This window comes from Salvelinus alpinus, chromosome 30 (assembly GCF_045679555.1).
Source record: "Salvelinus alpinus chromosome 30, SLU_Salpinus.1, whole genome shotgun sequence".
Classification (NCBI taxonomy): domain Eukaryota; kingdom Metazoa; phylum Chordata; class Actinopteri; order Salmoniformes; family Salmonidae; genus Salvelinus; species Salvelinus alpinus.
Genome location: NC_092115.1, coordinates 41,189,242 through 41,258,494, shown reverse-complemented (window position 1 = coordinate 41,258,494; position 69,253 = coordinate 41,189,242). Strand labels below are relative to the sequence as shown.

General features: G+C 45.9%; 1 protein-coding gene across 1 annotated transcript; it reads right to left on the bottom strand.

Moving 5' to 3' along the window:
* Positions 1-9,474: 9,474 nt before the first annotated feature.
* Positions 9,475-61,035, bottom strand: LOC139560662 (nuclear receptor coactivator 6-like). Its single transcript, XM_071377655.1, has 19 exons — positions 60,942-61,035; positions 30,043-30,370; positions 29,671-29,826; positions 29,413-29,535; positions 29,190-29,312; positions 28,977-29,080; positions 28,114-28,849; positions 27,726-27,869; positions 23,528-24,162; positions 22,830-23,407; positions 22,618-22,736; positions 22,151-22,527; positions 21,837-22,061; positions 18,646-21,709; positions 18,503-18,559; positions 17,163-17,193; positions 11,209-11,250; positions 10,566-10,699; positions 9,475-10,416 (listed from the first exon to the last, which is right to left on the bottom strand). The coding sequence occupies exons 2-19, from the start codon at positions 30,320-30,322 to the stop codon at positions 10,370-10,372; spliced, it is 6,975 nt and encodes a 2,324-aa protein (XP_071233756.1). The 5' UTR covers positions 30,323-30,370; positions 60,942-61,035; the 3' UTR covers positions 9,475-10,369.
* Between the last annotated feature and the right edge of the window lie 8,218 nt (positions 61,036-69,253).

Genomic DNA, 69,253 nt, shown 5'->3' with positions numbered 1-69,253 from the left:
TGACTAGTCTCCCAGTCCCTGCTGCTGAAAACCATCCCCACAGCATGATGCTGCCACCACGCTTCACCGTAGGAATGGTGCCAGGTTTCCTCCAGATGTGACGCTTGGTATTCAGGCCAAAGAGTTTCATCTTGGTTTCATCAGACCAGAGAATGTTTTTCATGGTCAGAGTCCTTTTGGTGCCTTTTAACTACAAGCGGGCTGCCATGTGCCTTTTACTGAGGAGTGGCTTCCGTCTGGCCACTACCATAAAGGCCTGATTGGTGGAGTGCTGCAGAGATGGTTGTCATTCTGGAAGTTTATGCCATCTCCACAGAGGAACTCTGGAGCTCTCACAGAGTGACCATCAGGTTCTTGGTCACCTCCCTGACCAAGGCCCTTCTCCCCTGATTTCTCAGTTTGGCTGGGCAGCCAGCTCTAGGAAGAGCCTTGGTGGTTCCAAATTTCTTCCATTTAATTTCTTAAACCTGTTTTTGCTCTGTCATTATGGAGTTTTGTGTGTAGATTTGAGGGGGAAAAAATTATTTTATAGATTTTTGATTAAGGCTGTAACAGGGAAGGGGTCTGAAAGTTTTAGGGAATGAGGGTGTCATTTGGGACGTAGATTATAGGGGGTAAGAGTGTTTATACTGTACAGTTGAAGTTGGAAGTTTACATGCACCTTAGCCAAATACATTTAAACTCAGTTTTTCACAATTCCTGACATTTAATCCCAGAAAAAATTCCCTGTCTTAGGTCATTTAGGATCACCACTTTATTTTAAGAATGTGAAATGTAAGAGCAATAGTAGAGAGATTGATTCATTTCAGATTTTATTTTTTTCATCACATTCCCAGTGGGTCAGAAGTTTACATACACTCCATTAGTATTTGGTAGCACTGCCGTTAAATTGTTTAACTTGGGTCAAACGTTGTTCTGGGATTGATTTGCACACCAAAGTACGTTCATCTCTAGGAGACAGAACATGTCTCCTTCCTGAGCGGTATGACGGCTGCGTGGTCCCATGGTGTTTATACTTGCATACTATTGTTTGTACAGATGAACGTGGTACCGTCAGGCATTTGGAAATTGCTCCCAACGATGAATGAGACTTGTTGAGGTCTACATATTTTTCTAAGGTCTTGGCTGATTTCTTTTGATTTTCCCATGATGTCAAGCAAAGAGGCACGGAGTTGGAACGTAGGACTTGAAATACATCCACAGGTACACCTCCAATTGCCTCAAATTATGTCAATTAGCCTATCAGAAGTTTCTAAAGCCAGAACATAATTTTCTGGAATTTTCCAAGCTGTTTAAAAGCACAGTGAACTTAATGTAAACTTCTGACCCACTGGAATTGTGATACAGTGAAATAATAGTCTGTAAACAATTGTTGGAGACATGACTTGTGTCATGTACAAAGTAGATGTTCTAACCGACTTGCCAAAACTATAGTTTGTTAACAAGACATTTGTGGAGTGGTTGAAAAATGTGTTTTAATGGCTCCAACCTAAAAGTATGTAAACTTCTGACCTCAAGTGTATGTTACCTCTAGGGAGACTAAAGTACACCTGCTTTTACACCACAAAACAGGCAACGGAATGACAGTTTTCAGAACGCAAGTTTGGCCAAATAAGAAAAGCCTGTGTGTCTGTGTGTATATAAAGTCTTGAGTTACTCCATTGCTAAATGTGGAGGAAAGACACGTTTAAAACAGCCACAGAGATCCCTCGTGTTTTACACATAAAAAAAATGTAATCACATTATGAATGTTTAAAAGTTAAAAAACACGGAGACAGAAGCTCTGCTGCCATTGTCTGACCAACAGCACAACGGGAATAAATATATTTACTCACAGTATATGTCAGAGAAAAGAGAATAATAATAACCCAACCTGGAAAACAGTTTCAAACTGTTACCTTTTCCTCTCGCTCGCTCAATCTACCTTCCCTCCCTCCCTTACAAACTTTTGCGTTCGAGTAGAACACAACAAAAAATTCCCCATCTCCTGACTTCTTAGCCGAGGGCTGAAACGTAAAAAAAATTAAATGTTTCTTGTGTTGTTTTTGTCTTTCCTGTCTGCGACTTTCACCACCCACTTACTACATTGAGGGGGAGAGGGACACGCAGAGGAGAGAGAGCAGAAGGAGAGAGAGCTGCCTGAAATGTAGGCCAAAGCGGTGGTGGGCATTTCCATAGAAAGTGTTCATAGCAGTCAGTGACATCATCGGTATAGGGAGGGACTGGGCCTTGGAATACGCCCTGATTGGTCCGGCCTAAACACGATTCTCTCCGGCCCACTCTGCTCCTGCACATCATCCTAAGCGTGGGAGAGAGAGAGGACACGCTAGAATCTCACACAAAACAGAACACTTAAATGCTCTAACACAGACAGATAGAAACACATGTTTATACATAGAAGTACGCACCCTTACACATACCTCCTGTTCTGAGGGTCCAGGTCCAGCAGAGCCTCCTGTGATACTATGAAGTCATTCAGGGGTGTATGGTAGTGGGCCTTGAAGGAGCCCTTGCTGCCTCTGTTGGTCTGAGCTGCTGGGGACTGGGGCAGAGGGGACATGGAGGAGGCTGAAGACGTGGAGCCTGTATCCCCCAGACGCTTATGCCCTGTCTGCATGACCACTGCCACAGATGCACCTCCTACCGGCAGGAACATGCTCGGCACCTCCCTATTCTCATCCTAGCAAAGGGAGAGAAAAAAAGTTGAAGGAGAGGAGTGAAGAGGGGTGAATAACTGTCCCTCCCAGCCAATTTGTGATGGGCACTCTGACAGGGGTGGTGGAGTCCAGTGAGTGTACGCACCCTGCCCTAGTGATGTCCATGTACACCAACAGAGGCCAGCTCCAGATCCTCATTAACTGTTCTTCAGAGGGACCGACCAGTAACCTGAGATAACACAGACAGTCATAGGTCTAGTAAAGCAAACAGAACGACAATCTGAAATGTCATTAGTTGTCAATCTATCCTGCTAGTCAGCGAGCACGTCAGGGTGTGTCATACTTGTCTCAGCCAATCCGAGTGGGTGTTGTGGTGCATACCTGTCTTGAGGCTGTTGATAGGGAACATGTCGATCTCTCGTACACCACGAAGCGCAGAAAGGCAAAGTGCAGAGTTACATACCGTGAACTGGAAGGGCTTCCGAAGGCCACGTGGGGTTCAAACCGTTATCCGCTGGAGGAGAGATGAAAAGAGAGCGATGAGAAAAGATTAGCGATCTAAATTGACCATTGTCATATATTATGCTTCATCATCATAACTCCATATACTGAATTACTGTGTGTGTAGGTGAGTGTATTTGTGAACACCATGGGACGTTTTCCCCTATCAGGTTCCCACACAGTCCTAAGCTGTTTGTACAACTTCCTTGTTTTTCCTTAGGGAAAAGGGATGGATACCTTGTCAGTTGCACAACTGAATGCGTTCAAATGAAATGTGTCTTCTGTATTTAACCCAACCCCTCTGAATCAAAGAGATGCCCGGGGAATTCTAACCAGCGATCTTTCGGTTGCTGGCCCAATGCTCTTAACCGCTGCCCCGTGGACTGGACATGAAAAGACAATGCTGGTGTATCTACAGATTAATTCCAAACCAATCACTACACCATTCCCCTCGCCCTAACACCTAGGACTCTTCTCTTAGTGAAATAACACCTGTTTCAACAACTAGATATAAAGAGAAACTGATTGGTTGAATCAGTTGTGTTAATGTCAGGTCTGTTACACACCGTCTGAGTCGGTCATCTGCTTGGCGCTGTCGTATTCTGCACCACACACCTCAATCTCAATTAGCGGGCACATGATGCTTCGCCCATGTTTAGGCAGGTGACGAGCACCCAACACCTGGAAAGGACAAACAGTTTAAACACTTTCACTCCAACTAAACACACACTATCTGCAGGGTGACGGACTCCAGGCCCCTGAGTGTGTCGGTCAAAGTTGTCGTCTCATGATTGGTGGCTGGAGGACAGAGGCACTCCTCCCGTTCAACATGAACAGAGCCTGGTTCATCTGCATGGGCTTGTCTGGAGATGGGGAGGGAGATGAAAGAAAGGAGGACGGAGGGGGAAAAAAGTTCAGTCAACTGGGGGTAGGTGGGTCATTTTCAAAAAGGTAAACCAGTTATTCTTCATTGGGGAAAAAATCCCCTCTCCTACCTGAGTGTATCCCTCCAACAACTCATCATTCCTCCCTCCCTCTGTACCTGCGGTATGAAAGTTGAGTGCGACCAGCTGGGATCCACAGAGCAACATGGGCAGAGGGTCGTAGTTGAAGGAGTCCAGCCTCTGTCTACAGGGGTAGATACAAACAGCTGTAGCCGGTTGTACTGCATGAACCCCTTCCACTTGATCCAGTTCACATACAGTGGGGAGAACAAGTATTTGATACACTGCCGATTTTGCAGGTTTTCCTACTTACAAAGCATGTAGAGGTCTGTAATTTTTATCATAGGTACACTTCAACTGTGAGAGACGGAATCTAAAACAAAAATCCAGGAAATCACATTGTATGATTTTTAAGGAAATTATTTGCATTTTATTGCATGACATAAGTATTTGATCACCTACCAACCAGTAAGAATTTCGGCTTTCACAGACCTGTTAGTTTTTCTTTAAGAAGCCCTCCTGTTCTCCACTCATTACCTGTATTAACTGCACCTGTTTGAACTCGTTACCTGTATAAAAGACACCTGTCCACACACTCAATCAAACAGACTCCAACCTCTCCACAATGGCCAAGACCAGAGAGCTGTGTAAGGACATCAGGGATAAAATTGTAGACCTGCACAAGGCTGGGATGGGCTACAGGACAATAGGCAAGCAGCTTGGTGAGAAGGCAACAACTGTTGGCGCAATTATTAGAAAATGGAAGAAGTTGAAGTTGACGGTCAATCACCCTCGGTCTGGGGCTCCATGCAAGATCTCACCTCGTGGGGCATCAATGATCATGAGGAAGGTGAGGGATCAGCCCAGAACTACACGGCAGGACCTGGTCAATGACCTGAAGAGAGCTGGGACCACAGTCTCAAAGAAAACCATTAGTAACACACTACGCCGTCATGGATTAAAATCCTGCAGCGCACGCAAATACCCCTGCTCAAGCCAGCGCATGTCCAGGCCCGTCTGAAGTTTGCCAATGACCATCTGGATGATCCAGAGGAGGAATGGGAGAAGGTCATGTGGTCTGATGAGACAAAAATAGAGCTTTTTGGTCTAAACTCCACTCGCCGTGTTTGGAGGAAGAAGAAGGATGAGTACAACCCTAAGAACACCATCCCAACTGTGAAGCATGGAGGTGGAAACATCATTCTTTGGGGATGCTTTTCTGCAAAGGGGACAGGACGACTGCACCGTATTGAGGGGAGGGTGGATGGGGCCATGTATCGCGAGATCTTGGCCAACAACCTCCTTCCCTCAGTAAGAGCATTGAAGATGGGTCGTGGCTGGGTCTTCCAGCAAGACAACGACCCGAAACACACAGCCAGGGCAACTAAGGAGTGGCTCTGTAAGAAGCATCTCAAGGTCTTGGAGTGGCCTAGCCAGTCTCCAGACCTGAACCCAATAGAATATCTTTGGAGGGAGCTGAAAGTCCGTATTGCCCAGCGACAGCCCCGAAACCTGAAGGATCTGGAGAAGGTCTGTATGGAGGAGTGGGCCAAAATCCCTGCTGCAGTGTGTGCAAACCTGGTCAAGAACTACAGGAAACGTATGATCTCTGTAATTGCAAACAAAGGTTTCTGTACCAAATATTAAGTTCTGCTTTTCTGATGTATCAAATACTTATGTCATGCAATAAAATGCAAATTAATTACTTAAAAATCATACAATGTGATTTTCTGGATTTTTGGATTTTTGGATTTTTTTAGATTCCGTCTCTCACAGTTGAAGTGTACCTATGATAAAAATTACAGACCTCTACATGCTTTGTAAGTAGGAAAACCTGCAAAATCGGCAGTGTATCAAATACTTGTTCTCCCCACTGTATTTCTCTGCCTTGGTCTCCAGGAATGACGACATGTCCCGGAAACACACCCGCTCCATCCCAATCTCTACAGGGGAAAGGAGGAGATGGGGGGGTGAGATATGCTGGTGTGTGTGTAGCACAGATGTGTCCTTACTATCCTCGTCGAAGGGTACATGTTTACTGTAGATGACCAGGTCAGACAGCTCCAGAGCAATCTTCTTCCTCCTCTCTATCATCTTCCCCTCCTCCAGCTGACACACACACACACACTACTTCACAGACTATCAGTAGGACACTACAAATGAATAATCTTACTCTTATAAACTATTCCTTTAAACCTCAATCTAAATGCCTCCCTCTCTTCCCCCTCTGTGCAGTCCATACCTTGGGCTCTGATGTCATGGTGACCTCTCTGATCTTGATGACCCACTCTTTGAGCTCCTCCTGGGTGTTGGCAGCAATGTGAATGACCTGCCCTGCCCTGGGAGAGGGAGGAGGGAGAACACATACACCCTGCTTCCCTTACCATCAGGCCTCACCACTAACCACAGGTCTCAAACTGTAGACCCCAGTTCCTACATTTGAATATAAAAAGGGATTTTATCAAACAAAACTATGCTACATTTTTTCTCTCGGAACCTCAGGATGACAAATCAGAGCAAGATTACTGAATGTAAGAACATTATTTACCTTCAGAGGTGAATGTATCAAACCAGTTGCCATGATAAAAGTGTTTTGTTGTTGTGCACTATCCTCAAACAATAGAATGGTATTTTTTTCTGTAATAGCTACTGTAAATTGTACACTGCAGTTAGATTAGCAAGAATTTAAGCTTTCTGCTCATATAAGACATGTCTATGTCCCGGAAAGTTGGCTGCTGTTCAGAACGTCATTCTGGTCACATTATCGCATATTGAGCAACAACTATACCCAGTTTACGGACACCGATACTGTAGAAGTTAAACACTATTATTGCACACAGAGTGAATCCATGCAATTTATGTGACTTGTTAAGGCTGGCTCACTGCCTAAATAAGTGAGGTAACGTTAGCCATTCCGAGTCCGTTGACATGGAGCTAAACATCTTTGCCTGCATTTTACAGTGTTTTACGTAATCCAATAAAAGAGAATCATCAACATGACAAAAATGAATTTAAACATGACGTTCAATGGATAGCTATCTCGCCTGTCATAAAGAAGAAACTGGCTACAAATAATATAAGGAAACTTTGTGGGCTTGCTCGCCATATTATTCACTTAACCAGTATGCTAGCTACAGTACTACAGTAACAACTGTTGGATTCGACATTTTGAACATTGAGATATTAAATAAATGATAGGAAAGAAGCATAAAAGCAAAGGAGAAAGAGACTGGGCCTCTGTAGAAAGACAGATAGCTGTGGAATGTGTTGGAATGTGTTGGGGGACGGGAGAAGAGCACCGTGTTGATACAGGAAAGACAGATGGACATCTGTGGATTAGGTGAAGGAGGGGTTGAGGTCAGGAGGTGAGGACAGGTCACCTGAAGGGAGTAATAAGGGTTTGGTATCTTGTTACTCTTTTCCTGTTAAACCATAAGGTGTAAGGATTGGAGAGGGAATGTTTTAAGTGGGATATATATATATATACACTGCTCAAAAAAAATAAGGGAACACTTAAACAACACAATGTAACTCCAAGTCAATCACACTTCTGTGAAATCAAACTGTCCACTTAGGAAGCAACACTGATTGACAATAAATTTCACATGCTGTTGTGCAAATGGAATAGACAAAAGGTGGAAATTATAGGTAATTAGCAAGACACCCCCAATAAAGGAGTGGTTCTGCAGGTGGTGACCACAGACCACTTCTCAGTTCCTATGCTTCCTGGCTGATGTTTTGGTCACTTTTGAATGCTGGCGGTGCTTTCACTCTAGTGGTAGCATGAGACGGAGTCTACAACCCACACAAGTGGCTCAGGTAGTGCAGTTCATCCAGGATGGCACATCAATGCGAGCAGTGGCAAGAAGGTTTGCTGTGTCTGTCAGCGTAGTGTCCAGAGCATGGAGGCAATACCAGGAGACAGGCCAGTACATCAGGAGACGTGGAGGAGGCCGTAGGAGGGCAACAACCCAGCAGCAGGACCGCTACCTCCGCCTTTGTGCAAGGAGGAGCACTGCCATAGCCCTGCAAAATGACCTCCAGCAGGCCACAAATGTGCATCCGTCAGAAAAACAACACAATACTAATGTTTTAATTTAGGAAGAGTTCAGAAATCAATATTTGGTGGAATAACCCTGATTTTCAATCACAGCTTTCATGCATCTTGGCATGCTCTCCAACAGTCTTTCACATTGATGTTGGGTCACTTTATGCCACGCCTGGCGCAAAAATTCAAGCAGCTCGGCTTTGTTTGATGGCTTGTGACCATCCATCTTCCTCTTGATCACATTCCAGAGGTTTTCAATGGGGTTCAGGTCTGGAGATTGGGCTGGCCATGACAGGGTCTTGATCTGGTGGTCCTCCATTCACACCTTCATTGACCTGAGAGTTGTAGCTATAGTTATAGCTCTCTTGCTCCTCCCATTGGCATTCTGTGGGTAGTACAACTCATTTGCGACTTTTTCTAGGCTCATAATCTGAGGAAGCAACTGCGTCAGATCTACAAATCAATGAGCTAAAGACGTATCCATTTGGTTTGCAAATCAGTGAACCTGCGCCGCATTCACTTAATTCGATGCATACGGAAAAACAGATTGACGCATATCAAATTACCCAGCTGCCATTTAGAAACAAATCGTCAAAAAAAGGTAATAATTTAAAAAATGTCTTCTGGCTGTTTAAAATTGGCCACGTCGGGAAAATAAGGACATGGACATAAATTTTGTTCAGGTTAACACCATTAGGTTTATACCAGTGTGCGCTCTGGATTTACCAACGGACAATCTGACAACTCTCTGAATTTACGAACGCCGAGAAGGCACTCTGAGCGCACACTGGCACTCCAGATTGAATTGACGTTGGTGACTTTGTGTTGGTGGGCAACATTTTATTAGGCTTTTTTGCCGACGATTAGTGACACTGGCCCTATTCAACGGGTGTTGAGCATTCGTAAATTCGTGAGAGTGCTCTGAAATTGGAGTAGATAGCCAGAGTGAATTTACGAACGCAGCCTAAAAGGAATTTATAGCATGTAGTATACTCATTAACTATGTAGTATACTGTATGTTAGTATGGGTATTTGAACACAGCTTTACTCTCTGGGGGGCCATCTGTCCTTTAAAAACGAACAATAGACGGATGAAGATGAGAGGAACAAAATAAAAACCATGATAAATATTATAAATCTACATCAAAAGACAATTTACCATTGGCTCGAGGCCCAGAATTGACCTGCAAACTGTACAGAATAAATACAAATATGTAATGTATGCCAGTAGAAAGGAGAATGTCAAGATTCAGACGGAAATAAGAACAATTCTACACAAAGCACAGCGATCGCTAGCGCATTTGAAATAAAGTTGCTTCTGGAATGACAACTAATGAAACTTTATTTACATATCGATTGTATCCATGGAAACACATTAAAAATGACATTTTATCATGATATAGTCAACGAAAACAATTCAAATAACTATCTAGCCTATTAAATATAAAAAACATAAAGCATAATAACCTATCATAATAACACTACCTGCGAGTCTCTTTGACCATGATCTCTGCTCATTGTCAATTTGCTTGTAAAGCATACACAAGACAGATGCCCAAGGTAAGAAGATGAGGTTGATGGAGTAGTCTGGATAGACTGGAATCGTTGCGCACTGGGTCCGAATTTCTGGCAACTGTGCATACTCAAATTAATTAAAATAATGTTGCCTACTGTCCTACATGGTTCTTCCCTAAAACAGTTGTAATTCACTGATTTCTGGTAAGATCACGTTAGAAACATGGAAACCGATGAGAAATAGGGTCACTTTCTGAATTACAGTAAATACTCAATTGTCAGCCTGCAATGCAAAGGTGACTGCATTGAACCATGTTAAAACGGTATATGAAACAATTCATGCAGCCAACTTTCACAGAATATCACAGTGCAACTTTGGAAGTAAAGCATATTAAACCATTTCATCACAGGACAAAAAATAGTAGAAAATGTAATTAAGTTTTACAACATAATTATACAATTGAGTCAAGTTTTATTATCAGTCTTCACATAATTAATTAAACACACACACACACACACACACCCTAGTTACAACCTCACATGATAGCAGGGACAAAACATCAACAATTATTTTTCAAACAATTATCTGTACATGGTTATTTTCACCATCAAAAACGAGTAATCCTGGAGAAAAGAAGCTCGTCGAATGATTGACAAAGAAAAATACATTTACAGTTACAGTTCACAGGGTTTCACTACGGTGGTCATTTAGACTTCCTTCTCTTAGCCTGGGTAGGGCTGGCACCCGTTTCTGAAAGGACACAGAGAGAGAGAGAGGGGGACATGTTTGATGAGACAAATACCTTTACAATAAAGCCGTAAACTATATGTAAGAGTAAGCTATGTATGAGAGTGTTTGTGCTCTAAATCAGTGGGAAGTGTGCGTGCATGCGTGTGTACCTTTAGCAGCAGCACTGGTTCCAGGCCTGGCCGGTCTCTTCCTCTGCATGCTGTCTGCCACAGTCTCCTCCTCCACCTCCTTGTCGGCCCGCGAGCTCCGTCTGCTAGGACCCTTCGACTTCTCCACGGCAGCCCTGATAGATGCCCGACAGAAAACAGAGCCAGAGACACGACAGAGGAGATAGAAAAGAAAAGCAGGAGAGGTCAGTTACAAAGATAAAAGAAGAAACTACAGTAGCTACTCAGTAAAAGTTATTCCTTCAAGTTGGGAAAATCGCTTCGGAGTGGGCTGTTTTTCCTCGTCTATTTTTTTAATTTAACCTTTAACTAGGCAAGTCAGTTGAGAACAAATTCTTATTTACAATGATGGCCAACCACGGCCAAACCCAGACGACGCTGGGCCAATTGTCCCTTATGGGACTCCAAATCACGGCCGGTTGTGATACAGCCTGGAATCGAACCAGGGTCTGTAGTGACGCCTCAAGCACTGAGATGCAGTGCCTTAGCCGCTGCGCCACTCGGGAGCCTGTCTACAACAGATACTGTCCGTCTACACCGTAAATAGTATCCGATAGATAACAAAATGGTGGACACGACAGGGCTGCTGCGTGCGTCCTGGCAGTGCTCACGTGTAAATACATACCTTGAGACTAAGTTAACGTGTGTCTTTCTTTTCTTTGCCCATCTGTGATAGAAGTGGAAAAACAGCAGTCAACTAAACTGTGATGATGCTTAACAAACATGGTTTTAGTCCCCCAACATACTCTTAGTGACAATCATCCCCAGAAGAAAAATATCAGACATGGCCATATTCATACTTAATTAGTACAGTTGTTCTTATGCAGTGGTAGTACTTGTCGTCAAAAGACGTTTGGATATAGTTTACATGCTAAGCATACATGCACTATATATCACAAAAGTGAGTACACCCCTCACATTTTTGTAAATATTTGAGTATATTTTTTCATGTGACAACACTGAAGAAATTACACTTTGCTACAATGTAAAGTAGTGAGTGTACAGCTTGTATAACAGTGTAAATTTGCTGTCCCCTCAAAATAACTCAACACACAGCCATTATTGTCTAAACCGCTGGCAACAAAAGTGAGTACACCCATAAGTGAAAATGTCCAAATTGGGCCCAATTAGCCATTTTCCCTCCCCGGTGTCATGTGACTCGTTAGTATTACAAGGTCTCAGGTGTGAATGGGGAGCAGGTGTGTTAAATTTGGTGTCATCGCTCTCACACTCCCTCATACTGACTGGTCACTGGAAGTTCAACATGGCACCTCATGGCAAAGAACTCTCTGAGGATCTGAAAAAAAGAATTGTTGCTCTACATAAAGATGGCCTGGGCTATAAGAAGATTGCCAAGACCCTGAAACTGAGCTGCAGCACGGTGGCCAAGACCATACAGCGGTTTCACTGGACAGGTTCCACTCAGAACAGGCCTCGCCATGGTCGACCAAAGAAGTTGAGTGCACGTGCTCAGCGTCATATCCAGAGGTTGTCTTTGGGAAATAGACGTATGAGTGCTGCCAGCATTGCTGCAGAGGTTGATGGGGTGGGGGGTCAGCCTGTCAGTGCTCAGACCATACGCTGTACACTGCATCAAATTGGTCTGCATGGCTGTCGTCCCAGAAGGAAGCCTCTTCTAAAGATGATGCACAAGAAAGCCCGCAAACAGTTTGCTGAAGACAAGCAGACTAAGGACATGGATTACTGGAACCATGTCCTGTGGTCTGATGAGACCAAGATAAACTTATTTGGTTCAGATGGTGTCAAGCGTGTGTGGCTGCAACCAGGTGAGGAGTACAAAGACAAGTGTGTCTTGCCTACAGTCAAGCATGGTGGTGGGAGTGTCATGGTCTGGGGCTGCATAAGTGCTGCCGGCACTGGGGAGCTACAGTTCATTGAGGGAACCATGAATGCCAACATGTACTGTGACATACTGAAGCAGAGCATGATCCCCTCCCTTTGGAGACTGGGCCGCAGGGCAGTATTCCAACATGATAACGACCCCAAACACACCTCCAAGACGACCACTGCCTTGGTAAAGGTGATGGACTGGCCAAGCATGTCTCCAGACCTAAACCCTATTGAGCATCTGTGGGGCATCCTCAAACGGAAGGTGGAGGAGTGCAAGGTCTCTAACATCCACCAGCTCCGTGATGTCGTCATAGAGGAGTGGAAGAGGACTCCAGTGGCAACCTGTGAAGCTCTGGTGAACTCCATGCCCAAGAGGGTTAAGGCAGTGCTGGAAAATGATGGTGGCCACACAAAATATTGACACTTTGGGCCCAATTTGGACATTTTCACTTAGGGGTGTACTCACTTTTGTTGCCAGCGGTTTAGACATTAATGGCTGTGTGTTGAGTTATTTTGAGGGGACAGCAAATTTACACTGTTATACAAGCTGTACACGCACTACTTTACATTGTAGCAAAGTGTAATTTCTTCAGTGTTGTCACATGAAAAGATATACTCAAATATTTACAAAAATGTGAGGGGTGTACTCACTTTTGTGATATACTGTATATATACACACAAAAAAGGTATGTGGACACCCCTTCAAATGAATGGATTAGACTATTTCAGCCACACCTGTTGCTGACAGGTTTATAAAATTGAGCACACAGCCATGCAATCTCCATAGACAATCATTGGCAGTAGAATGGCCTTACTGAAGAGCTCAGTGACTTTCAACATATTCGGTATTTAATTAGGATGCCCATTAGCTGTTGCAAAAGCAGCAGCTACTCTTCCCGGGGTCCACACAAAACATAATACAGAATGACATAATACAGAACATCATTAGAGAAGAACCACATCCATTTTTTAAAAGGCACACGTAGCCTAATCAATCAATACATATAAACTATCTAGGTCAAATAGGGGAGAGGCACTGTGCCATGGGGGCTTAATCTGTTTTTTTAAACCAGGTTTGCTGTTTATTTGAGCAATATGAGATGGAACGGAGTTCCATGCAATATTGGCCTAAAAAATACTGTACGCTTTCTTGAATTTGTTTTGGATTTGGGGACTGTGAAAAGACCCCTGGTGGCATGTCTGGTGGTGTAAGTGTGTGTGTCAAGAGCTGTGTGTAAGCTTACTATGCAAACAATTTGGGATTTTCAACACATTAATGTTTATTATAAAAAGAAGAAGTGATGCAGTCAGTCTCTCCTTAACTCTTAGCCAAAAGAGACTGGCATGCATAGCATTTCTATCAGCCCTCTGATCCACAATATGGCAGAGGTTGAAAAGCCATAACGTACATTTTTCAACAACAGGTTATGGTCAATAATATCAAAGGCTGCACTGAAATCTAACAGTACACCTCCCACAATCTTATCAATTTTTTGCAACCAATCATCAGTCATTTGTGTCGGTGCAGTGCCCTTCTCTATAAGCATGCTGAAAGTCTGTTGTTCATTTGTTTACAGAGAAATAGCATTGTATTTAGTCCACACAATTTTTTTCCAAAAGCTTGCTAAGAGCTGGCAGCAAGTTTATAGGTCTGCTGTTAGAACGAGTAAAGACCACTCTTGGGTAGCGGAATTACTTTGGCTTCCCTCCAGGCCTGAGGACAAACACTTTCTTCTAGGCTCAGATTAAGATATGACAGATCGGAGTGGCTATAGAGTCAGCTACCATCATCAGTAGCTGTCCATTGAAGTTGTAAATTCCAAGAGGTTTGTCATTATTGATCAATAACAATTTTTCCACCTCTCCCACACTAACTTTACAAAACTCAAACTTGCAATGCTTTTCTTTCATATTTAGTTTTTTTATGTATGAATATGGTTGCTCACTGTTCATTGTTGGCATTTCCTGCCTAAGTTTGCCCACTTTGCCAATGAAGTAATCATTCAAATAATTGGCAACATCAAATTGTTTTGTGATGAATCAGCCATCTGATTCGATGAAAGATGGAGTTGAATTTGTCTTTCTGCCCATAATTTCATTTAAAGTACTCCAAAGTTTTTTATCCATCATTCTTTATATCACTGGTCTTGGCTTCATAATACAGTTTCATCTTTTTGTTGAGTTTAGTCACAAAATGTCTCATTTTGCAGTAAGTCAGCCAGTCAGATGTGCAGCCAGACTTATTAGCCACTCTTTTTGCACCATCTCTTTCAACCAGTTTTTCAATTCCTCATCAATCCATGGAGCCTTAACAGTTCTAACAGTCAGTTTCTTAACAGGTGCATGTTTATCAATAATTGGAAGAAGCAATTTCATAAATTCATCAAGTGCAGCGTCTGGATGCTCCTCATTAATCACATCAGACCAACACATGTTTTTAACATAATCCACAAGAGTCATAACAAAATCTTTTGTATGATACACTATTTTATACACTATTTTAGGCCCAGTTGTTGGAACTTTGGCTTCCTGGAAATAGCCATTGTATTGTGATCATTGCATCCAAAAGGTACAGATACAGCTTTAAAACAAAGTCCTACAGTATTAGTAAACATGTGTTTGATACATGTGGATGATCTTGTTCCTGTAGTGTTTGTAAACACCCTGGTAGGTTGATTAATAAGATCTTCTCTAAGCATTACAGGGATATGGCTCTGAATATATACAGCAACACCTCCCTCATAAGCATTTCTGTCTCTTCTATAGATGTCATATCCTTGTATTGCTAGTGCTGTATCATCAAATGAATTATCTAAGTGAGTCTCAGAAATTGCTAATATATGAATGTTATCTGATGTTAGCAAGTTATTGATTTCATGAACCTTATTTCTAAGGCTACATATTTTCAGCCCTTTCCTAGGTATCTTATCAGAGATAGACATAATATGGAAACGAGAAAATAAAGCCAGATAAAAAAATATACATTCAGTTGTCGATTAATCAATTGGTGTGTGTGCGCTGCAGGGTTGAGGCTAGGAACCCATAGGCTTGGCTCTCTCAACCCTTCCAGACTTCTGGGAGGGAGGGTGGACAATGAGCCTGTCGTAGCGGATGTACGCAATGTCCCCACGCGCTCTGGCAGCTTTCATGGCTGGGATCAGTTCTTTCCTCTTCTGGCACACAGCTTCAGGATTGTCCTGGTTAAGATATACGTTCCTCTCAAGTTCCTGACTCTTTCCAGAACAGCTACCTTGTCCTTGAACCTCAGGAACTAGACCACTATTGGCCTGGGCCTATCACCTGGGCCAGCGGTGGGTTTTCCAGTCCTGTGGGCGCGCTCCACCTCAATCTTCCTGTGGTCCATCTTCAATTTCTCAGAGATCATTTCCCTCACTTTGTCCTCAAGACTCCACCCAGGTCTCAGGTGGAGATTCTGCAATTCCGTCCACAACCATGTTGTTTCGCCTTGATTGTCCCTCGAGATAGTCTGATTTATCTGTCATTGTTATCATGGTTTCACACACAGAACTGATGTCCTCTCTCAATGACTTACAGATTGCTGTCATCTTGCCGTTCTCCTGTTTCAACTCGTCGAGCTGACCCTGCGAGAACTGCAAACTGTTCTTCAGGTCGTCCATTCTTTTATTAGTAGAATCGACCAGTTTTTGGACAAAAAACTTGAAGCTATTTTCTTGTTGTTGTAACAACTGCTTGTAGGTCTCTTTTTGTTCATTTAAAAGATCATTCACGCGTGATAGAGAGACACCAATGGCACTGTCCTCAACGGTACACCCGCCGGCTTTGGTCTTTGTCATGGTAGCTAGCAACGTATGTTAGGCTGTTACTCCTCGCAGTTCCAGACAGGGCAGGTCACGGGGAAGATTGAAAACAACAAACAGCAGGGATCTAGACAGCCACAAACCCGGGACAATCCGCGGTCCCAGCCACAATGGCTAATCGGGTCGCAGGCTGCGTTCAAGAACACCTCGCTAGCTTGATGTCTAGCTAGCTAGCAGCTAGGCTAGCTGCGACGCCAAATAGCTCCTCAGACCCGTCCTTGGTCGGCAGGATCACTGGAAAGATACAAGCAGTCCCAGCAAATGATGCCAACTGCGTCGCGGGATCCAACATAAGAAGCTAGGTAGCTACCGAGAACTTTCCAATATACTTTAAACAGCAAACTTTCCAAACAAACAAAACCGAGCTCTTTCCCGTGGCTGCTCCCGTGGTCTATGGCTGCAGAAAATAGTAGAAGTGGCACTGTCATAGGATGCCACCTTTCCAACAAGTCAGTTCGTCACATTTCTGCCCTGCTAGAGCTGCCCCGGTCAATTGTAAGTCCTAATATTGTGAAGTGGAAACTTCTAGGCGCAACAACAGCTCAGCCGCAAAGAGGTAGGCCACACAAGCTCAGAGAACAGAACCGTCGAGGTGTCCACATACATTTGGTCATGTAGTGCACCAAGTGGCTCATCGATTTTCCTCATGTACCCCTCCTGCCCTGGCCAACCAAATGAATTCCCTGAGTTTCAGTAGTTACAAATGTCGAAGCATTTCTGTTTATATACATGGAACTTACTGTAGACTAGGCCAATTACTAACAAATACTTAAAGAATACTGATGGTAACCTTTTACAGGCAATGGAATAACATAATTACCTCTGGCATGCCAAGTATTTCTTTCATACTGACATTTTGTTAGTTTGAAATATGTCTTGAGAACCTCACCCTTGTTCAGTTACAGTGGCAACTTCTTCTGCTGTAGAAGGAAAAAAAGACAAACAAAAAAGTTACTAAATATCACAGCAAGCTGCATGTTATGTTCACGGCATACAGTGCATCATATAAAAGTATGGTCCCAGAGCTGTACAAGTATCTCATAGCAAGATTTTTCAGATTTGGTCCCAGACTATAACATTATTTAATACTGTATATACAAAAGTATGTGGACACCGCTTCAAATTAGTGGATTCGGCTATACAACACACGTTGCTGACAGGTATATAAAATCAAGCACACAGCCATATAATCTCCATATACAAACATTGGCAGTAGAATGGCCTTACTGAAGACCTCAATGACTTTCAATGTGGATCTGTGATACAATACCACCTTTCCAACAAGTAGGTTTGCCAAATGTCTGCCCTGCTAGAGCTGCCCTGGTCAACTGTAAGTGCTGTTATTGTGAAGTAGAAATGTCTAGGCGCAACAACGGCTCAGCCGTGAAGTGGTAGGCCACACAAGCTCAGAACGGGACCGCCGAGTGCAGAAGTGCGTAAAAATTGTCTGTCCCCGGTTGCAACACTCACTACCGAGTTACAAACTGCCTCTGGAAGCAACGTCAGCAGAAGAACTGTTAGTCTGGAGCTTCATGAAATGGGTTTCCATGGCCGAGCAGCTGCACAGAAGCCTAAGATCACCATGGTCAATGCAATGCGTCAACTGGAGTGGTGTAAAGCTTGTCGCCATTGAACTCTGGAGTAGTGGAAACGGGTTCTCTGGAGTGATGAATCACGTTTCACCATCTGGGAATCCAATGGACGAATCTGGGTTTGGCGGATGCCAAGAGAACGCTACCTGCATACAATGACATTCTAGAAAATTATGTGCTTCCCCAAACTGTTGCCACAAAGTTGGAAGGCCCTATCTCACTTCAGCATGCACAAAGCGAGGTCCATACTAAAATGGTTTGTTGAGATCAGTCTGGAAGAACATGACTGGCCTGCACAGAGCCCTGACCTCAACCCCATCGAACACCTTAGTGGAAAGCCTTGCCAGACGAGTGGAGGCTGTTATAGCAGCAAAGGGGGGACCAACTCCATATTAATGCCCATGATTTTGGAATGACATGTTCGACGAGCAGGTGTCTGCACACTTTTGTTCATGTAGTGTAACTTGTGCTTCTATGCTGTAGTTGTTACATTTTATGGTGCCCTCTAGATATACCACAATCTTTGCATATATTCCATTTATACTCTGTTACCAAGTCATATTATGTCCTTACCATGTCATTAGGGTCCGGAGCATCCACCATTTTGTTATAGATCAGTTAGTGTGACAGTACTTACCAGTCTTTTCAGTAGCAGAAGGCTCCTCTTGCTGTAGAGCTTCAGGTTGGATTGACACTGGGAGGAAGATGGCGAAGATTGTTATTATCAATGAATGGTCGATATGTGGGGGATACGTTACTCAATCATGGATTGATATGTACCTGGGGTGATCTGGGTATTCTCCGAAGGTGCTGTGGCCTCTGGTGGAGCTGGCTGGCTTGGAGGCTCCATGGCTGTGGGGACAGGCTGAGCCACAGTAGGGGTAAGGGCCACTGGGGAGGATATGGCTGAGGAGTCCCTAGGTGAGTTGGAGGGTCCAGTGGTGGCAACAACAGGAGATGTAGATGGGGCCAGATTTGGTATCGGGACTGGGGCTGAAGGAGGAGCCGGATCAGGGAGAAATGTAGCAGTGGTAGGAACAGGGGCAGTAGTAGTGATTGGGGTGGTGACAGGGACTGAGACTGGCGGAGGGGTGGTAGGTTTAGCGGCTGGGGCAGGAACAGGGGACTGGGCTGGTGTAGCAGGTCGAGCATGAACAGGAGTTGGAGCTGATACGGGAGGAGGAGTGGTGACTTTCTGAGCAGCAGCAGAAGTAGTCTGAGTCTGTGCTCCAGACACTGTGGCCTCAGTCTGGGTGAGAGATGCAGGGGATGTATGAATGGGCACACCCCCAGCGTTCAGACCTGTCTGGTGCTGGTAAGCCCCTCCTAAAGTCTGGGCTGACCGTTCCTTAGAAACCTGCTGGGAATCTGGTGGACTGCTCACTGGTGCAGAGCCAGGAGCCTGGAAAGGCTTGCCCTGGGCAGCCAAGGAGGGGGAGCATGGAAAAGGGGGCCCTAGGGGCTGCTGGAAGGGAGACGAGGCAAACGTAGAGGCCGTGGGATAGGGGCTTTGACGGCGGGAAGGCTGCCCAACTGGCGGGCTAGATTTATGTCCGGTGAGCGCCTCACCAGAGGTCTCTGGCTTGGGAGTGGTAGGGCTTTGCTGCTGGGGAGGAGGCAAGTTACTAACAGGGACAGGGGAAGCCTGTCTACTGGCCATCTGGACCTGCTCAACTAGCGTTCGGGCAGGCTGGGTGCCGGCCACACTGACCACAGAAGCCTGGGTCCAGGCAGAGCCTGTGACTGGGGCTTGGGCCTGGGTTGGAGCGGTGGTGAGCTGGATATTAGTGGTGGACACCTGTATGGGCCCTACCATGGTGATCGGCCGGGACACCATTGTGGTGTTGGGGGCCACAGAAGCAGCGGGGACCTGGAAGATTGGGGTACCGGTATTAATAAACACAGGCGTGGTAATGAATTGGGGCCGGGGGGCAGTGGTCTGCTGGCTGAGCTGCTGTGGTCTGATGTTCTTATTGGGCATGGCCACCATAGTGGAGACGATGGCTGGGGGTGCCTGAGGGGTGGAACTGATAGGGTTGGAGGTGACAAATACGGTTATCTGGTTGGGGGAGATGGTGGCAGAGGACGCAGGGATCTGCAGGACTGTGGAGACACTGGCCAGGGGTTTAGGGCTGGGGATTAATTTGGGACTACCTGCAGGGTTTGAGTTAGGGTTTGGGCTGGGGGAAACGTTGAGGCTGGGACAACTGTGACTGACTGTGGCTGTGTTGGGGCTAGCGCCCACATTGACACGAAGACTGGGAGTAGGGTTTAGAGTAGGGTTGGGGCTAGCAGTCAGGTTTAGATTGGGGCTAGGGCTGTGATTAGCATTGAGATTGGGGCTTCCTTTAGGCTGCAGATTAGGACTACTGGCTGGATTCGGAAGTTTGGGGCTGGGGGTTGAGCTGGGCTTGGGTTTAGCTTCTGGCTCGTTCACGGCAGCACCAGTAGTAGCAACAGCAGTAGCCCCGACATCCGAGCTATCAAAAGCACTGGATGGGTTCTCTTGATCTATGGAGGCTTTAGTGCTCTCCTTGCAGACAGTATCCCCAGCTGGAGCACTCTGAGTGGGCCTGGCAGGCACGCTGGGGGTGGCTGCGTTATCCAGCAGCTGGTTAAGCGAGGTAGGAGCATCCCTTAGAGCAGGAGAGGCATCATATACAGATACAAACTCCTGCTGAGGAGCCATCTGTACAGGCTGCCTCTCCCCTGCTACCATTGTGCGCTCAAGCCCAGCTTTAGCCTCCTGAGGAGTTGGGACACGAAGGCTAGCCATCCGGGGGGCGGAGAGCTCCCTCAAAGGCTGGGGCATCTGCCGCTGCTCTACACCTGCCATTCCCTGCCCTTCCCTGGGCATCTCAGCTGTGTTATCCTGGAACCCCTGGAAGGGGCTCTTGATCTGATGAGCCTCCAGGCCCACCCCAACCGCGAGTGGGAGAGAGACCGGGCTAGGAGGCACTGGGGTAGGGCTCAACATCATGGTCTGCCCTGTCTGGGGGTTGACCATGTATTGCTGTTGAGGGGAGGTTAGGGCAATCTTAGCCCCCTTTTGCCTCCCCGGGCTGGGGGTAGTGGCTTTGCGGCTGGAGGCTGGACTGGATCTGCGGCTGTTACTGGGACTGGCCCTTTTAGCCTGCCCTCCTCCAGACTGCTTGTCCTGTTTCCCTTGGCCCAAGTTGGCCGCTCCACTGCCTGTAGGGAAAGACTGCTGACCATTGTTAGAGTTACCTCCACCACTTCCATTGTTGCTGGACATAGTTAGGCTGGGAGGGGCCTGCCCTATGGCTTTGAGAGTGGTGGGGTTGAGCCCACCCTGCTGTTCAAAGCCCCGGCTGAGGTTGGGCTGCCTGGGGGGCAGAGGGATGTTGATCTTGGGGGGAAACAGGCCTGCGATGGAGGCGTTCAGCCTCTCAGGGGAGAGGTTGATCTCAGAGGGCTCAGTGCTGGGAGGACGGTTGGTAGGTGTGAGAGGGTGGTGGTAGGGCCTGGGACTGGCACGGTTGGGTGTTTTGGGCCTGGAGCTCTGGGAAGTTGTGGGGACATTAGGGAAGTGGAGGCCAGGCATGGGGCCACCCTGCAGGGGCTGAGGGGGCATCTGTTGCTGGGGACTGGCTCCAGGGTGCTGGGGCATGGGCGAGGGGCTGGGGCCCTGCTTCATCATGTGGGCGTTTGTGCCCTGGTTCACCACCATCTGTTGGGCTCCATTCCCAGACTGCATCCCCATCTCCTGGCCTCCTGGTCTGTCCTGCAGGGAGTGGGGCCCTCCAGGGGTCTCCTCAGCCCCCGTTCCTTGGGAACCAGGCCCTGCCTCAGGGTGAGACATCCGCCGGCCTGCCCCAGCCATCTACATAGGTAGGGATAGATGATATACACACCCCAGGGAATTAACAGGCATAGAATATTAACAAGACAATAACAATAAATATGATATAATTCAATATAATTCAAACATCGATCAGATAGTGTCCAACCTGTGGGTTGACCATGAGGGGCATCCCTCTGGGTTTGTCTGGGGAGGGGGGCACTCCTCCGTGCCCCTGGAGGTTGATCATGACGGGCATGTTGCCCTGCTGGGTGCCAGGCATCCTCTGGGCCTCCCCGGGGTTCATCATGCCCCTGGGGGGGTTCTGCCCGCCTGGATGGAGGGGCATCCGGTTTTTAGCCTGCTCCTGCTGCATCTTCATGACCATCTGCTGCTATAACACAACCGGAACAAATTAGCTATATAATCCATAGTTAACATGGAAAATGTGTCTTGACGACACACACACGCAGTCGATGGTACCTGTTGTTGCTGCTGCTGCTGTTGATGGTGTGGTTGTTGCTGCTTTTGTTGTTGTTGTAGCTGATGAGGGTGCATCTGTGGCTGGCCTTGAGTCTGACCCAGAGCTCCAGCCACCCCCTGCTGCTGTCCTGGAGGAACCTGCATTCCCTGCATCTGCTGTTGCATCTGTTGCTGCTGTTGCTGCATTTGCTGCTGTTGCTGCATCTGCTGTTGTTGCTGCAGCTGCTGCTGCTGTTGTTGTTGTTGTTGTTGCAGCTGCTGCTGATGCTGCTGCTGCTGTATATGCTGCATTTGCTGTTGCTGTTGCTGATGCTGCTGCATGAACTGCATAGGCACCTGCTGTAGGACTCTCTGGTCTCCAGGCTGACCTGGGAAACCTGACATGAGAGAAAAGGAGTGATAAGAAGCCACTCACCTAAAAGATACAAGTGTGAGTGAGCAAACCAAGAACCATGAACATTGCATACCTGCAGGCCTGTTGGTGAAGTCTGAAAGTTTGGGTCCAGAATGGTCCATGCCCACCCCCTGGTCCCCACTCAGTGCTGGCAGCTCTGGGTCCTCCAGGCCAACACCCACATCCAGACCCCTGGGTAGAAGAAAATAATACCTCAATGACTAACCATGTCCAATACCGAATACTTTGTGTATGTTAAGATTTCAAGAAAATTCTGCTTCTTACCCTAGCCCCTCCATCGGCTGCTGTCCCTCCCCTACTTTGGGCTTCTTCTTGCGTGGTGGTTTCTTCTTCTTGGGTTTGGCCTGGCCAGGACCTCCAGCCCCCTGCTTCCCCCCAGGTCCAAACTGACTAGCCGAGATGTCACTCTGGAGCAGGTTGACCAGGAGAGGACTGGTCAGCGTCACGTCCTTGTTCACTGGGAAACCCCCTGACTGAGCGCACAACCCACTCATAGGCATTTGACCCCCGAACTGGGGATTGAAGTTCATCCCGTGACCCGGGAAGTGGCCGTTGCCCACCTGCATGTGCTGGGGGGCTCCAATTCCTGTCATGCCTTGCTGCTGTTGCTGACCCTGCATGTCCTGGAGCATCTGTTGGACACTGCCCATGTCGCCTGTACAGCCACTGGGGTCTCCGAGAGCGTGTGGGTGTTGCTGCGTCGCCTGTTGTTGCTGCTGTTGTAGAATGGCTTGTTGTTGTTTCTGTTGTTGGAGCTGCTGCTGGACCAGAGGATGACCACTGGGGAGTCTCATCTGACTGTGCATACCCATGGCCTGGTTGGGGTTGCCACCCATGGGGACCTGAACAAATTTAGGAATGAACAAGTGAAATAATATTTCCCTACGCAGAAGGGAAATTGGGTTTTCTACCTATTGCCACAATGCAAATATATATATATTTTTTTTTAAGTAATGAAATACCTGTTGGGTCTGCTGCTGGGTCATCTGTTGATGTTGATGTAGCTGGTGTTGCTGCTGCTGTTGTTGGAGCTGAGCCATTTGCTGCTGCTGCTGCTGTTGGCCCACCTGAGCTTGCTGGAACTGAGACATGTTACCGGGCACGTTAGGAGACGGACCCCGCATCATCTGACCTGGCATGACCCCGGCTTGACCTTTCACCCCAAACGCCTGTTTGTTTCCTTGCATCTGTTGCATCTGTTCCATCATGGAGTTTTGCTGTTGTTGCTGCTGCTGTTGTTGTAGGAGCATCGCCTGGTGCCCCTGCCCTCCAACCACCTGGCTGTGCATCACCCCCTGGCCCTGCTGGGGCATCAGCTGCTTGGGTGGGGTCATGCCTCCTCTCTGCCCTGGGTTGAGGGGTCTGGAGAGGACTGTTTGCCCCGGACCCCCACCCTGGAGCATCTGGCTGGGGGACGAGGACACAGGCTGGCCCTGGAGGCCCATCATCTGGGTCTGGAGGCCGGGCTGGCCCATACTGGGGCCTGAGGTGGTGCCTGGGGGCTGGCCGGCCATGCCACTGTGGAGGCCCATGACATTGGGCTGGGAGTGCGACGGACCTTGCATGTTGTTGGGGGTGGAGGCTGACGACTGGGCTCCTGAAATCAGATCATAAGAGAATGACACTGAGGTTGGCCTGATACAGATTAAATCATATCACTGTATTGTCTGCTGGGTCAGTCCATTTGATTTTAATCACTTTTTGACCACACCCATTTTGATGGTAACTAAACTTCCCATACATACTCGCCCAGTGGTGAGAAAGTAACTTTATGGACCTGAATGCCAAAACATTCAAGAGATAGAGGTGCCCAAAGTTTACCCTTTTTGCATACCCCACCATACCATTAGACATCCATGTCTTCAGCACTGGAAAAGATACAACGATTGAGTTTGATATAATTTAAAAGCTTACAAAAAGGGTTGTCAAACTATTGGATAATTTCTTGAAGAAAAAAAAAATATATATATATATATATACACACAGCTGAAGTCGGAAGTTTACATACAGTTAGGTTGGAGTCATTAAAACTTGTTTTTCAACCACTCCACAAATTTCTTGTTAACAAACTATTGTTTTGGCAAGTCGGTTAGGACATCTACTTTGTGCATGACACAAGTAATGTGTCCAACAATTGTTTACAGACAGATTAATTCACTGTATCACAATTCCAGTGGGTCAGAAGTTGACTGTGCCTTTAAACAGCTTGGAATATTCCAGAAAATGATATCATGGCTTTAGAAGCTTCTGATAGGCAAATTGAAATAATTTGAGTCAATTGGAGGTGTACCTGTGGATGTATTTCAAGGCCTACCTTCAAACTCAGTGCCTCTTTGCTTGACATCATGGGAAAATCTAAAGAAATCAGCCAAGACCTCCAAGGGTCTGGTTCATACTTGGGAGCAATTTCCAAACGCCTGAAGGTATCACATTCATCTGTACAAACACTAGTATGCAAGTATAAACACCATGGGACCACGCAGCCGTCATACCACTCAGGAAGGAGACGTGTTCTGTCTCCTAGAGATGAACGTACTTTGGTGTGAAAAGTGCAAATCAATCCCAGAACAACAGCAAAGGACCTTGTGAAGATGCTGGAGGAAACAGGTACAAAAGCATCTATATCCACAGTAAAACGAGTCCTATATCGACATAACATGAAAGGCCGCTCAGCAAGGAAGAAGCCACTGCTCCAAAACCGCCATAAAAAGCCAGACCACGGTTTGCAACTGCACATGAGGACAAAGATCGTACTTTTTGGAGAAATGTCCTCTGGTCCGATGAAACAAAAATAGAACTGTTTGGCCATAATGACCATCGTTATGTTTGGAGGAAAAAGGGGGAGGCCTGCAAGCCGAAGAACACCATCCCAACCGTGAAGCACGGGGGTAGCAGCATCATGTTGTGGGGGTGCTTTGCTGCAGGAGGGACTGGTGCACTTCACAAAATAGATGGCAACACAAGGAAGGAAAATGATGTGGATATATTGACGGAACATCTCAAGACATCAGTCAGGAAGTTAAAGATTGGTTGCAAATGGGTCTTCCAAATGGACAATGACCCCAAGCATACTTTCAAAGTTGTGGCAAAATGGCTTAAGGACAAGAAAGTCAAGGTGTTGGAGTGGCCATCACAAAGCCCTGATCCTATAGAAAATGTGTGGGCAGAACTGAAAAAGTGTGTGCGAGCAAGGAGACCTACACACCTGACTCAGTTACACCAGCTCTGTCAGGAGGAATGGGCCAAAATTCCCCCAACTTATTGTGGGAAGCTTGTGGAAGGCTACCCGAAACATTTGACCCAAGTTAAACAATTTAAAGGCAATGCTACCAAATACTAATTGAGTGTACGTAAACTTCTGAACCACTGGGAATGTGATGAAAGAAATACAAGCTGAAATAAATAATTCTCTACTATTATGCTGACATTTTACATTCTTAAAATAAAGTGGTGATCCTAACTGACCTAAAACAGGGCATTTCTACTAAGATTAAATGTCAGGAATTGTGAAAAACTGTTCAGACCTCAACTGTATATATAAAAACCTTCAACATCAATTACACGTTGCAGCTTAGACCCCATTTTACATAATCTGAGGTGTTTGTGTTGTGCCCGCCCTCGGTTGAGACAAAGCGTGCTCTTGAATACAGGGTGGGTGTCAAGTTTTGGCTGATAAATGCACTAAAATGGGAATAGCATTGACATTTCAACTTTCAAACGGTACCACAAAGATGGTTGGAGAATGTTGACTTGTATGAAATATCAGTTGTTTTAAATTACACTGTCAATCTTCCAAATTAAAATCATAGAAATATAGATAATAGAATAGACATGACCATTTAAGTTGACATTCGACAGTGTGCGGACCGGAGGCCATCTTTGTGGTAGTAATTGGAAGTTAAAATTTAGATTCAAATAAAAATGTAACGGTGTGCAGTCAAAAAGTGATTGAAATCAAACTGAACGACCCTGCTTGGGCTTTTTCTCTCGTAGATACACTGCCGTTCAGAAGTTTGTGGTCACTTAGAAATGTCCTTGTTTTCCATGAAAACATACATAAAATGAGTTGCAAAATGAATAGGAAATATAGTCAAGACGTTGACAAGGTTAGAAATAATAATTGTCCTTCAAAGTGCTTTCGTCAAAGAATCCTCCATTGGCAGCAATTACCGTTTTCCAGACCTTTGGAATTCTAATTGTCATTTTGTTGAGGTAATCATGCTTCCTGAAGCACCTCCCACAAGTTGGACTGATGGGCACTTCTTACGTGTCATACGGTCAAGCTGCTCCCACAACAGCTCAATAGGGTTGAGATCCGGTCACTGTGCTGGTCACTCCATTATAGACAGAATACCAGCTGACTGCTTCTTCCCTAAATAGTTATTCAATAGTTTGGAGCTGTGCTTTGGGTCATTGTTCTGTTGTAGGAGGAAATTGGCTCCAATTAAGCTCCGTTCACAGGGTATGGCATGGCGTTGAAAAATGGAGTGATAGCCTTCCTTCTTCAAGATCCCTTTTACCCTGTAAAAATCTCCCACTTTACCACCACCAAATCTCCCCCAGACCATCACATTGCCTCCACCACGCTTGGTGGCGTCAAGCACTCCTCAGCATCTTTACATTTTTTCTGTGTCTCACGAATGTTCTTTTTTGTGATCCTCAAACTTAGATTTGTCTGTCCATAACGCCTTTTTCCAATCTTCCTCTGTCCAGTGTCTGTGTTCTTTTTATTGGCCAGTCTGACTCTGAGATATGGCTTTTTCTTTGCAACTCTGCCTAGAAGGTCAGCATCCCGGAGTCGCCTCTTTACTGTTGACGTTGAGACTGGTGTTTTGCGGGTACATTTAATGAAATTGCCAGTTGAGGACTTGTGAAGCGTCTTGTTTCTCAAACTAGACACTAATGTACTTGTCCTCTTGCTCAGTTGTGCACCAGGGCCTCCCACTCTTTCTATTCTGGTTAGAGACAGTTTGTGCTGTTCTGTGAAGGGAGTAGTACACAGCGTTGTACAAGATCTTCAGTTTCTTGGCAATTTCTCATGTGGAATAGCCTTAATGCTTTTCTTTCAAAAACAAATTTCTAAGTGACCCCAAACTTCTGAAATGTAGTGTAGCTGCAAAATATAGTTTTAACTGTGCTGATCTATTCTTTGTCTTGTACCTGTGTGTGCCATAACCTGGCTGCTCTGGAGCTGGGGATTGGCTCCTCCCCCAGGGGTTCCTGGAGCGCTAGTCACCTGACCCTGGACAAAGTTCTGGTTCCCTGGGACGTTAGGGAACCCCATGGGCAGACGATTGGGCATGCCTATGATCAAACACCACCGTTGGGAATTTCATTAGCCCAGCATAAATTGTCATTATAGTAAGTCTGGATACACTGTAACTGTCTGAATATTACTTTGATTTCAGCATGAATTGTGTTACTAACTAATAAGTAATTCTAACTAATAAGGCAATGCTTCAGGAGATCATTTGTGACCATTTAACAAACATACACTGTGAAAGTGAATGCATCATTTGTAGTCATCTGCAGTAATTCAATTTCTTACCTCCCATTCCTCCTTGATGAATCGGAGGTCCAGCCTGCCCATTTTGGGGCATTACCATGAACCCTTGCTGCATGTTACCCTGCTGTCCCAGTATCGCCCTGCCCGGTGAGCCTACCCCTTGAGGGAAACCCTGTGGGGTCATAGGTCTCGGGCCCAGCTGGGCCTGACCCTGCCCCATCATGGGAGGAGTCCCTGGAGAACCCTGCTGGAAGAGGGACGGTGAAGACCCAGGAGACTTGGCTGTGAGGTTTCCCTGAGGCCCTGCTGAAGGAGGCAGAGGTGGTGGAGGTCTAGGGGGTCCTGCCACCCCTCCAGGCACACCTTGGGGACCTTTAGGCTGGGGGGCTGCAAACTGACCAGCCCCTGGCTGCTGCTGGAGCTGCCCCTGCACCATAGCATTAAACACCTGGCCAGCCTGTTGGCTACCAAACGGGTACGGAGGTGGAGGGTGGCTGGGGGTCTGGACCGTAGCCAGGGAGGGGGGACGTTGAGTCATCTGAGCTTGGGGAGGGGCCTTCCTCCAGGCTGAGCCCATGGGTCCTCCCTGGGCTGGCGGCTGCTGGAGGACCCCTGTGGGGAGCTGGTTCCAGCCGGATGGTACAGGCATCTGGCCAGAGGGGTTGAAGGGGGGACGGGGGCCACCAAGCTGGGAGAGCTGGGCTTGTTGCTGGGCCTGCTGCTGTTGCTGCAGCTGATGGAGGGCAGCCGGGTTGAGCTGCCTCCCCACCTGCATGGTCTGTGGTCAAAATACAGCCTTCATAAATACAGTCAACTCCTGATACATGTAATCCTTGCATTAATTGGTAGTATTGTTACTGATTATAATACATGGTTATTGTTGAGCTCCATTAGTGATTGTGTACCTGCATGTGATGAGCTGCCTGGGGGGGTATGGGTCCTTGGCCATAGGGGCCAGCCTGGGGATGCTGAAGCTGCTGCTGCAAGGACATCATTGGGCCCATCGCATCTGAAGGGAGGGTAAAAATGTATATGGTCAATACCTTTGAAAAGTTTCACATATTTTGGATGTGTGAATGAGTTAACTGGTTGCTTATTAAGCATGCATATGTCCTCACCAGTCTGTGAGGGGGGTCTGGGGGCTCTGGGGTGCATCTGTCCACTGCTGCCGGGAACCATGGCCTGTGCAGACATACTGGGGCAAGGGGGGACCATCGACGGGTTGCTCATTCTCATGCCTCCTACAAGAGATTGGTATGGGAGTTGGTTTATATTCTAACAACTAAAAGACGATCAATGAATGCATAGAGTTCAACTTGTCACTGTCCTGCCCCAAGTCACCTGGGCCTGGTTGTCCTGGGAATCCCAAATCCATCCTCATCTGACCGGACGCACCGATTGGTCCGTTTACCCTGACCTCCTGACCTCTATTCTGCCCAATGGCCACGTTTATGGCTCCTTCACCTGGATGAAAAAAAAAAAAACATTAACAACAACAATCAGGATCTAAGTACTTTTCAGGATGCTTACTATAAAATAAGCAATGCATTTTGGGCCTGACCATACCCATGGCTGCTGCTATTTTGGTACTACACATACCCTCTATCTGTACAGAGAGGATGCCCAGGTCTCGGAGCTGCTGCTGGTTGTTCTGGGCCAGCAGCCTGAGGCGCTCTGCCGCGTCCCGAGGAATGTTAAAGGTGACACGCACACTGTTCCATGGCTCCACATGCTGGAGCTGCAGTCTCTCCGAGTCTGGAGAGGGATAGGTAGACATGAAGAAAGAGAGGATGAGACATGGGGGATGAGTGGTAGGAGTACAATACCTCAATATCACTGTTCTTATCAGTATATAAATAATACAGAGCTCTGAAATTATGACTTTAAACATTTTACTTTCATAATACATTCAACAGTTGGAAAGTGTTTAGCCAGTTAGAAAGGTGCACCACATCACCAACCATTACTAACCCAATTCAAGCATGCTAGGCATCCTGTTAAGTATGTTGTCAAGTTTCTCCTGGAAGTCCTCATCATCCATGTTTCCTCGAAAGGCAACAAAGATGTTGAAATCCCCCTCTCCCCCTCTGCCTCTCTCTCCAACTCCCTCCTGCCGGTGCGAAACGTCATTGCCATGGTGAACGCCAGCATCCTCTCCAACTCCAGAGTCCTGGTCGGAATCTGAGTCAGGGTCCCCATCTGGGAATGCTGTCCGCTGGGGAATCTCTGATGGAGGGTGTTGATGTGCCATCCACCCCTCTTAGTGGGACTGGCGTGGGGAAGACTGGAACCGTTTATGCTGTAGAACCAAAAGATAACTTTACCTCTAAAGATATGCCCAATTGAGACAAATATTGTATGTGATCAATTACATGTAAATCCATGAAATGTCATGCAAAACATGTTTTTCAATGGAAAGACAATAAGTGTCAATCTACAGTAGCAGTGAAAAGTTTTAGAACACCTGCTCATTCCAGGGTTTTTCTTTATCTTTACTATTCTACATTGTAGAATAATAATGAAGACATGTTAAACAAATCAAAATACACGTTATATTTGAGATTCTTAAAAGTAGCCACCCTTTGCCTTGATGACAACTTTGCACACTGGAATGCATTACAATTAACAGGTGTGCCTTCTTAAAAGTTAATTTGTGGAATTGCTTTCCTTCTTTATGCGTTTGTGCCAATCAGTTGTGTTGTGACAAGGACAGAAGATGGTCTTTTACCAAGTAGGGCTAAGTCCATATTATGGCAAGAACAGCTCAAATAAGCAAAGAGAAACGACAGTCCTTCATTACTTTAAGACATGAAGGTCAGTCAATTCAGAAAATGTCAAGAACTTTTAAAGTTTCTTCAAGTGCAGTCGCAAAAACCATCAAGCGCTATGATGAAACTGGCTTTCATGAGGACCGCCACAGGAAAGGAAGACCCAGAACTACCCCTGCTGAAGAGGATAAGTTCATTAGAAAGTTACCAGCCTCAGAAATTGCAGCCCAAATAAATGCTTCACAGAGTTCAAGTAACAGACACATCTAAACATCAACTGTTCAAAGGAGAGAGTGTGAATCAAGCCTTCGTGGTCGAATTGCTGCAAAGAAACCACTACTAATGGTCACCAATATGAAGAAGAGACTTGCTTGAGCCAAGAAACACAAGCAATGGACATTAGACAAGTGGAAATTTGTCATTTGGTCTGGAGTCCAAATTGGAGATTTTTGATTCCAACCGCCGTGTGGGTGAACAGATGATCTTCGCATGTGTATTTCCCACCGTAAAGCATGATCAGGTCAGGTGTTATGGTGTGGGGGTGCTTTGCTGGTAACATTGTGATTTATTTAGAATTCAAGGCAGACTTAACCAGCATGGCATATTTCTGCAGATTGCTGTGGTAGCCATCCCATCTGGTTTGTGCTTAGTGGGACTATCATTTGGTTTTCAACAGGACAATGACCCAACACACCTCCAGGCTGTGTAAGGGCTTAGGGTGATGGAGTGCTGCATCAGATGACCTGACCTCCACAATCCCCGACCACAACCAAATTGAGAAGGTTTGGGATGAGTCGGACCGTAGAGTGAAGGAAAAGCAGCCAACAAGTGCTCAGAATATGTGGAAACTCCTTCAAGACTGTTGGAAAAACATTCCAGGTGAAGCTGGTTGAGAGAATGCCAAGAGTGTGCAAAGTTGTCATCAAGGAAAAGGGTGGCTATTTGAAGAATCTCAAATATAAAATAGATTGATTTGTTTAGGACTTTTTTGGTTACTACATGATTCCATATGTGTTATTTCATAGTTTATGTCTTCACTATTATTCTACAATGTAGAAAATAGTAAAAACAATAAAAACAAATTAATGAGTAGGTGTTCTAAAACTTTTGACCGGTAGTGTACATTCTGAGATACTTGGTGAAATAGACAGACATGTCCCCAAAACAATGGCAGTCAAAGTTCTAAGAGCAGTCTTTTATTTAACCAGCTTACCATTTATCTACTACCATTTGCCTTTTTCTGTTAGAAATGTTGTGGTTTGAACTAGGCCTCTGTGAAATTTCAGCAAAGCAAAAGTTATTTTAAGAGCTACCAGATTTATTTAAAAAAGCACATTTTCTGTGTCCAGTGTCTGTGTTTATATGTTAAAGGGGTGATACTTTGGCATATTGTCATGTTTTGTCTTTGATCATCATGTCTTGTCCCTGTGCTTCCCTCTGCTGGTCTTATTAGGTTCTTTCCCTCTCTCTCCCCCTCCCTCTCTCCCTCTCTCGCTCTCTCTCTCTATCGTTCCGTTCCTGCTCCCAGCTGTTTCTCATTCTCCTAACTACCTCATTTACTCTTTCACACCTGTTCCCTATTTTGCCCTCTGATTAGAGTCCCTATTTCTCCCTCTGTTTTCCGCTTCTGTCCTTGTCGGATTCTTGTTTGATGTTTGCTGTTCTGTGTCCTTGTTCCGCCCTGTCGTGTTTTTGCCTTCTTCAGATGCTGCGTGTGAGCAGGTGTCTATGTCAGCTACGGCCTGTGCCTTCCTGAAGCGACCTGCAGTCAGTGGTCGCGTCTCCAGTCGTTCCTCTCTACTGACGAGAGGATTTCAGTTTCCTGTTTTGGATTTACCTATAAGATTATCCAGGAGTATCATTGTTTGTTTAAGACTGGAATAAAGACTCTGTTTCTTTTAAGTCGCTTTTGGGTCCTCATTCATCAGCATAACAGAAGAATCCGACCAAGAATGGACCCAGCGACTACGGATTCTCGCAACACTGCCGTCGAGTTCCAGGGAGCAATGCTCGGCAGACACGAGCAGGAATTGTTTGCTGCTCGTCATGCCGTTGAGACCCTGGCCACTCAGGTCTCAGATCTCTCAGGACAGTTTCAGAGTCTTCGTCTCGTGCCACCAGCTACTTCCTGGTCTTCCGAGTCTCCGGAACCTAGGGTTAATAACCCACCATGTTACTCTGGGCAGCCCACTGAGTGTCGCTCCTTTCTCACCCAGTGTGATATTGTGTTCTCTCTCCAGCCCAACACATACTCAAGAGAGAGAGCTCGGATCGCTTACGTCATATCACTCCTTACTGGTCGGGCTCGGGAGTGGGGCACAGCTATCTGGGAGGCAAGGGCTGAGTGTTCTAACGTTTATCAGAACTTTAAAGAGGAGATGATACGGGTTTTTGATCGTTCAGTTTTTGGGAAGGAGGCTTCCAGGGCCCTGGCTTCTCTATGTCAAGGTGATCGATCCATAACGGATTACTCTATAGAGTTTCGCACTCTTGCTGCATCCAGTGACTGGAACGAGCCGACGTTGCTCGCTCGTTTTCTGGAGGGACTCCACGCTGAGGTTAAGGATGAGATTCTCTCCCGGGAGGTTCCTTCCAGCGTGGACTCTTTGATTGCACTCGCCATCCGCATAGAACGACGGGTAGATCTTCGTCACCGAGCTCGTGGAAGAGAGCTCGCGTTAACGGTGTTTCCCCTCTCCGCATCTCAACCATCTCCTCCCACCGGCTCAGAGACTGAGCCCACGCAGCTGGGAGGTATTCGCATCTCGACTAAGGAGAGGGAACGGAGAATCACCAACCGCCTTTGCCTCTATTGCTGTTCTGCTGGACATTTTGTCATGTCATGTCCAGTAAAAGCCAGAGCTCATCAGTAAGCGGAGGGCTACTGGTGAGCGCTACTACTCAGGTCTCTCCATCAAGATCCTGTACTACCTTGTCGGTCCATCTACGCTGGACCGGTTCGGCTGCTTCCTGCAGTGCCTTGATAGACTCTGGGGCTGAGGGTTGTTTTATGGACGAAGCATGGGCTCGGAAACATGACATTCCTCTCAGACAGTTAGGGAAGCCCACGCCCATGTTCGCCTTAGATGGTAGTCTTCTCCCCAGTATCAGATGTGAGACACTACCTTTAACCCTCACAGTATCTGGTAACCACAGTGAGACCATTTCCTTTTTGATTTTTCGTTCACCTTTTACACCTGTTGTTTTGGGTCATCCCTGGCTAGTATGTCATAATCCTTCTATTAATTGGTCTAGTAATTCTATCCTATCCTGGAACGTTTCTTGTCATGTGAAGTGTTTAATGTCTGCTATCCCTCCTGTTTCTTCTGTCCCCTCTACTCAGGAGGAACCTGGTGATTTGACAGGAGTGCCGGAGGAATATCATGATCTGCGCACGGTCTTCAGTCGGTCCAGAGCCAACTCTCTTCCTCCTCACCGGTCGTATGATTGTTGTATTGATCTCCTTCCGGGGACCACTCCCCCTCGGGGTAGACTATACTCTCTGTCGGCTCCCGAACGTAAGGCTCTCGAGGATTATCTGTCTGTTTCTCTCGACGCCGGTACCGTGGTGCCTTCTTCCTCTCCCGCCGGAGCGGGGTTTTTTTTTGTTAAGAAGAAGGACGGTACTCTGCGCCCCTGCGTGGATTATCGAGGGCTGAATGACATAACGGTTAAGAATCGTTATCCGCTTCCCCTTATGTCGTCAGCCTTCGAGATTCTGCAGGGAGCCAGGTTCTTTACTAAGTTGGACCTTCGTAACGCTTACCATCTCGTGCGCATCAGAGAGGGGGACGAGTGGAAGACGGCGTTTAACACTCCGTTAGGGCATTTTGAATACCGGGTTCTGCCGTTCGGTCTCGCTAATGCTCCAGCTGTCTTTCAGGCATTAGTTAATGATGTACTGAGAGACATGCTGAACATCTTTGTTTTCGTTTACCTTGACGATATCCTGATTTTTTCACCGTCACTCGAGATTCATGTTCAGCACGTTCGACGTGTACTCCAGCACCTTTTAGAGAATTGTCTCTACGTGAAGGCTGAGAAGTGCGCCTTTCATGTCTCCTCTGTCACATTTCTCGGTTCTGTTATTTCCGCTGAAGGCATTCAGATGGATCCCGCTAAGGTCCAGGCTGTCAGCGATTGGCCCGTTCCTAAGTCACGTGTCGAGTTGCAGCGCTTTCTCGGTTTCGCTAATTTCTATCGGCGTTTCATTCGTAATTTCGGTCAAGTGGCTGCCCCTCTCACAGCTCTGACTTCTGTCAAGACTTGCTTTAAGTGGTCCGGTTCCGCCCAGGGAGCTTTTGATCTCCTCAAGAAGCGTTTTACTTCCGCTCCTATCCTTGTTACTCCTGACGTCACTAAACAATTCATTGTCGAGGTTGACGCTTCAGAGGTGGGCGTGGGAGCCATTCTGTCCCAGCGCTTCCATTCTGACGATAAGGTTCATCCTTGCGCTTACTTTTCTCATCGCCTGTCGCCATCGGAACGCAACTATGATGTGGGTAACCGCGAACTGCTCGCCATCCGCTTAGCCATAGGCGAATGGCGACAGTGGTTGGAGGGGGCGACCGTCCCTTTTGTCGTTTGGACTGACCATAAGAACCTTGAGTACATCCGTTCTGCTAAACGACTTAATGCACGTCAAGCTCGTTGGGCGTTGTTTTTCGCTCGTTTCGAGTTCGTGATTTCCTATCGCCCGGGAAATAAGAACACCAAGCCTGATGCCTTATCCCGTCTCTTTAGTTCTTCTGTGGCTTCTACCGACCCCGAGGGGATTCTCCCTGAAGGGCGTGTTGTCGGGTTGACTGTCTGGGGAATTGAGAGACAGGTAAAGCAAGCACTCACTCACACTGCGTCGCCGCGCGCTTGTCCTAGTAACCTTCTGTTCGTTCCTGTCTCTACTCGTCTGGCTGTTCTTCAGTGGGCTCACTCTGCCAAGTTAGCTGGCCACCCCGGCGTTCGGGGTACGCTTGCTTCTATTCGCCAGCGGTTTTGGTGGCCTACTCAGGAGCGTGACACGCGCCGTTTCGTGGCTGCTTGTTCGGACTGCGCGCAGACTAAGTCAGGTAACTCTCCTCCTGCCGGTCGTCTCAGACCGCTTCCCATTCCTTCTCGACCATGGTCTCACATCGCCTTAGACTTTATTACCGGTCTGCCTTCGTCTGCGGGGAAGACTGTGATTCTTACGGTTATCGATAGGTTCTCTAAGGCGGCACATTTCATTCCCCTCGCTAAGCTTCCTTCCGCTAAGGAGACGGCACAAATCATCATTGAGAATGTGTTCAGAATTCATGGTCTCCCGTTAGACGCCGTTTCAGACAGAGGTCCGCAATTCACGTCACAGTTTTGGAGGGAGTTCTGTCGTTTGATTGGTGCTTCCGTCAGTCTCTCTTCCGGGTTTCACCCCCAGTCTAACGGTCAAGCAGAAAGGGCCAATCAGTCGATTGGTCGCATTTTACGCAGCCTTTCTTTTCGAAACCCTGCGTCTTGGGCAGAACAGCTCCCCTGGGCAGAATACGCTCACAACTCGCTTCCTTCGTCTGCTACCGGGCTATCTCCGTTTCAGAGTAGTCTTGGGTACCAGCCTCCTCTGTTCTCGTCCCAGCTCGCCGAGTCCAGCGTTCCCTCCGCTCAGGCTTTTGTCCAACGTTGTGAGCGCACCTGGAGGAGGGTCAGGTCTGCACTTTGCCGTTACAGGGCGCAGACTGTGAGAGCCGCCAATAAACGTAGGATTAAGAGTCCTAGGTATTGTCGCGGTCAGAGAGTGTGGCTTTCCACTCGTAACCTTCCCCTTACGACAGCTTCTCGCAAGTTGACTCCGCGGTTCATTGGTCCGTTCCGTGTCTCTCAGGTCGTCAATCCTGTCGCTGTGCGACTGCTTCTTCCGCGACATCTTCGTCGCGTCCACCCTGTCTTCCATGTCTCCTGTGTCAAGCCTTTTCTTCGCGCCCCCGTTCGTCTTCCCTCCCCCCCCCCCGTCCTTGTCGAGGGCGCACCTATTTACAAGGTACGGAAGATCATGGACATGCGTTCTCGGGGACGTGGTCACCAGTACTTAGTGGATTGGGAGGGTTACGGTCCTGAGGAGAGGAGTTGGGTTCCATCTCGGGACGTGCTGGACCGTTCGTTGATTGATGATTTCCTTCGTTGCCGCCAGGGTTCCTCCTCGAGTGCGCCAGGAGGCGCTCGGTGAGTGGGGGGGTACTGTCATGTTTTGTCTTTGATCATCATGTCTTGTCCCTGTGCTTCCCTCTGCTGGTCTTATTAGGTTCTTTCCCTCTTTCTATCCCTCTCTCACCCCCTCCCTCTCTCCCTCTCTCGCTCTCTCTCTCTATCGTTCCGTTCCTGCTCCCAGCTGTTTCTCATTCTCCTAACTACCTCATTTACTCTTTCACACCTGTTCCCTATTTTGCCCTCTGATTAGAGTCCCTATTTCTCCCTCTGTTTTCCGCTTCTGTCCTTGTCGGATTCTTGTTTGATGTTTGCTGTTCTGTGTCCTTGTTCCGCCCTGTCGTGTTTTTGCCTTCTTCAGATGCTGCGTGTGAGCAGGTGTCTATGTCAGCTACGGCCTGTGCCTTCCTGAAGCGACCTGCAGTCAGTGGTCGCGTCTCCAGTCGTTCCTCTCTACTGACGAGAGGATTTCAGTTTCCTGTTTTGGATTTACCTATAAGATTATCCAGGAGTATCATTGTTTGTTTAAGACTGGAATAAAGACTCTGTTTCTTTTAAGTCGCTTTTGGGTCCTCATTCATCAGCATAACACATATAATGTTACCCATTTAAAGAAATGTTTCTTAAATAATTAACTAAATCTATGATGTTTTTTGTATATGCGTATGGCCCATCAGTTTAATTGTAATGCTGTAAATGTTTATTTTATGGTTGTAAGTGATCAAATGAACTGGAAAATGTTTTATATTTAATAATTCTGAGTAATTATTACTTCAGTAAGGATATACACTTTATTCAGCGACCTTAGGTATAGAAACTTTGATGGTCTGATCAGATTGTTTTAAAAAAACTATGAATGAACTACAATTACTAAATAATTCCAATAGATGACTGCATAGCACCACAAATGACATGTCAGAAGATCCGTTTTCTAAAATGAAATGCAAATTGAATTGTTATTGGGTTAAACAAGGAGTTCACAGTTTGTCATCAAACAAAAGAGAGCCAAGAAGACTTAGATGCAGTCAAAGAAAGTGATCAGCTCCCTTACAAATAAATATCAGAGTGCGCCAGAGACCTCGCGTAATTCAAACAAACGCAGTAAGCGGAAAGATGTTAAAACAGATTTATTTCAAACTAAAATCACGGCGCAGGAAGGAGAGAACCACAGATTAGAGCAGGTTAATTTACAGTTAAGAGAGAAATAGGGGAGCTGCAAGTAAAAATTCAAAACCTTAAGCGTGGAAAAGAGAGCAATTTAAATACACTTAGGTGTAAGAAGAGAAAGGAAAAATAATTGCCAGATAAAATGAAGGATTTAAACAATTCTGGCAATCCCAACAAAACAGAGAAGATAGCGGTAGGGGCCTTTCTCCATTAGTGGACGGTCGTGTGTTTAGTGACAACACTAGGCAGACGTGGTGGAGTTGACCTGTGCATTAGGGGTCAGTAGTAACAAAGCACCTCAAGTAATAGATTGCGTAGTAAAAAACATGGCAGAGATGCAAATTGATAGGCTACCTAGCATATCAACATGTACAAATATTACACTGGAGACAAGACAGGTGTCATTGCAGCAAATTCAAGATAGGATAATGCATGAAAACGAGGTTACACTCTGATGGGACCAGTAAGCTGGGTCATAAATACGGAACAACAGGTTGTTGTTTTAAAGACAGCTCTAGGCTTCATTTATGTTTAAGACAACAGGCATCTGGTTCTGCGCAATGCACATTTGACACCATTGTTGAAATGGTACAGGACGTTGTCAGTGATAAAACTGTGTTTTTATGCGATCACACATATTTACAAAAATAACAAACTTAATGGGTGACGGAGCGAGCGTAGATAAAACATTTAAAAAAGAGATTCTATCACAGTTCAGGTCAAACATATGACCAGATATTGTAGATGGGTTCAATGACTTAGATGACAAAGAAAAGGCTGGACTTTTGTCAAAAAAAATGTTTCTTGTCAAATAGCTATTTTGCAGTATGCACTTTATTGATGGGCTGGCACATCAAGCAGGCGCAACATTAGCTATGTGGGAATCCCTTATTTTCCAACAGGACAACGGCGCCGGCATACTTCCGGCGCCGAAAAGAGATGGCCGCCTCGCTTCGCGTTCCTTGGAAAATATGCAGTATTTTGTTTTTTTATGTGTTATTTCTTACATCGGTACCCCAGGTAATCTTAGGTTTCATTACATACAGTCGGGAGGAACTACTGAATATACGATTAACGTCAACTCATCATCGTTCCTACCAGGAATATGACTTTCCCGAAACGGATCCAGTGTTTTGCCCTCCACCCAATACAATGGATCTGATCCCAGCCGGCGACCCTGTGCGACGCCGTAAAAGGGGAAAACGAGGCGGTCTCGTGGTCAGGCTTCGGAGACGGGCACATCGCGCTCCACTCCCTAGCATACTACTCGCCAATGTCCAGTCTCTTGACAATAAGGTTGATGAAATCCGAGCACGGGTAGCATTCCAGAGAGACATCAGGGATTGCAACGTGCTCTGCTTCACGGAAACATGGCTAACTCAAGAGACGCTAACGGAGTCGGTGCAGCCAGCTGGTTTCTTCATGCATCGCGCCGACAGAAACAAACATCTTTCTGGTAAGAAGAGGGGCGGGGGGGTATGCCTTATGATTAACGAGACGTGGTGTGATCATCATAACAACACACAGGAACTCAAGTCATTCTGTTCACCTGATCTAGAACTCCTCACAATCAAATGTCGACCGCATTATCTACCAAGGGAATTCTCTTCAATCATAATCACAGCCGTATATATTCCCCCCCAAGCAGACACATCGATGGCCCTGAACGAACTTTATCTGACTCTTTGTAAACTGGAAACCACACACCCTGAGGCTGCATTCATCGTAGCTGGGGATTTTAACAAGGCTAATCTAAAAACAAAACTCCCTAAATTCTATCAGCATATCGATTGTGCTACCAGGGCTGGAAAAACCCTAGATCATTGTTATACTAATTTCCGCGACGCATATAAGGCCCTCCCCGCCCCCCTTTCGGAAAAGCTGACCACGACTCCATTTTGTTGATTCCAGCCTACAAACAGAAACTAAAACAACAAGCTCCCGCGCTCAGGTCTGTTCAACGCTGGTCCGACCAATCTGAATCCACGCTTCAAGACTGCTTCGATCACGCGGATTGGAATATGTTCCGCATTGCGTCCAACAACAATATTGACGAATATGCTGATTCGGTGAGCGAGTTCATTAGGAAGTGCATCGACGATGTCGTACCCACAGCAACGATTAAAACATTCCCAAACCAGAAACCGTGGATTGACGGCAGCATTCGCGTGAAACTGAAAGCGCGAACCACTGCTTTTAACCAGGGCAAGGTGACCGGAAGCATGACCGAATACAAACAGTGTAGCTATTCTCTCCGCAAGGCAATCAAACAGGCTAAGTCCCAGTACAGAGACAAAATCGAGTCGCAATTCAACAGCTCAGACACAAGAGGTATGTGGCAGGGTCTACAGTCAATCACGGATTACAAAAAGAAAACCAGCCCCGTCGCGGACCAGGATGTCTTGCTCCCAGACAGGCTAAACAACTTTTTTGCCCGCTTTGAGGACAATACAGTGCCACTGACACGGCCCCCTACCAAAACCTGCGGGCTCTCCTTCACTGCAGCCGAGGTGAGTAAAACATTTAAACGTGTTAACCCTCGCAAGGCTGCAGGCCCAGACGGCATTCCCAGCCGCGTCCTCAGAGCATGCGCAGACCAGCTGGCTGGTGTGTTTACGGACATATTCAATCAAACCTTATCCCAGTCTGCTGTTCCCACATGCTTCAAGAGGGCCACCATTGTTCCTGTTCCCAAGAAAGCTAAGGTAACTGAGCTAAACGACTACCGCCCCGTAGCACTCACTTCCGTCATCATGAAGTGCTTTGAGAGACTAGTCAAGGACCATATCACCTCCACCCTACCGGACACCCTAGACCCACTCCAATTTGCTTACCGACCCAATAGGTCCACAGACGACGCAATCGCAACCACACTGCACACTGCCCTAACCCATCTGGACAAGAGGAATACCTATGTGAGAATGCTGTTCATCGATTACAGCTCAGCATTTAACACCATAGTACCCTCCAAACTCGTCATCAAGCTCGAGACCCTGGGTCTCGACCCCGCCCTGTGCAACTGGGTCCTGGACTTCCTGACGGGCCGCCCCCAGGTGGTGAGGGTAGGTAACAACAACAACAACTGATCCTCAACACTGGGGCCCCACAAGGGTGCGTTCTGAGCCCTCTCCTGTACTCCCTGTTCACCCACGACTGCGTGGCCATGCACGCCTCCAACTCAATCATCAAGTTTGCGGATGACACTACAGTGGTAGGCTTGATTACCAACAACGACGAGACGGCCTACAGGGAGGAGGTGAGGGCCCTCGGAGTGTGGTGTCAGGAAAATAACCTCACACTCAACGTCAACAAAACAAAGGAGATGATTGTGGACTTCAGGAAACAGCAGAGGGAGCACCCCCCTATCCACATCGACGGGTCAGTAGTGGAGAAGGTGGAAAGTTTTAAGTTCCTCGGTGTACACATCACGGACAAACTGAATTGGTCCACCCACACAGACAGCGTTGTGAAGAAGGCGCAGCAGCGCCTCTTCAACCTCAGGAGGCTGAAGAAATTCGGCTTGTCACCAAAAGCACTCACAAACTTCTACAGATGCACAATCGAGAGCATCCTGTCGGGCTGTATCACCGCCTGGTACGGCAACTGCTCCGCCCACAACCGTAAGGCTCTCCAGAGGGTAGTGAGGTCTGCAGAACGCACCACCGGGGGCAAACTACCTGCCCTCCAGGACACCTACACCACCCGATGTCACAGGAAGGCCATAAAGATCATCAAGGACAACAACCACCCAAGCCACTGCCTGTTCACCCCGCTATCATCCAGAAGGCGAGGTCAGTACAGGTGCATCAAAGCAGGGACCGAGAGACTGAAAAACAGCTTCTATCTCAAGGCCATCAGACTGTTAAACAGCCACCACTAACATTTAGCGGCCGCTGCCAACATACTGACTCAACTCCAGCCACTTTAAAAATGGGAATTGATGGAAATTATGTAAAAATGTACCACTAGCCACTTTAAACAATGCCACTTAATATAATGTTTACATACCCTACATTACCCATCTCATATGTATATACTGTACTCTATATCATCTACTGCATCTTGCCATCTTTATGTAATACATGTGCCACTTTAAACTATGCCACTTTATGTTTACATACCCTACAGTACTCATCTCATATGTATATACCGTACTCTATACCATCTACTGCATCTTGCCATGCCGTTCTGTACCACCACTCATTCATATATCTTTATGTACATATTCTTTATCCCTTTACACTTGTGTGTGTGTATAAGGTAGTAGTTGTGGAATTGTTAGGTTAGATTACTTGTTGGTTATTACTGCATTGTCGGAACTAGAAGCACAAGCATTTCGCTACACTCGCATTAACATCTGCTAACCATGTGTATGTGACTAATAAAATTTGATTTGATTTGACAAGGTAGGTAGTGCTAAAGTAGATCCCACACACACACATCAGGCGGCAAGAGTGGTACAGTTAGGCTTATCCAAACTGTATGTAAAGTGGTACAGTTAGGCTTATTCAAACTGTATGTAAAGTGGTACAGTTAGGCTTATTCAAACTGTATGTAAAGTGGTACAGTTAGGCTTATTCAAACTGTATGTAAAGTGGTACAGTTAGGCTTATTCAAACTGTATGTAAAGTGGTACAGTTAGGCTTATCCAAACTGTATGTAAAGTGGTACAGTTAGGCTTATCCAAACTGTATGTAAAGTGGTACAGTTAGGCTTATCCAAACTGTATGTAAAGTGGTACAGGAACGTGCATGTGAGAAGAGTGGAGGGCAAGCCAGTCAAATTCAGAACATTCTTGCTGAACACAAATGGTTCTGACGACATTTCTTCAGTTACTTTCAAAGGAAACCGCATAACTCTGATGTTCCACAATACAGCAGGTGTTTACTATCTCTACATTGACTTGGAGTTCACAAGACTCACCCAAAATGAAGAGGTTCATTCAAACCACCCATGCTCATCAGAATGGCATTCTGTCCATTGCAGGATGTAGGGCATTATGCCTTATATCCAAACAGGTTACAGAACCAGAGTTGCAATGACCAACAGGTATAGTATGCTTGTTTGTACCAAATATTAAGTTCTGCTTTTCTGATGTATCAAATACTTGTCATGCAATAAAATGCAAATTAATTACTTAAAAATCATACAATGGGATTTTCTGGATTTTTGTTTTAGATTCCGTCTCTCACAGTTGAAGTGTACCTATGATAAAAATGACAGACCTCGACATGCTTTGTAAGTAGGAAAACCTGCAAAATCGGCAGTGTTTCAAATACTCGTTATCCCCACTGTATCAATAGCATAACGTTGAAATGGCATGCCATTCCCAGAAAAATGTAGAAGGCATAAATTAAAAAGCATGCCTGCTGCATGCAAAATTTGAACTCATGCTGTAAGTATCGGGAGTCAAGTGACAAATCCTCTAAGCTGTAATTTTATCTATGTTAAAGTGCACGCTACTCATATTGACACTTTCAAGTGGGAGATCCCTATCCGAACCCTTAACTATAACATAGTTTCTAAACCTACTGTCTTTGCTAACATGAACCCTTACCTTAAACCTTCAAAAGGTCAAATTCAGCGGGTAGGAACGTCCCAAGGATCCCGGATAGCAAGGACCAGAGGGCACGTCAACGGGAAGTTTCCCGCCCAGGAACAGTAGCCAATCAGATACATGCATTTGAGTTGCTCGAGTGGAAACAGACCGCAATTTATCCAACTTGACGAGTAATTTCAGTGCAAGCACTCACAATGGAGAAATATATATATATATATTTTTTTAGATAGAAATGGTTGGCTCTTAAAAGAGCCTTTGTTTGCATGCATGCAGATTGCAGAATGAATCACCACAACAGTTCGATACTAATGTTTGCAAGCTACATGCTATTACCTCTAAAATTGAGATGCACGCCATCATCTAAATACAGACTTGGATTGGATGCCAATTTAACGTGAGTGTGCCTGATGCTGTCCCTGCCTCTACAACTAGGATGTTCTGTCAAGAATGCCTGAAATCGCACGGTTTACAAAACACCTGACTCTGTCAATGCCAGAAGGACGTGGGGCGTTCTGGTGCTGCCAGTGCCGACGTTTCAAAATGTCTGAGAAGACAAATGTGGTCCTGGGGAACCTGCAGATTAGTTCCTCGAGGCCTAACTGCATTACCTGAACGAGCCTGAGCTTGAAAAAAAATTTCCCAAACTGTTACCGCCTACAAGGATGACGATGAGATCAGGTTTGGGTAGCCTACGGCCGCGCCGAGCGAAGTGCAGTTTGAGCTGCTCCCATCTCATACCACTCTCTCCTACCCAGTCTATCCATGTCAAGGTTGGGGTAAAGATGGACTAATGTGTACGAAGCCGAGCCACCAACGAACTGCCGATGATCAAAACACACAGGGTATGTCTATAGCCTTCCATCTCGCATGCTTGATAGAGATATCTTTATTTTCTAGAATGCTCATGTGATTTATACTTTTCAGTATGCAAATTATTTTAGTTGGGAAATCACCACTACGCCTAGTTCATTCTTAGCCGGCCCTCTGTCAGCTACAAAATCCCAACAGCCCATTAAAAAACACTTTTCCAACAAAACAGTCCCATGGAGTAAAATTGACCGTCGACCACATCCCGAGTAGCTTAGATATAGGGCTTTACAACCATCCAAAATATCTGTAATCTGACATATAGTCAGGGGCCTCATTCATTCTTATCCGGCCCTCTGTCTAACCTGACATATGTCATATTTATTCATTTTCATGGTTGGGAGGATTTCAGAAATTACATTGTGGGTGGGGTGGGAAACGTATGTAGCATGCTTGTGTTGTAAACCGGCACTTGTTGGGAAGCATTGCACTGATAGCAATAACATAGGCTTATAGTGTCTTAGACGGACCTGTCAGAAGTTGCACCAATGCTCTTATTCAAGTGAATAGCATCACAAGAATGAGGCAATTTGATCTTAATGTTTGAAAAACACACAGTACAAGCCAATACACAGTGTTGTGAACATTTCATATGTTGAACGTGTTGCAGCAGTTCTCATATTCAAGTGAACGGCAACACATGAACAAAGAGATTTACGTATTTCATGTTTGGAAATCAACAAGGAACATGAACACCGGATAGCACAATCAAACCTAAAAACAACATTAGGTCAAATAAAAAATCTGCGGCAGCTCAAAAAATAAATGCAAAAAACAGAAATAAACCGACTACCATTTATTTATATATATATTTTTAACTAACTCGTGTAATGAAACAAAAAAAGCCTACCCTTGCCGTGACAATTAAGATGAAGCCGGTCACTGCTGTAAAGTGTGTGACTGGGTTGCGAGTGCCTCAGAAATAATCTATTAGTCCTAAAATAAAACGACACCATCGTTTTCATGTGACAGATTTGTTTCCTTAACTACATGTTTAGCGGTAGCATCGGGGGGGGTAGAGCAAACGGCAAACCTTACTTCATACCGATACTGCCTATGATCAGGTCCCGCATCCTCCTGATAATGTTGTAAGGAGAATCCCCTTGAGCTACGCTGTTTGTTCCAATGTTTATAATCCGTAGCAGTGGACCACTGACGGTACGCAAATGGTACAACTGCTGATATGATGCTCGTTCCAGTTGTGCCAGGTTGCACCCAGCAGTGTGCATCAGGCAATGCATGCTTTGAGGCTTCATATATAGAGTCTGCGAGGACACAAAAACTGAGTCCTGTTGGGTAAAACATGAAGGTCATTCACAAGGAACAGATTTCAGCTAGGTTGGGATGACATAAAACAAATATTAGGTGACATACCTGCACCCGCCCCTAGGGTTGCACATTTTGGGGAATATTCAGAGGTGGAAAATTTCCGTGGGAATTAACAAGAATATATGGGAATTAACGGAAATATATGCAAATTAATACCATTTAAATGTAGATGTTTTTTGCATTGGATATATTTACCATATCATATGGAGACAGAAACATAAACCTTTTACCTTATCATAAACAGACATAATTGCAAATTATTAAATCTTTCCAATAGAAATCAAAAAAACTATTTAGTTACAAATTGAACTTTAAATGAGTTGACTTCACATGGGATGATTTCACTGAACAACAAAAGGGAATATTGAATGATCCACAATGATCCATCCCATCTCCCAAAAACATTTTCAACATACATCTGTAAAATGATAGTCTACAAACTAAAGCCTTGGTTGTCTTCCTCTCAGGCTTCCATGTCTTCTCCCAGGACCTCCTCAATGTCCACCTCTTGAACATCAGACTGAGGCCTCATCTTCACTGTCACCTTCCAACCTTATTGAGGATGGCTCGTTGTCAGGCTCAAAAAGCCTCAAATTTGCCCGGATGGCCACCAATCTTTAAGCCCTTTTATTGGTCTGCCTGTTGCATGCTTTGGTATGTGTGTTCTCAAACAAGGACCAGTTGCACTCTGACGCGGCTGATGTTGGTGGGATTTGGAGAATGATGGAGGCAACAGGGGAAAGAGCCTCAGATTCACAAAGTCTCTTCCACCAGGTGGCTGATGAGATATGTTGGCACGACTGCCATATTGCATCTCAATCCCAAAGCCCCTGCTTGGAAGTGTACTTCGCCAGACTGCCAAGAACCTTGCCCTCATCCAGGCCGAGGTGGCGAGACACAGTAGTGATGACACCATAGTCCTTGTTGATCTCTCCACCAGACAGGATGCTCTTGCCAACATACTTGGGGTCCAACATGTACGCTGCGGTGTGTATGGGCTTCAGGCAGAAATCTTCACCATTTTTAATGTATTTCAGAACTGCAGTTTCCTCTGCTTGGAGCAACAGTGATGTGGACAGGGCAGTACGGATTTCTTCTCTTACATCTACAAGCAGAATCTGAACATCAGACAGGATGGCATTGTCTCCCTCAAGCCGTGCATTGGCTACTGCTATAGGTTTCAGGAGTTTCAGGCTGCTTACCACTCTCTCTCACCACTCTCTCCCAACATATATCATCCAGGAGGATCCTCTTGATCAAATCAAAGTTTATTTGTCACGTGCGCCGAATACAACAGGTTACACCTTACAGTGAAATGCTTACTTACAGGCTCTAACCAATGGTGTGGGGGAAAAAAGAAGGTATGTGTGTGTGTAGGTAAGTAAAGAAATAAAACAGTAAAAAGACATTTGAAAAAAAAGAGTAGCAAGGCTATATACAGACACCGGTTAGTCAGGCTTATTGAGGTAGTATGTGCATGTTGGTATCGTTAAAGTGACTATGCTTATATGAATAACAGAGTAGCAGAAGCGTAAAAAGAGGGGTTGGCGGGTGGTGGGACACAATGCAGATAGCCCGGTTAGCCAATGTGCGGGTGCACTGGTTGGTCAGGCCAATTTAGGTAGTATGTATATGAATGTATAGTTAAAGTGACTATGCATATAAGATAAACAGAGTAGCTGCAGCGTAAAAGAGAGGTTGGGGGGGGGCACACAATGCAAATAGTCCGGGTAACCATTTGGTTTCCCTTTCAGGAGTCTTATGGCTTGGGGGAAAAAAACAGTTGAAAAGCCTTTTTGTCGTAGACTTGGCGCTCCGGTACCGCTTGCCATGTGGTAGTAGAGAGAACAGTCTATGACTGGGGTGGCTGGGGTCTTTGACAATTTTTAGGGCCTTCCTCTGACACCGCCTGGTGTAGAGGTCCTGGATGGCAGGCAGCTTTGCCCCAGTGATGTACTGGGCCGTACGCACTACCCTGTGAAGTGCCTTGCGGTCGGAGGCCGAGCAATTGCCGTACCAGGCAGTGATGCAACCGGTCAGGATGCTCTCAATGTTGCAGCTGTAGAACCTTTTGAGGATCTCAGGACCCATGCCAAATCTTTTTAGTTTCCTGAGGAGGAATAGGCTTTGTCGTGCCCTCTTCACGACTGTCTTGGTGTGTTTGGACCAATCTAGTTTGTTGTTGATGTGGACACAAAGGAATTTGAAGCTCTCAACCTGCTCCACTACAGCCCCGTCGATGAGAATGGGGGCGTGCTCGGTCCTCCTTTTCCTGTAGTCCACAATAATCTCCTTAGTCTTGGTTACGTTGAGGGATAGGTTGTTATTCTGGCACCACCCGGCCAGGTCTCTGACCTCCTCCCTATAGGCTGTCTCGTCGTTGTCGGTGATCAGGCCTACCACTGTTGTGTCGTCAGCAAACTTAATGATGGTGTTGGAGTCGTGCCTGGCCATGCAGTCGAGGGTGAACAGGGACTACAGGAGGGGACTGAGCTCGCACCCCTGGGGAGCTCCAGTGTTGAGGATCAGCGTGGCAGATGTGTTGCTACCTACCCCCGCCACCTGGGGGCGGCCTGTCAGGAAGTCCAGGATCCAGTTGCAGAGGGAGGTGTTTAGTCCCAGGATCCTTAGCTTGGTGATGAGCTTTGAGGGTACTATGGTGTTGAACGCTGAGCTGTAGTCAATGAACAGCATTTTCATATAGGTGTTCCTTTTGTCCAGGTGGGAAAGGGCAGTGTGGAGTGCAATAGCGATTGCATCATCTGTGGATCTGGGCAGTATGCAAATTGGAGTGAGTCTAGGGTTTCTGGGACAATGGTGTTTATGTGAGCCATTACCAGCCTTTCAAAGCACTTCATGGCTACGGACGTGAGGTCTGTAGTCATTTAGGCAGGTTGCCTTTGTGTTCTTGGGCACAGGGACTATGGTGGTCTACTTGAAGCATGTTGGTATTACAGACTCAATCAGGGACATGTTGAAAATGTCAGTGAAGACACCTGCCAGTTGGTCAGCACATGCCCGGAGCACACGTCCTGGTAATCCGTCTGGCCCCGCAGCCTTGTGTATGTTGACCTGTTTTACTCAGGTCTTACTCACGTCGGCTACGGAGAGCGTGATCACACAGTCGTCTGGCACAGCTGATGCTCTCATGCATGCCTCGGTGTTGCTTGCCTCAAAGCGAGCATAGAAGTGATTTAGCTCGTCTGGTATGCTCGTGTCACTGGGCAGCTCGCAGCTGTGCTTCCCTTTGTAGTCTGTAATAGTTTGCAAGCCCTGCCACATCCGACGAGCGTCGGAGCCGGTGTAGTACGATTCAATCTTAGCCCTGTATTGACGCTTTGCCTGTTTGATGGTTTGTCGCAGGGCATAGCTGGATTTCTTGTAAGCTTCCGGGTTAGAGTCCCGCACCTTGAAAGAGGCAGCTCTACCCTTTAGCTCAGTGCGAATGTTGCCTGTAATCCATGGCTTCTGGGTGGGGTATGTACGTACAGTCACTGTGGGGACGACGTCCTCAATGCACTTACTGATAAAGCCAGTGACTGATGTGGTGTATTCCTCAATGTCATCGGAAGAATCCCGGAACATGTTCCAGTCTGTGATAGCAAAGCAGTCCTGTAGCTTAGCATCTGCTTAATCTGACCATGTTTTTCTAGACCGAGTCACTGGTGCTTCCTGCTTTAATTTTTGCTTGTAAGCAGGAATCAAGAGGATAGAGTTGTGGTCGGATTTACCAAATGGAGGACGAGGGAGAGCTTTGTATGTGTCTCTGTGTGTGGAGTACAGGTGATCTAGAATTGTTTTCCCTCTGGTTGCACATTTAACATGTTGATAGAGATTTGGTAGAACTGATTTAAGTTTCCCTGCATTAAAGTCTCCGGCCACTAGGAGCGCCACCTCTGGGTGAGTGGTTTCCTGTTTGCTTATGTCCTTATTACAGCTGACTGAGTGCGGTCTTAGTGCCAGCATCTGTCTGTGGTGGTAAAAAAACAGCCACGAAAAGTATAGCTGAGAACTCTCTAGGCAAGTTGTGTGGCCTGCAATTTATCACAATATACTCTACTTCAGGCGAGCAAAATCTAGAGACTTCCTTAGATTTCGTGCACCAGCTGTTTACAATATGCACAGACCCCCCCCCCCCTCCCTCGTCTTACCGGAGTGTGCTGTTCTATCCTGCCGGTGCAGCGTGTATCCCGCTAGCTGAATATCCATGTCGTCATTCAGCCACGATTCCGTGAAGCATAGGATATTACAGTTTTTGATGTCCCGTTGGTAGGATATTCGTGATCTGACCCCGTCTAGTTTAGTGTCTAATGATTGCACGTTGGCGAGTAATATTGACGTTAACGGCAGTTTTCCTAGTTGTCTTCTGCGGGTCCGGACGAGGCATCCGGCTTTTCGTCCTCTGCGTTGCTTCCTTTTGCAAAAAAACCCCACATAATAGCACAATTGTTTAGGAGACCGTAAAACGGCGGCCATCTCCTCCGGCGCCATTTTCTGATGGGGCTGTCCATATCTGCAGACTGTGATATGCCCATTTCTTGGAGAGACTCCTTCCCCTCCAGGAGAATGTCAAACATGATGACAACACCACCCCAATGGGTGTTGCTGGGCAGCTTCAATGTGGTGCTCTTATTCTTCTCACGTTGCTTGGTGAGGTAGATTGCTGCTACAACTTGACGAACCTTCACATACCTAACCATTTCCCTGGCTCTCTTGTAGAGTGTATCCATTGTTTTCAGTGACATGATGTCCTTAAGGAGCAGATTCAATGCATGAGCAGCACAGCCATTGGGTGTGATGTGAGGGTAGGACTCCTCCACTTTAGACCAAGCAGCCTTCATGTTCGCAGCATTGTCTGTCACCAGTGCAAATACCTTCTGTGGTCCATGGTCATTGATGACTGCCTTCAGCTCATCTGCAATGTGGAGAACGGTGTGTCTGTTGTCACTTGCGTCTGTGCTCTTGTAGAATACTGGTTGAGGGGTGTGTCGTGGAAATACTTCTTAAAAATACCTCTTAGACACCGGAGCTTGTGAATTCAAGATAGACTTTATTACAAAGTAACAAGACGAGCTGGTCCATGGAGCAACTGCCGGTCCCAGTCTCAGAGATCGCTTTATATACAGTTTCAGTTTGACACAACATACATAGTCACTTGTCTTTGTATATGATAAACATATTTTGGATTTCTGCCACTATTTTTTCTAATCTTACTTCTAGTCTGTCTACGACCATCTTTACTTGGTTTCTCCTCCCCTTCTTGGCACATACTTCAGGGCATAGATTATATTGGTGGCGTAACCATAGCAATTATACAAAAAATAATACAGACATTCATAATGCAAGTGCATGTCCAAGTACACCCACAGGACTAGGCAACGGCCTCCCTCAAGCCCACAATGGCCCAGTCACACACCCACAGGACTAGGCAATGGCCACCCTCAAGACCAAAATGGCCCAGTCACCCACGGGACTAGGCAATGGCCTCCCTCAAGCCCACAATGGCCCAGTCACCCACAGGACTAGGCAATGGCTTCCCTCAAGCCCACAATGGCCCAGTCACCCACAGGACTAGGCAATGGCCTCCCTCAAGCCCACAATGACCCAGTCACCCACAGGACTAGGCAATGGCCTCCCTCAAGCCCACAATGGCCCGTGCACACACCCACAGGACTAGGCAACAGTCTCCCTCAAGCCCACAATGGCCCACTCACCCACAGGACTAGGCAATGGCCTACCTCAAAACCACAACGGCCCAGTCACCCACAAGACCAGGCAATGGCCTCCCTCAAGCCCACAATGGCCCAGTCACCCAAAGGACTAGGCAATGGCTTCCCTCAAGCCCACAATGGCCCAGGCACACACCCAGAGGACTAGGCAATGGCTTCCCTCAAGCCCACAATGGCCCAGTCACCCATAGGACTAGGCAATGGCTTCCCGCAAGCCCACAATGGCCCAGTCACCCACAGGACTAGGCAACGGCCTCCCTCAAGCCCACAATGGCCAAGTCACACACCCACAGGACTAGGCAACGGCCTCCCTCAAGCCCACTATGGCCCAGTCACCCACAGGACTAGGCAATGGCCTAACTCAAGCCCACAATGGCCCAGTCACCCACAGGACTAGGCAATGGCCTCCCTCAAGCCCACAATGGCCCAGTCACCCACAGGACTAGGCAATGGCCTCCCTCAAGCCCACAATGGCCCAGTCACCCACATGACTAGGCAATGGCCTCCCTCAAGCCCACAATGGCCAAGTCACACACCCACAGGACTAGGCAATGGCCTACCTCAAGCCCACAATGGCCCAGTCACCCACAGGACTAGGCAATGGGATCCTTCAAGCCCACAATGGCCCAGCCACCCACATGACTAGGCAATGGCCTCCCTCAAGCCCACAATGGCCCAGTCACCCACAGGACTAGGCAATGGCATCCCTCAAGCCCACAATGGCCCAGTCACCAACAGGACGAGGCAGTGGCCTCCCTCAAGCCCACAATGGCCCAGTCACCCACAGGACTAGGCAATGGCCTCCCTCAAGCCCACAATGGCCCGTGCACACACCCACAGGACTAGGCAACAGTCTCCCTCAAGCCCACAATGGCCCAGTCACCCACAGGACTAGGCAATGGCTTCCCTCAAGCCCACAATGGCCCAGTCACCCATAGGACTAGGCAATGGCTTCCCGCAAGCCCACAATGGCCCAGTCACCCACAGGACTAGGCAACGGCCTCCCTCAAGCCCACAATGGCCAAGTCACACACCCACAGGACTAGGCAACGGCCTCCCTCAAGCCCACAATGGCCCAGTCACCCACAGGACTAGGCAATGGCCTCCCTCAAGCCCACAATGACCCAGTCACCCACAGGACTAGGCAATGGTCTCCCTCAAGCCCACAATGGCCCAGTCACACACCAACAGGACTAGGCAATGGCCTACCTCAAAACCACAATGGCCCAGTCACCCACAGGACTAGGCAATGGCCTCCCTCAAGCCCACAATGGCCCAGTCACCCACAGGACTAGGCAATGGCCTCACTCAAGCCCACAATGGCCCAGTCACCCACAGGACTAGGCAATGGCCTCCCTCAAGCCCACAATGGCCCAGACACACACCAACAGGACTAGGCAATGGCCTACCTCAAGCCCACAATGGCCCAGTCACCCACATGACTAGGCAATGGCCTCCCTCAAGCCCACAATGGCCCAGTCACCCACATGACTAGGCAATGGCCTCCCTCAAGCCCACAATGGCCAAGTCACACACCCACAGGACTAGGCAATGGCCTACCTCAAGCCCACAATGGCCCAGTTACCCACAGGACTAGGCAATGGCATCCCTCAAGCCCACAATGGCCCAGTCACCCACATGACTAGGCAATGGCCTCCCTCAAGCCCACAATGGCCCAGTCACCCACAGGACTAGGCAGTGGCCTCCCTCAAGCCCACAATGGCCCAGTCACCCACAGGACTAGGCAATGGCCTCCCTCAAGCCCACAATGGCCCGTGCACACACCCACAGGACTAGGCAACAGTCTCCCTCAAGCCCACAATGGCCCACTCACCCACAGGACTAGGCAATGGCCTACCTCAAAACCACAACGGCCCAGTCACCCAAAGGACTAGGCAATGGCTTCCCTCAAGCCCACAATGGCCCAGTCACCCACAGGACTAGGCAATGGGATCCCTCAAGCCCACAATGGCCCAGTCACCCACATGACTAGGCAATGGCCTCCCTCAAGCCCACAATGGCCAAGTCACCCACAGGACTAGGCAATGGCATCCCTCAAGCCCACAATGGCCCAGTCACCAACAGGATGAGGCAGTGGCCTCCCTCAAGCCCACAATGGCCCAGTCACCCACAAGACTAGGCAATGGCCTCCCTCAAGCCCACAATGGCCCGTGCACACACCCACAGGACTAGGCAACAGTCTCCCTCAAGCCCACAATGGCCCAGTCACCCACAGGACTAGGCAATGGCTTCCCTCAAGCCCACAATGGCCCAGGCACACACCCACAGGACTAGGCAATGGCTTCCCTCAAGCCCACAATGGCCCAGTCACCCATAGGACTAGGCAATGGCTTCCCGCAAGCCCACAATGGCCCAGTCACCCACAGGACTAGGCAACTTCCTCCCTCAAGCCCACAATGGCCAAGTCACACACCCACAGGACTAGGCAACGGCCTCCCTCAAGCCCACTATGGCCCAGTCACCCACAGGACTAGGCAATGGCCTACCTCAAGCCCACAATGGCCCAGTCACCCACAGGACTAGGCAATTGCCTCCCTCAAGCCCACAATGGCCCAGTCACCCACAGGACTAGGCAATGGCTTCCCTCAAGCCCACAATGGCCCAGTCACCCACAGGACTAGGCAATGGCCTCCCTCAAGCCCACAATGGCCCAGTCACACACCCACAGGACTAGGCAATGGCCTCCCTCAAGCCCACAATGGCCCAGTCACACACAGGACTAGGCAATGGCCTCCCTCAAGCCCACAATGACCCAGTCACCCACAGGACTAGGCAATGGCCTCCCTCAAGCCCACAATGGCCCAGTCACCTACAGAACTAGGCAACGGCCTCCCTCAAGCCCACAATGGCCCAGTCACACACCCACAGGACTAGGCAACGGCCTCCCTCAAGCCCACAATGGCCCAGTCACCAACAGGATGAGGCAGTGGCCTCCCTCAAGCCCACAATGGCCCAGTCACCCACAGGACTAGGCAATGGTAGATAAATTAGTAGATAAAGCATGTCTCGTTGGAAGGGTGTGTGCTGGGCGAAGAACATTCAGAAATCTCTTCCAATACACATTGCCTGTGAGCATCAGAAGTGAACCAGTTGCATGCATAGCTTGAGCAAGACATTCATCAGCATTTCTCTGACTACGTTCCTCCATTGAGTCAAAAAAACTTCTGATTCCATGAGAACCATAAGCTGTTGCTATCAATAAGGTGTCTGATTCATCATTTTCACCTCGAATAGAAGTAGAGGGACTTTAGTCAGAGGTTGCTTGTTGTGAGCGCTGAGGGAACTTTATACACTTGGTCAGATGATTCTGCATCTTTGTTGCATTCTTCACATATGATTTGGCACAGTATTTGCAAATGTACACAGCTTTTCCTTCTACATTAGCTGCAGTGAAATGTCTCCACACATCAGATAGTGCCCGTGGCATTTTCCTGTAAAGATTAGAAACAAAATGAGTAGAAAAACAACAAATACAATTCCATGTACAGATACATAGTTAAAGCAGTTAGATTAAACAACTCATTTATAAGACTTGTTTAAAAAAATGAAACTTGTATGGAAACAGGTGAATTAACACTCCTCAGTTAGCAGGCTCAAGCAAGCTAAACCCCACATGGTAGCAAAAACTAACTAGCAGAAATTGTTAACAAGTTAGAAATGATTTAAAACACACTTTGCTGTAGGCTATTTACTAGTTAACAAAACATAATATATGTCATAAAATATATTCACCCCACCCAGTATTGTAATCAAAACTTACCAGAAAGCATGTAGTCCTTGGCTCGGACAGTGTAGTGTGGGCTCAATAGCATCTCATTAGTGTGCAAGATCTTGATAATCAGCTGTACATGTGATGGAAGAGTGCACTGCACATTTGATGGAAGATTGCACTGTGCATGCAGAGGGTTGCAATTCCATTAAATTGGGGATAGTAGGGATGCACGATATATCGGTGAACATATCGTAATTGGACGATATTAGCTAAAAATGCCAATATTGGTATCGGCCCGATGTCTAGTTTAACGCCGATGTTAAAAACCGATGTCAAAGCTACCGTGCAAACCCATATAACGTAGGTACATGACGTAATGACGCCACGTAACATTTTGCCCTACACGTGCAACACAGCATTCCTAACCTAGCCCACAATGTCTGCTGTGTGGATCGAGCAGTCAACAAGTCAAGCAGTCATTTGAAAGAGTAAGAAAATTTCAGCGAGACAACTCAAAGGCAAAATCCATTAAAACCAAGATAATTGAATTCATTGCCCTTGACAATCAACCGTTCTCTGTTGTGGGTGATGTTGGCTTTCGCCGACTGGTAGAGCACCGGTACACACTACCAAGTGCGCTATTTTTCAGATGTTGCCCTACCGGAGTTACACAGTAATAGCGTCACTGCTATTAGCTTCACGACATACATACTATGGAACGCCGTTTGGGTCGTTGCGTGTTAAAAAAGATACAGTAGCACTGTCAAAGCTGTACGAAAAAGTCTGCAAACACCGGCCACAAACAATGTGTTTACAATACTACGTTGGTAATAAAGCATCATTTGTTCGACCGCAACTTCTGAGGTAGCTAGCTTTAGCTTGGTACCTAGCTAGCACCAATACAACCAGCCTGAAAACAATGACCAGTAGAAACTGCAGTCATTTTCATTATTCTTAGCAATGATTTAGGAATTATTGTGAGTAAGTATTAGCTAGGTTGCCACTTGTTGTTCGCCTATTGAAATTGAACTTCAGTTCATGAAAATAAATAGCTAGCCAGCTACTTAACCCTGTTGCCCAAAGCTAACGTTATAAGCAGCCAGCCAGCTTCATCTGTCTAATGAGGCTCGACCGGACCGGGTTATGTGTTGTGAAGCTAGCCACAATGAGGATTAGGCACAATAGTGGAATTTGCGGTTTGCCTTCAAAATACACGTATGTCATTGACAGTGATGCAAATGAAAACAAATAGTAAAATTATGCCATACTTTTATTTTGAAGGCTAACCGCAAAGTCCACTATTGGCTTCCCATATATGGGTCTGACCACCATTAATAAGACACCTAGCTATATAGCTACTGAAAGAGATTACGTAATTTTGCTATGTTTTTGGGGAAAAACATTGTTTGCATCCATGAGCTAGCTAGCTTTTTTATGACCATCACTGTAGGTGCTCGAGACAACTTTACCAGCATCATAGCATACGTATCGATGAATCGTTGTGACATATGAAATACGAGTGATAATCAATATGTAATAACTATGTAAAAAAAAAAGTATGAATGCATTAAATTATTATGTGACGTGCAGTCATATTCAGGTCCTGTTTGGTCAACAAGCTTATTTGATATTGTATCTTTTTTGACGCGCAAAGACCCAAACGGCATTCCATAGAAATCCTGTTGAGAATGAAATGACGGAACAACAAACAGCACAGCAAGTAAGTGAAAGAAATAGGTTTTGATGATGTTTTACCGGTAATGGGGACATCAGTAAATGCCATCAAAATAACTCAGTGTGGTGCGTGTGTGTGAGTAACCTTTATTTAACTAGGCAAGTCATTTAAGAACAAATTCTTATTTACAATGATGGCTTAACCCGGACGAACCTGGGCAAATTGTGCGCCGCCCTATGGGACTCCCAATCACTGCCGGATGTGATACAGCCTGGATAGCCCGGCAGTAATGTTGAGTTTATCAATTTAAATGCAAGACTGTTTATGGAAAAAACAAGTTTGCAGAATTGTATGTATTGTTAATCTGTATGTTATCTATTGTTAATCTGGACCATCCATGAATGAATGTCAATGCTGATAGCGTTTATGGTTTATTCGACCAGGTTTGATGCCAAAGCGAGGTAAAGGCATTGAGCAGCTCTGCCTTCTCACGCAAGTAGCCAACTCAAGCTCTTGCCGACAGCAACCACTCTGCCTTCTTGCGCAAGGGAGGGGCTTCGGGTTGCATGATGTAATCTGTTCGAAAATGTTTTTTTTGCAATTGCTGAATTCCAATAGATGGCAGCATAAAACCACAAATTAAATTTCATATGATCAGTTCTCCCTGGATCCCCCCCCCACTCACAGAAAAACTCCCAAACGTTTTTTTCTGTCCCTTCCACACTGCTAACTCAAGAGGAAGGACCGAAACACCCTTTTAACAGATTACTGTGAATTACTATGATGATGATTCACGTTTATTATTACCTATTTTCATGCTCATGTTTTGAAATTATACTTGATTACTATTTCAATAACGATTATCAATAATCCTGAACATTAATTCAGTCACCTATGGTCGAGAAACTTATTTTTCTAGAACATTTATTGTCAAATTCACCACCAACTTCGAGGCGCTCTGCCTTCTCGCACAAGTAGCTAACTGTAAAGCAATGGGTGACCATTTTAGAAAATCATGGGACTTATAGTTTTTAGTTGCATGCTATTTTATGTCAATCATATTGCTGCTCATAGCCTACAGTATAACTGATTCTTTGTGGTCTTATGCTGCCATCTATTGGAAATATTTAGCAATTCAAATTATTAATTCACATAAAGACATTGGTGAGGCAGCTGAGAAATAAAGGGTATTTTTCTTAGTAATTCCCGAGATCAGTCTCAACCCTGCCCCACCTATCCCACGCCAATTTCTGGACTTTCACATAGTGGTTACTAGGTCACACCCAATTCAAACCACATTTAAAAAATATAACAAATGCGGCTTGTTTATCAAGTGTTCTGCTTTGCAATAATAAATATCATAAAATAACTAATAACAAAAAAACAGCAAAATGCTGACTTATTTTTATAATTAAAACCTAACAATCGAAATGCTATTTAGTACTATAATGGTATTTACTAACATAATATTATTACTAAAATATTTTCTATAAGTGTTCTAGGTTATCCCGATTGTATAATTAATAATATATCAGGTTATTTAAGGCAAAAAACAGCTAGCTCTCTTGCTCCTCCATGTGGCCTAAAGTGGGTACTACATAACTAATTCGTGACACTTGCTAGGCTCATAATCTAAGGTAGCAACTGCTTCAGATCTACAAATCAATGAGCAAAACCTATCCATTTGAGTTGCAACTCAGTGAACCTGCTCAGCATCGGCTCAATTCGATGCAAATGAACGAACAGATTTCGACGTATGTCAAATTAACAAGAAACAACAAATCGTTGGTTATTCAGTTATTTCTTAATTATAAAATGTTTAAAAATCGGCCACATCTTGAAAAAGAGGACTGGGACTCGGGTTTTGTTTTGGCTTTACACCTTTAAAAATATATATATATATATATGGTTAACCATGACCAGAAAATGTTTAACGTTTGATTGTTATGCGCCAGCCATCGCTAGAACTGTGGTTCATCAGAACGTGTACGCAGGCGAACAGTGAGCTTACACAAAGTAGTCGTAACCATGTTAATAATTAGTTACATGAGGTAACCCTACGAGGTACCTGATGAAGCCTACAAGGTTAACGTGGGCAAGTCTTATTGACAGCAATAGTGAAGCAGGCATTGACATTGTGACGCAGAACAATGGGCTGGGAAAAGTGATGCCAACTTAGCAATTTTGTTGCTAGTTTTAGCAACTTTCTTTTCAAACAGCACCTAGCAACAAATTTCGCTACTTTTAAAAAATGTATTTTGAACTTTTAGCAACTTTTGAAAAGCGACTCAAATCCTAAAATGCACGCATTTTCCCTCTAAATGACACAAAAAGTTTTTTTCTGTCACAACACAAGTGCCTGGCTGCAAAAGTGCTTTGTGAGTGACGTCAGCAGCAGGCGCTCAGCTCGTGCACAGGCAGCAGCAGGCCAGCAGCAATTTCAGCAAATTGCAAACCATTGTTGGCTGACTGCAGTAGCAGTAGCATGGGTTCGATGAGCCAACCCCAATATAGTTGGTAACGAATGTTTGATCTTGAACAGAACAACATCAATCAACATATTGTTTCAATCAAAATTGTACAGAAAAGGAGTGGGAGTCTACCTGAACATATCTCAAATCATATTTTTTTGCAGAGATGGCCTGTCAATTTGCGTAATGTTATTGTGTATTCTACGTAAGACGCAGGTTTACGTTATCACGCAATGACATCACAACGTCATTTAGCAACAAATCAACCTGCCTCTAGCAACTTACCCTGAACATTAGTTGGCAACACTGGCTGGGAATAGGACGTTCGGGAAAAGGTAGTTGGTGCCACGGTGCTCACTTCGAACACACCGACAGTGTCATTGCATTTTGGTACACCAGCATTACATTCATATCCAATAAAACGCTGCGTTTGCCTTGCAGCATAGCGTTGCATATGCAGTGCGTTCGGTGTGGTGAATACAAACTGTATGCGAAAACGGCTTAACAGAAATGGTAGCAGAAGGTGAATGTTGAACTTTTGTTGCACACATCCAGATGATGCTGCATACTATTTTGCCTAATGATGCTGTCGGTGTGTCCGAAGCTTAGTCTAACAACATTGTAGCTCAATGTAGAATACTGCCGTTGTCACGGGCATTGCAACTCTGTTTCAAGCATTATTGATAATGTGGTTACATATAGCTTATTACAAGGTTCAGCGTTCGATACAAAGTTGCTTGTTATCACAATCATGAACATCATGACAGGTAGAGGTAGCTAGCTAGCGTTAGCTTGCTTAGTTAACTGTTGATGAGTTATAAACAAACACCAACGGGCTAACGTTAGTGTACACCATAGTTAGCTAGCTAACGGTACATACTTTAGCAATAACTAATTAGACGAGTCCTACTGCTACAAAAGATTTAGCCAACTATTATTAGTATCTGGCAAAAGCGATTCAATAATTTATTCGATCGGCTAACTAAGGAGAACGATTACAAGGCCTTCGCTAACTGGCAATCGAATAAGACATTGACAAGCTTGCATAATACCGCGCAAGCAAGCTAAGAACCTTGCAGTTGAATATTAAGAGATCACCAAAACACCAATTGGTGGTAAGCTGTCATTACACGGCGTAATACAATTAGAAAAATTAGATCACGACACAGTTAACTGGGCCTGCTGGCTAGCTAGATCCAGCAGTTCGCTTTTAGGATTTATTAGCTAGCTGCAAGCTACTAGTACATTGATTCATTATGTACCGGTTAGCTAACTACGTTAACGTAGCTATTTCATGACCTCCGTTCCAGCTTATGTTATGTTGCTGGTTAGCTAACTACATACAATTGCTTAAGACAAATGTTCAAAACAAACAACATAGAAAACAACGAAATCCTTACCAGATATATCCATTTGGGAGCAAGTACAACAATGCAACTACTGCTAGCTAAGAAAACATGAATCGGGGAGCCGTGGAAAAAAGGGCGTCTCTAGTTACCACAGACACAAAGTCAGATGGCCCGCCTACTCGACCAATCAGATGAGGGAGTGTGATGATGAGTATGCCGACCGCCTTGCATGGGCAAACAATTTAATGGTTTTGATATAATGATTTATTTCAGAAATTCAGAAATTGATAAAGATGTAGTATATTTAATTCAACTGATAATAATATTAGGTACATTTCATATTCACAAATGCAAATGGTCTAATTCAAAACCTAACTTTTTTCACTTTATAAATTAATTTAAACAATATGGCACTACTTTAACTAAAATGACAAAACAAAAAGGCAATTATAACTTTGTTTGTTTAGGATTCCTGGCAATGTAAATAGTCTGTATGTATGCTTGTTTACATGTGACTATTCCTCTTCTGTTTGTTGATATTTGTTATTAAAAATACAAATGTAATAAATAGATTAAAAACATGCATTTGTTTTAATTAGTGATCCATCAAATATTTTGTTATTTATTAGCTATAATAAAACCAGCTGTTCTAACTGCAAAGTGGTAATTGGATGTCTTATTCAAACTCACCTTGCAAGCTCTTATGATTTGCATTTGTATTTATTATGGATCTCAATTAGCTGCTTCCAAGGCAGCAGTTACTCTTCCTGGGGTCCAGAAAAATTAAGGCAGTTATACAATTTTAAAAAGATTACAATACATTAATTACAGAATTCACAACACACTAAGTGTGTGCCCTCAGGGCCATACTCCACGACCACATATCTACAATGCAAAATCCATGTGTATGTGTGTATGGTGCGTATGTTATCATGTGTGTGTATGTATGTCTCAAATCAAATTGTATTTGTCAAATGTGCCAAATACAACAGGTGCTGTAATTGGCAGTGAAATGCTTATTTACGAGCTCTTAACCAACAATGCAGCTTTAAGAAAAATAAGTATTCAGTAAAAATAGATAAGTAAAAAATTTAAATAACAAATAATTAAAGAGCAGCAGTAAAATAACAGTAGCAAGGCTATATACAGGGGGTAAAAGTACAGAGTCAATATGCGGGGGCACAGGTTAGTCAAGGTAATTGAGGTAATGTGTACATGTAGGTAGAGTTAAAGTGAATATGCATAGATAATAAACAGAGAGTAGCGGCAGCGTAAAATCAAATCAAATGTGTTTATATAGCCCTTCTTACATCAGCTGATATCTCAAAGTGCTGTACAGAAACCCAGCCTAAAACCCCAAACAGCAAGCAATGCAGGTGTAGAAGCATGGTGGCCTGGAAAAACTCCCTAGAAAGGCCAAAACCTAGGAAGAAACCTGGAGAGGAACCAGGCTATGAGGGGTGGCCAGTCCTCTTCTGGCTGTGCCGGGTGGAGATTATAACAGAACATGGCCAAGATGTTCAAACGTTCATAAATGACCAGCATGGTCAAATAATAATAATCACCGTAGTTGTCGAGGGTGCAACAGGTCAGCACCTCAGGAGTAAATGTCAGTTGGCTTTTCATAGCCGATCATTAGAGTATCTCTACCGCTCCTGCTGTCTCTAGAGAGTTAAAAACAGCAGTTCTGGGACAGGTAGCACGTCCGGTGAACAGGTCAGGGTTCCATAGCCGCAGGCAGAACAGTTGAAACTGGAGCAGCAGTACGGCTAGGTGGACTAGGGAAAGCAAGGAGTCATCAGGATAAGACAGGCGAAATACTCCAGATATAACAGACTGACCCTAGCCCCCCTGACACTTAAACTACTGCAGCATAAATACTGGAGGCTGAGACGGGAGGGGTCAGGAGTCACTGTGGTCCCATCCGATGATACCCCCGGACTGGGCCAAACAGGCAGGATATAACCGCACCCACTTTGCCAAAGCACAACCCCCACACCACTAGAGGGATATCTTCAACCACCAACCTACCATCCTGAGACAAGGCCGAGTTTAGCCCACGAAGATCTCCGCCACGGCACAACCCAAGGGGGGTTGGGGGGCGCCAACCCAGACAGGAAGACCACGTCAGTGACTCAACCCACTCAAGTGACGCACCCCTCCTAGGGATGGCATGGAAGAGCACCAGTAAGCCAGTGACTCAGCCCGTGGAATAGGGTTAGAGGCAGAGAATCCCAGTGGAGAGAGGGGAACCGGCCAGGCAGAGACAGCAAGGGCGGTCCGTTGCTCCAGTAAAAGAGGTGGTGGGGGGGACAATGCAAATAGTCTGGGTAGACATTTGACTAGCTGTTCAGAAGTCTTATGGCTTGGAGGTAGAAGCTGTTAAGAAGCGTTTTGGACCTAGACTTGGCGCTCTACTACCGCTTGCCGTGCGGTAGCAGAGAAAGTGGTGGCTGGGGTCTGTCACAATTTTTAGGCAATTCCTCTGACAACGCCTGGTACAGAGGTCCTGGATGGCAGGAAGCTTGGCCCCAGTGATGTACTGGGCCGTACGCACTACCCTCTGTAGTGCCTTGCAGTCGGACCAAGCAGTTTCCATGCCAAGCAGTGATGCAAACAGTCAGGATGATCTCAATGGTTTAGCTGTAGATCTTTCTGAGGATCTGAGGACCCATGCCAAATCTTTTCAGTCTCCTGAGGGGGAATAGGCTTTGCCGTGCCCTCTTCACAACTGTCTTAGTGTGTTTGGACCATGATAGTTTGTTGGTGATGTGGACCCCAAAGAACTTGAAGCTCTCAACCTGCTCCACTGCTGCCCCGTCTATGCCCCGTTGACGAGAAGCCAGTGCTCAGTCCTCCTTTTCCTATAGTCCATAATCATCTCCTTTGTCTTGATCACATTGAGGGAGAAGTTGTTATCCTGGCACCACATGGCCGGGTGTCTGACCTTCTCCCTATGGGCTGTTTCATCGTTGTCGGTGATCAGGCCTACCACTGTTGTGTCGTCGGCAAACTTAATGATGGTGTTAGAGTTGTTCCTGGCCATGCAGACGTGGGTGAACAGGGAGTACAGGAGGGGACTGAGCACGCACCTCTGAGGGGCCCCCGTGTTGAGGATCAGCGTGGCAGATGTGTTGTTACCTATCCTTACCACCTGGAGGAGGCCTGTAAGGAGGTCCAGGATCCAGTTGCAGAGGGAGATGTTTAGTCCCAGGATCCTTAGCTTAGTGATGAGCTTTGAGGAAACTATGCTGATGAACGCTGAGCTGTAGTCAATGAATAGCATTCTCACATAGGTGTTCCTTTTGTCCAGGTGGGAAAGAACAGTGTGGAGTGCAATAGAGATTGCTTCATCTCTGGATCTGTTGGGGCGGTATGTAAATTAGAGTGGGTCTAGGGTTACAGGGATAATGGTGTTGATGTGAGCCATGACCAGCTTTTCAAAGGACTTTAATGGCTACAGATGTGAGTGCTACGGGTCTGTAGTCATTTAGGCAGGTTACCTTAGTGTTCTTAGGCACAGGGACTATGGTGGTTTGCTTGAAACATGTTGGTATTACAGACTCTGTCATGGACAGGTTGGAAATGTCAGTGTGGACACTTGCCAGTTGGTCAACGTATGCTCGGATTACACGTCCTGGTTATCCGTCTGGCCCTGCGGCCTTGTGAATGTTGGCCTGTTTAAAGGTAATCAGCTACGGAGAGCGTGATCACACAGTCATCCGGAACAATTGATTATCTCATGCATGCTTCAGTGTTGCTTGCCTCGAAGCGAGCATTGAAGTAATTTAGCTCGTCTAGTAGGCTTGTGTCACTGGACAGCTCATGGCTGTGCTTTCCTTTGTGGTAATAGTAATAGTTTGCAAGCCCTGCCACATCCAACGAACACCTTAGCCTGTGTAGTACTATTCAATCTTAGTCCTGTATTGACGCTTTGCCTGTTTGATGGTTCGTCGGAGGGCATAGCTGGATCGCTTATAAGCGTCCGGGTTAGAGTCCCACTTCTTGAAAGCTGCAGCTCCACCCTTTAGCTCAGTGTGGATATTGCCAGTAATCCATGACTTGTGGTTGGGAAATGTAACGAACGGTCACTGTGGGGACGACTCCATCGATGCACTTATTGATGAAGCCAGTGACTGATGTGGTGTACTCCTCAATGCTATCGGAAGAATCCTGGAACATATTCCAGTCTGTGCTAGCAAAACAGTCCTGTAGCTTAGCGTCTGCGTCATCTGATCACTTCTTTAGTGAACGAGTCACTGGTTCTTCCTGCTTTAGTTGTTGCTTGTAAGCGGGAAACAGGAGGATAGAATTATGGTCAGATTTGAGCGAGGAGAGCTTTTTACATGTCTCTGTGTGTGGAGTAAAAGTGGTATAGAGTTTTTTTCCTTCTGGTTGCATATTTAACATGCTGGTAGAAATGAGGTAAAATGGATTTAAGTTTCCCTGCATTAAAGTCTCTGGATGAGCGTTTTCCTGTTTGCTTATGGCCGTATACAGCTCATTGGGTGCCGTCTTAGTGCCAGCATCAGTTTGTGGTGGTAAAAAGACAGCTACGAAGAATATAGATGAAAACTCTCTTGGTAAATAGTGTTGTCTACAGCTTATCATGAGACACTCTACTTCAGGTGAGCAAAACCTTGAGACTTCCTTAGAGTAATTGCACCAGCTGTTGTTAACAAATATACATAGACCGCCATCCGTTGTCTTACCGGCTCTTCTATCCTGCCGAAAAAGTGTAAAATCCGCCAGCTGTATGTTATTCATGTCGTCGTCGTCAAGTTGGTATGAAAGATCAGGATGACAGGCGCAGGAATGCGTAATCGGGTTTTTTATTTTCCAAAATTACAGCGTTTCATTTAAAGGCACAGGGATGAAGACCAAACAAACACGTATACAGAACACAGGGTAGAAACCCAAACAATAGAGCGAGGAGTACCTCGAATAAATAACACTAGCGCACAATGATTAGTACGAGACCCGTACTCATCTGTGCAATCCACAATGGCACGAAAGCCAAAACAACAAGGCACAGGTACTTACACGACCAACGGACATTGTAACAATAATCGACAGGACAATGGTGAACAAAGGGCTCACTTATACAATTACTAATCACTGGGAATAGGGGCCAGGTGTGCGTGATGACAGTTCCGGAGGGATCCGTGACAGTCGTTCAGCCACGACTTGGTGAAACATAAGATATTACCGTTTTTAATATCCCGTTGGTAGGATATACATGCTCGTAGTTCATCTATTTTATTATCCAATGATTTTACGTTGGCTAATAGGACCGATGGAAAAGACAGATTACCCACTCACCGTAGGATCCTTATAAGGCACCCAGACCTACATCCCCGATATCTCTGTCTCTTTCTCCCATGAATGACAGGGATGAGGGCCTTGTCGGGTGTCTGGAGTAAATCCTTCGCATCCGACTCGTTAAAACCTCTTGAAGCTAGAGGGCAGTATTTTTATGTGTGGAAAAATAATGTTCCCAATGTAAGCTGCCTATTTCTCAGGCCCAGATGCTAGAATATGCATATATTTGACAGATTAGGATAGAAAACACTCTAAAGTTTCCAAAACTGTCAAAATATTGTCTGTGAGTATAACAGAACTGATTTTGCTGGCGAAAACCTGAGGAAATCCAACCCGGAAGTGCCTCTTATTTTGAAAAGCCCTGTTCCATTGATATCCCTTTAAATGGAGGAAAGGCAGGCAAACAGATTCCTTTTCCAATGGCTTCCACAGGGTGTGAACAGTCTTTAGACATAGTTTCAAGCTTTTATTCTGAAAAATTAGCGAGATCTATCAAAACACGTCAGTGGATAAACAGATGTCCTTTGATTAGTTCATGCGCGCGAAAGTTGTAGCTCGACATTTTCTTTTTCTCTTGTATTGAATAGTTTACCGTCCGGTTGAAATATTATCGATTATTTATGTTAAAAACAACCTGAGGTTTGATTATAAAAAACGTTTGACATGTTTCTACGAACTTTACGGATACTGTTTGGAATTTTTGTCAACCCTTGATGACCTGCCTATGGCTGTGGAATACTGAACATAACGCGCCAACCAAATGGAGGTTTTTGTATATAAAAATAATCTTTATTGTACAAAAGGAAAATTTATTGTGTAACTGGGAGTCTCGTGAGTGCAAACATCCGAAGATCATTAAAGGTAAGCGATTCATTTTATTGCTTTTCTGACTTTCGTGACCAATCTACATTGCTGCTAGGTGTTTGTAATGTTTTGTCTAGTGATCGATAAACTCACACAAACGCTTGGACTGCTTTCACTGTAAAGCATATTTTCAAAATCTGACACGACAGGTGAGCTGTGTTTTGGTATATTGCACTTGTGATTTCATGAATATAAATATTTTTTGTAATTTATATTTTATTTGGCGCTCTGCAATTCAGCGGTTGTTGATGAAAATGATCCCGCTAAAGGAATCTGTGCGCCAAGAATCTTCCAGTACGGGGTGAGTAATCGCTGTCCTCATATCTAGAAGCTCTTTTCGGTCATAAGAGAATATGGCAGAAACATTATGTACAAAATAAGTTACAAATAACGCGAAAAAACTCACACAATAACACAATTGGTTAGGGGACAGTAAAACGGCAGCCATCTCCTCCGGCGCCATTAGCATGGAGAGACAATCAGTGACTGTCTCTCCATGCTCGAATCAAAAAGAGGACTGCTTGCCAGGGAAGTGAGATTACAGGAAAAAGTCTGGCACCCAATCAACTCCAGGACCATACTCTACTCACAACCATGTTCTCTCTTCCTTCCTCTATCTCTCACTCTCTCTCTATTCCCATGTCTCTCTGTCTCTGCCTTCTCTCTCTCTCTCTCCCTCCCCCTCCCCAGCATTGGCAGTACCTGACCACCCCAGTGCGGGGTCGACACCACATGGAGTACCTGTCTCCTGAGTCTGAGGCTAAACTGCTGCCCCTTAATGGTCAGACCAAGAACACCTTTCTGTTTGAGAGCATCATCTGGCCATCTGAGCACCACACAATCCACCCCCTGCCTCCCACTCAGAGCACTCCGTCTGAAACACACTCATGGCCTTAGTCACACACAAACACACGCATACATTCACACACCCTGCCCTGTCTGAGCCAGAAATGCACACGCAGGCACTCCAAAACAAATCACACACATACACCGTACAAACTAAAAATCCCAATGGACCAAAGAAATGATGGGACAAGAGCTCAAATACACAATCAATTCAGGCTGACATTCCTTCTGCTTCTCTCTCTCTTTATCTCTCTCATCCTTCTTTTTCTCTCTTTCCCTCCTCTGATCTGTGCCTCAGTGCTGTCTTGTCCTGTCTCATTCTGTGATTGTGTTGTGATGTCAAACGCATTTGCAATATCTTGTTCCCTCATCTCATCTCTCTGTTGCCACTGTGTCTCTCCCTTTCTCCTGTGTGTGTGTATTTGTGTCATTCCTTCCTGTGTAATGGATTTTGTGGGGCCGTTCATCGCTGCTGACCCAGTCTTTTGTATTTGACTCAACATTTAAAAAAAATATATATACAGTGGGGAGAACAAGTATTTGATACACTGCCGATTTTGCAGGTTTTCCTACTTACAAAGCATGTAGAGGTCTGTAATTTTTATCATAGGTACACTTCAACTGTGAGAGACGGAATCTAAAACAAAAATCCAGAAAATCACATTGTTTGATTTTTAAGTAATTAATTTGCATTTTATTGCATGACATAAGTATTTGATCACCTACCAACCAGTAAGAATTCCGGCTCTCACAGACCTGTTCGTTTTTCTTTAAGAAACCCTCCTGTTCTCCACTCAATACCTGTATTAACTGCACCTGTTTGAACTCATTAGCTGTATAAAAGACACCTGTCCACACACTCAATCAAACAGACTCCAACCTCTCCACAATGGCCAAGATCAGAGAGCTGTGTAAGGACATCAGGGATAAAATTGCAGACCTGCACAAGGCTGGGATGGGCTACAGGACAATAGGCAAGCAGCTTGGTGAGAAGGCAACAACTGTTGGCGCAATTATTCGAAAATGGAAGAAGTTGAAGATGACGGTCAATCACCCTCGGTCTGGGGCTCCATGCAAGATCTCACCTCGTGGGGCATCAATGATCACGAGGAAGGTGAGGGATCAGCCCAGAACTACACGGCAGGACCTGGTCAATGACCTGAAGAGAGCTGGGACCACAGTCTCAAAGAAAACCATTAGTAACACACTACGCCATCATGGATTAAAATCCTGCAGCGCACGCAAGGTCCCCCTGCTCAAGCCAGCGCATGTCCAGGCCCATCTGAAGTTTGCCAATGACCATCTGGATGATCCAGAGGAGGAATGGGAGA

Excerpts from the sequence above, each read along its gene's own strand:
- LOC139560662 (XM_071377655.1), bottom strand. The coding sequence starts at position 30,322 with ATGGCACATCAACACCCTCCATCAGAGATTCCCCAGCGGACAGCATTC. Across the intron at positions 24,163-27,725 it reads CCAGGTTATGGCACACACAG|GAGCCCAGTCGTCAGCCTCC; the intron begins GTACAAGACAAA and ends ATCTGATTTCAG. Across the intron at positions 23,408-23,527 it reads CCCAGCAGCAGACCCAACAG|GTCCCCATGGGTGGCAACCC; the intron begins GTATTTCATTAC and ends AAATTTGTTCAG.